Here is a 56,741-nt window from a genome sequence, read left to right as displayed (position 1 = left end):
CTATCCGCGTGCAAGAGACGGAAAATAAAAGGGAAATTATCTAATGCATTTTGGACGAGTAGTTGAACATACTTTTCAATGCCATCTAGCATGTGTGTCTTCAATGATGCAATACTCAAGTTACCTGTATAGCCTAGTAAATTGAGTATTGTCTTGATTCTGTCTGGTATGTGTCAGAAATCCTTCTCGACACCTTCCCAGAAAGTGAGCTACAAAATTAAACATTTTGTCAAATCAACGTATCTCTAAAGCTTCATTTTATTAAAAAAAATTAAACGCATTAAATTAGTTATACCTCCGTCAATATAAATTACGCGAAATAGAGTTGGAATGATCCTTTTCGTTTTGTTTACTTTTATGCTTCCTGTGTGAAATATAGATACACCGACGACACGACTAGACACCGAAGAAAAATCGGAATAAAAAAGTGTTCGTGAGCGACCCCTTGAAAATGACAAAAACTAACTATTCGAGCAACACTGTTTAAGTTGCTATGAGCTAGTTACCAAGGAGCACCAGAATAAATAAACAAACAGTTTGAAACAGTTGTGGAATAAATCCACATTTTATGATTATTCAAAATCATTTACAAAAAACTGCAAAAAATAACAATAATTCATTCGAGGGCTGAATTGTATATAAAGTTTGTCAAACACCGCTGCTTGGTGAGTGGTTATCTTCGCGTAAATGGATTTCTAGTCGCTTTGTGTTTTTTTAGTTCGATCTCGAAAAAAGAAATTATGATGGATTGGTTAGTATCATTACTAGTGAAGTTACAAGTCGTCTGGAGCGAGTTATCAAAAAGTCTACATTCAATCGTTTTGGTGGGCTAGTTTTAGACCAGGAAGCTTCATTCCTTACGGGAGCTATATGTTAGTCCGTTCGCGATAAGTTTGCCAGATTGCAACAAATAGAGACAATTCTGAATCTAGAGAGCGTTTCAAAATTACCTGAGTATTGGGATTCGTCTTCAATAACATGGCGTCTGACACCTAGCGAAGCCCGGACAATTCTTGCGTTAAGGTAAGCATTTACAGGTCATTCAGATCCCCAACGCAAAAGCAAAAATGTTCTAGTACAGATACATTTTTTATTAAATCTGCAGACTGGACTTCAAAATAGACGACATAAAAAGTTGAAACTTTAAACGAGGAATGTAAGTATTTCTGGGAACGTTATGCAAGTGATAAATGCTTAGTTAGATGAATATATTCCCTCTGAAGATAACACACGAGAAGTTTTTTATTGCCTATATCAACCGAAATCAAATTTTTGGTAGTGAATAATTTGCGTTGCCGGTACGGTACGCCACTACGAATTACATATTCGTTATGAGACAAGTACTCCAGAAGTGTCGCGCCATTGACTTCAAAGCGGCATACGACACAATCGCTATGGCAGATTATGCAGCAATGCAGATCTCTTAAAGAATAAATTTAATACTTGCCAGCGGGCCAACTACACTCAGTGGTTTCGTTTTATGTGAGAATCTCTTGTTTTTGTTTACATTCTATATGTGGTTTCCAAGGATACTGGTAACTGTTTTTCAAAATCAATAATTTACCAGCTTGTGTTGCCAGTTCCAACCTTTTTTCAAGCGATTCCGTTTTGACATTACCAGTTACTGAGGTTAAACTTGCGATACAGTTTTGATAGTCGAGTGGCAGGTCGTGTCGTCGGATACACCCTTGCTCATTTTTCGTGAAATTGGTTGATTTTCACTACTCAAACAAATTTTCGGGTAATTTTATTGTCTTATTTACTATTTCCAGTAGTAAAAGGTTCGGAAACCATATAATATAAAGAAAAAAAATAGTTTCGCCCTTCCTTATAAACAATAGAAGTATCGCCCAGTTTGTTGGCATGGAACATGGAGGGCGAAACTTATGTAAACAACTGGAAAGACAGTTTTGCCCTTTCTAGTTCTATGTATAACTAAGATTGAGATTTTTGTAGAATCCGAATTTTTAGGCAAAATTGAAGGATTTTGAAGCATTTATTAGTAGGAGAGTGAAACCTGATTTTTTTTACTTTTGTAAGATTTTGAAAAATAACTGATTTGGTGTCAATGTTAGATTCGCCTTTCTTTGAAAAACAGCTGATTTAGGAGAAATCGCTAATTCTCGATGAACATAAGAAAAGGTCCCAAGTGCAAATGACAGTTTCTCTTTGTTTACTTTCTCTTTCAATTATTACGATAAATTCCAGTAATTTCCAACAAATTCTACAGTGCAATGTTCTCTAACGTTCGTCAATTGCCGAGCATTTCTATGAGCTAGTTAGAAAAAATTTCGTGTACCACCCAAATTTTAAACAAAAAAACCGATTACTCTTTTTGAGTTAATAATGGGTAGTAACTAAATCATCTACATAACATCTACATTAACATTGCCAAAGTTGCCATGACAAAGCTTTGAGTAATCTTCCATTTAACTTAATATTTAGGTAATCACTCGTATGTCTGGTTTATGTAATATGCTAATTACCTAAAAATGCGGGGTTGCACTTTAGTTGATTTTGGGTAGGTTTCTAGTCAAAGTTAGGAAGCGGCTGGTAATAATTAACCCCTAGGACAGGACCAGACAACTGGCTTCTTTTTCCAGAAAAATATTTCTCTTCTTATTCCGGTTGCTCCCTGCTGTAAATATGTTGCCAGTAGAGATAATTATTCAAAACTTTCTCCCCTTATAACATGCAATTATTTATCATTTCAAAACACTTGAACAAATGTTATGTCGATCAAAAATATAGCTCTGGATTCATTTTGATCAGATGTTTGTTTTGAAGAAAACGTTTAGTTGAAAGAGCTTAATAAAATTTTTCTAAAACACTCAATTTTGGGTAATTAATTTTTGCAACTTTATGAACTAAAGTATTCGACATATTCTATTTGAGAAAAATAATAACATACCCCAAGTAACAATTTTAATATCAATAAATACTTGTAGCTGTCTTCAATGCTACATAATAAATCTTGCATTAAAACTTTAAACTCCACGAAAGCCTACTGAAAACCTCTATAAGAGCATGTTCCTGCCAAGTGGACCATTCTTCATAAGGTTTATAAAGCAAAGTAAAGAATTAGCATAAACCTGCGTTAAAACTCCAAATTCAAGAAAATTTTGAAACCAGCTTTACGATCAACATTTAATTTATTCGGAAGGAATGAATTCCGCTATGACTAAATTGTCGTTTTGATAATATTTTTCATGGCTATGTGTGTGTCATGTCTACTTTGAATGCAAACAGTAAAAATATATTAGATTATATTTACAGGTTTGAGGTTTTTTCCGAACTTTAAAACTTCATGCGCTTTTATTTTTATCGTGAATGTTTGGATAAAAATAAGAATTATAACTAATCGCTTTGAAATAAATGCAGTTTTTGCGAAAATCTCCATGATTTTTGAAAATTATTTTTTTGTGATTCTTCGTCATTTTTGTATAAAACTATTTCGTGGCATTATAACTTGTGTATACGTTCTGCACATGAATCATTAGAACCCATCATTTTTATTCGTTTTTGCATTTCGAAGTATATTTGATGTCAATAAATGCTACGGTATAGGACATCATAATGGCGGCCATGAAATTTTCTTTAATGCAAATTACGCTTAACCCAAGAAGCAATAAATCAAATAGCCCACAACAAATGTGTCATAAATGTACTTTAGAACCCTCAAATTTGCTCTGAGTGAAACTGTCATCCAATGAACACGCACACACACAAAACTAGATTTATGAAAGAATTTAACTCACAATAGTGTTTTAAAGAAAATGTTTGAAAGCAATATTAAGAGTGTTTGCATGGTTTTATTCTAGTACACATTGTTTTATTTTTAGTCCAGTTGTTAGTCTGGGTAAAAAGTTTTATAGAAGCTTTAAAAACTATGATATTACTTGTCAAAAGAGACATTTATTATAGTCGTCATAAAACAGGTAGTGATTGAAAAATCAATGACAAAACTCCTATAAATTACAATCAAAACCATTAGGCATTCGAATTGTTACTTGGGACAGAAGTATCCAAAGATTCGGTGCTATTCTCAACCAACATAATCAATATTCTCGTCCATATCACACTTCGTGATTTCAGGCTTTCTCTTTGTATCATCCAGTGATTGTTAAATGTACTCGTATACTTTCCGCATTGACAGGACTTAAAAACAAATTGAACTTAAATCCTATTGAAATTAATAATAATGAAAAGATGACCCGAAAAATAAAATATCCAATATTACCGACGATACTGACAACACTTTTTCTACCACCCTGCAGTAATATTGATTTCAACAACTTGTACTTGCTTATGTCAATTTCAACCAATCACGAGCTGGTCCGAAATTGGTCCTAAAAGTTGATTAACAATTCGATAGTCCCACGACAAAAGGACCTAACTGCAAATGAGAGCCTCTCTTTGTTTACTTTCTCTTTCGGTTATTACGGAGCCATTATTGCAAATTCTCTAAAGTTTCCAATATAAATCAAAAGATTGTAGTTATACCTTGAAAGTTTTGCAAAGAGTAAAGCGCCAAATATAAAATCAGTTCGGTAAATCGTAAAAGAAAAAGTAAACAAAGAGAAACTGTCATTTGCAGTTAGGCCCTTTTGTCGTGGGACGGTCGAATTGTCAGGTCCTGTCCTAGATTAACCCTACACGCTCGTTCAATGTTACTCTAAAGTGAGTACAATTTCACTCACTTTCGTTAAAAGTGGAACTACTCTATAGTGAGCAAAGCTTGTTTACTCACTTTTGAGTACATATGATATTTGTCAAATTCTGAATAACATTTACTCAGTGCTACAAATGGTAAAATTAGCTCGAGTGAGTAAATATTACTCAATATCAAGCGAATTGAATAAGGGATTCGAATAAGGAATTCTTTGCTGACTTACTTCCAACGAATGAAGTAAGCCGTTACCTGTTCATCGGTCATTGGAAAGGATCCGTCTGCCTTCCTCCGTTCCACCTCCGACAGAGGGAAAAGTTCCGCCTCCGACAAAGGGAAAAGTTCAGTGCACGTAAATTTTCACACAACGTTTTCAAAGCTCTGTGAGTAAAACTTGTTGTCAATTTAGAAACTGAGTCGAAGTTACTCATTCTTCTAAATCAATATTACTCACTTTTTGACCTTTGAACCGTTTGAACCAAATAAGCAAAAGTGAGTACAAATGACTCACTTGAGAGTAACATTGAATGAGCGTGTATTGACCAATTTGTAATATCGCACAGACTTTCTGTTCAGGGATGCCAGGTTCACAGATTAATCTGTGTTTCACAGATTTTCGACTTTCTGCACAGATTTTGAAAATAGCACAGATTTCTGAAAATAATCCCAGATTTTCACAGATTCTGAAATTAATCACAGATTTTTGAAATCGATTACAGTTTAGCACCAAAAAGTACAGGGCGGTTGGGTAGTTAGACCTTTTGTTTGCTCACCAAAATGATTCTGATCAGCAATTATGGTACGGATAGAGTGACTATAATCAGAGTGGCGACAGCTGTTCGTTTGGAATGACAGCTCCCAGTTCCAAACGAGCAAACGACCTGTCAATTCAATGTAAAGCTAATGGAATGTTTTGAAGTGTTGCCAAAATTACGGATGAGATGTCGTCACTCTGGTTATAGGCACTCTAGGTACGGGTAACGTACACAGATTTTCACAGACAGGTTTTTAGTTTGATCACTGATTTTTGGATAAATGACCTGGCATCCCTGTTTCTGTTTAGATGAATTCGGAAATGTCAGATGATTTTTTCAAGGCCCCCGCAAATCCAATTTGGCTTCTTGACCAGCCGTTTACACGAGTAGTTTTTGTCTAACATAGTTAGTTGTCCATTGTATATTGAAATATTGTCGTTATTGTGGTCGAGATTACAAAATATTTTTTTGTGTTGCTGCACAATAAGATACAACAACTAGAAGCAAATTACACAAGAAATGTCGAACGAGCAAATAATCGATTTGGTGAGTGACGAAAATGATGATGTGATAGTGATTGACGACAGTCCTAAGAGAAGTTTTTCCGAGGATACACCAATAAAAGATAACCAAAATTCGGATCCGAACTCATTTGAAGTTCTTGAAGTTGATAATTTGATACCGGTTGATATGGATATAGAAGAAATCATTCCTATCGATAATCAAGCGTAAGTAGACATCTAACATTTAAGCTAATACCTAGTACGCACGAATGTAATACGACGAGACAATGTTTAAATAATTGACAAACGGTTGGAGCTAGTCGATATTAAATGACAAAAACTAGATGACTCGATTGATAAAAATATTGACATGAAATATGAGCATGCTTATGGAGTGTTTATATGAATACATTTATTTGCATGCGCGATATTTTTAAATAGCATATTTTATATGTTAAACCTGGATTGATTGATCAGGAGGTACGCACGATCAGATAATACATTCGATCCTTAACCTGGCAAGTTTTCCTGTGACCGTCAAAACGAACAATTTTCCATATTTTTATCCCGCTGGTACCAGAATCTGTTGTTAAGTGAAAAAAATTTTCATTTTTAATTTCACAATTTTATTTATTTCAACTTTTTTTGCAAGTGACATTTATATATTGTTTTTTATACATGACTCAACTTTTTACAACTTTGTATTTGTTAATTTCATTTAATAGAATTTAATTGGCATTTTATGTTGCCAGTACAAGAGGTAAAAATTAACAAAACCATTGTGTATTTTTAACAATAAAAATCAATCATTTTATATGTGAACCGGCACATGCAGCAGTAACTGGGATCGATCATCAAAAACGGCAGAACACATTTCACATTCGAATCGGTTGGGTTCGGAAGATTCGACGGTTTCGGTCGCCATACTTTGCAGTGGCTCAAGTTTAGGATTAATCAATGGCGGTGAAGAAGAGGCTGTCGTTGTTCGATCATCCACTAACAGCATAGAGGACAGTTTGTCGGGACTATCTTTTTCCTGCTTGATGAATACAGTCGCATCATCAGATGCGTATGCTTCTCGAAGAAAGTTAACTTCTCGTTCCAATTGTCGACGTGTTAAACGTTGACTTCGAAGTGCTGATGTCAGCGAACGTTGGGCTTCTTCCTTACTAATTTTTTTCTGCACGGGTTGCAATCTGCGCGGAAATTTGCAATCTTCTTCCACTCCATTTTCTGCGATGAATTCAGTACTCTCATTGGGATTATGTTGAGTTGATTTAGGAGTTGCCATAAGTTGAACAATGTTTGTGGCACTTTTAATCGGTGAGCGAAGAATTTCCTCCAAATCATTTACTATATCACTGTTGTATTTATCGATGTACTTATCTTTGCGAGAGATTTCCATCAACAGATTTTGATTGATGAGTTCTTCATATCCATGCACATTTTGCCTCTGATTGGCACCATTAGAGAAGACATCTAATGTTTTCTGTCTTTCCTCCGATATATCTTCAACATCGCCGTCGTCCTCACGGCCATCATCCAACAGAGGAAAACTCTCCGAGGAAATTTTGTCCGATGGTATTTCATTGTACGTGGGCACTGATCGACCCTTGGTCCGTTTAAAATCCATCGTCGAGTATCCGTCGCTTTCCGGTTGACTTTTGATGTCTTTGGTTATTATAGTTTTAGTTTTGCGCTTTCCTTCGATTACAGATACTCTAGTCTTCTGAGTATGAATCATTCGTGGACGCGAAACAAATGAGGATGAGATTGTTTGAATTCCGGACGCGTTGGTTACCGTTGTAGTGCGACGTTTCGGTGATTCCTGTTTAATGGGTTTGTATCTTGATTCTTGAGTCATATTGCTCACCAGTACAACGTCACTCAACAGATTTATCCCACTATCATCTAAATTGGAAGGTTTAGCGCAATTCGGCGATGTTGACGCTAGTAATTCGTATGAGTCGATATATTTTGGAGAAGCTATCAATTGCTTACTTGAATTGCCTGCTCCATATTCTAGTAATATTGCAGCGGGATTTTTCAACAGCTCTTCGTCTTCTTTTGTTTTCGTTGAACGTGATTCGACTGGTACACGTGTGACATTTCTTCTTTTGCCTTTACTATGAACAGCTTTTTCAGTCTCATTTGAATTCAACTTCTTCCTTCGTTTGTACTTTCTCGGAAATGTTGGCGGTTGCCGTTTCATAGCTGTATTTAAATCGCTGTGTTGAATTAAATGCTGTATCAAATCCGCAGATCTTTCGAATAGTTGTGTACACACGGAACAAAAGTAGGGCTGATCGTTTGTTCCTCGCTTGCCGTCCGGCGCAGAGTGATGAGACCGAATGTGCTCTCGTAGAACAACTCGTTGGTTGAATGCTCGTGGACATACAGAACAACCATACGGTTTTTCGCCAGTATGAACACGTTCGTGTTTACGAAGCGTACCGCCATCAGCGAACGCTTTCCAGCAAAATCTATAAATAAAAGTCATTCTCAATATTGCTAATAGAGCAAACTGTCAGAATAACCTACCTGCAACCATACGGACGTTCACCGGAATGAATTCTCAAATGAATTTGTTGCGAAGATCGCGAACCAAAGGTTTTCCCACATTCACTACAGGGAAACTGTCTTGACTTGGTGTGTGAGTGCCTATGATTCATCAAACTTCTGCCATCCGGGAATTCTTCTAAACATATTTCACACTTTACCGATTTGTTTCGATGGGAAACCATGTGCCGTTTTAGGCGTGCCTTATTGTAGAACGTCTTACCACACCTAGAGCAACAGTGAGTGCTGTAGCTCGATCGTTCTCTCGTATGTTCCCATGAGTGTTTCAGAAGAGCAGCATGATTTTTACAACTTTTACCACATACCACACAGCTAGTGTCCGTTAGTTCAGCTCTATGAAACTTTTCGACGTGCTCCTTGATGGAAATCTCGTCGACGAACGTTTCTATGCATAGTTGACATTTGTGAGATTCAGAACGAGTGTGCACCTCTGCATGAGCTAGTAGATCCAATGCTTCAGCAAATTTCTCACCACATACATTACAAGATAATGGCTGTTGTGACTCATCTTCATCACACTGGTCCCCACTTTCCTCATCGTCTTCTACCAACGGTTGCTGGTAATGTTGTTGAACAATCTGATTAATGATTTCGCATTTTTGCTCCTTCACACCGTGAGCTTGCTTTATGTGGCGCTTGAGTTGATCTTGCTTCTGAAATATCACTCCACAACTGTCACAGTAATAGTGCCGCTCATTACTTTCATCATCAGCGTTCAGTTCAACCGCTTCGGGAAGTTCTGTGTTGTACACTGTAGAACCTGACTGTTCAGTCCAGGCGACTACTAAATTCGCGGCATGTCGTTGCCGTACATGATTCTGCAGCATAGTTTTGTCCCAAAACCGGTCACCGCACGATTCGCATTCAAATTGGCAGTCTCCTCCGTGAATGCGGGCATGCGAGGCAAGAGCTTTCTCTCGCGCAAAAGAAATTCCGCAATGCTGACAGACGAACGGCTTTCGCTCGTCTGTGACCGGGAACCGAGGACGAAGATTCACGAAAGGCTCAACAGAAACGCTGAATTTATTTTCAAATTGCTGAGAGCGATGGTTAATTGGAGTGGACTTCTTCATTGATCGCCCAGCACTTCCAGTGGGTTTGGCACGTGGTTTTCTTGCAGGTTTTAATTTTGGTGTTCTGTATTGAGTTGCAGCAGGAACCAGTAGTTCTTCATCCTCTTCCACTGATGGGGAACGCATTTCTTGTTCTCTCGAGGATGTGTTATTGAATTCATACCTATCTAAAAGTGAAAAAGAAAATATAAGAACACGTACACAAACCGATCGGTTCTTAAAAAACTAACAATCATCCTCCGGATCACTTCTCAATGGTTCCTCCGGCTCATCGGTGGAATAGGCGTGGAGTTTTAAATGATTTAGTAAATCACACCTTCGCATATAACGTGCTCCACAGAGATTGCATATGTGGGGTCTATCATTCGAATGAGCAACCATGTGATTCATCAGGTTTGCCTTCTTCCGAAAACGACGGCTACAGAAATCACAGGGATACGGACGAGATGTTGTGTACTCGTCTTGATCTGTGGGAAGCGGAACGGTGACTTCGTCTTCTACTGCACCTATCACTGCCGTAGCTCCCAACTGATCGACGGTAACCTGGACACAATCCTGTCCATCCGTTTGAACCCAGTCGTCCGTAATCACCTCCTCAGTTACCTCGCATTCCATGTATTCCTCTCCCTGCTGAACAACTATGTCGTTGTGAATTTGTTGATCAGCGATTCCTTCTTCCTCTTGGACATGAACAACTTCACCCTGAATGAGCGAACCATCATCTGCAGCCATGTAGATTAAATTTTCTGGTGGAATCTGATCAATTCGACTAATTTCGTTTTCATCAACAAGAAACTCTTGGCCGTTGTGAGTCTGGAAAATAATTTGCTCGGTTCCCGTTGATGCAGACCCGGTAGCTTTATCGATTCCGGGAATAGATTCAACTAACTGTGTAGTGCCTTTGCCGGAAATGTTTATGATTCGCATCTTTGCATTAGGTTGAGATGGGTCCCAAATTGTAAACGTAGTTTGATCCATTTTGAATATCTAAAAAGATTTTTTTTTTATTTTCATATTCTGCAACTTAGAACAGTTTAATGTTGATATTGAGCATGGTTATATCGATCTTCCTTCAGCTTATTCTATCATAATCGTGTGTAGTTGTGACATCAATATCATCCTACTTATTACTACTACTACCACATATGGAAAAGAAACGTGAAAAAAAACCTATCATGGAGGAATGTTTGCCTGAGTTTCTAACCTGAATCAATTGGATGGATCGTAGAACTAAAATTTCTGAGGTTATGGTTTAAGAATGAGGTTAGTGCCAATGGTAATCGGACCAAAACAAAACACAACAAAACAGCTGATTATAAACAAAACAGAATTATCGGAATTAGTTTTCCAGTAACTTACGCTAATTCAACCTAAACCACAAAATTACACGTAGAATCTACTGCGCCATATTAGATCTCTTTACAACTGAAGGTAAAAACGGCCAACGTCGCTGAGTGAACGTAATTTTTAGCTCAGAAACTTCTTTTTCTTTTCGCGTTTTTCGTCACTGCACACACAGTTACATCACCACGTTTTTGCAGGTCTTTTGTAATCTTAGAACTAATCGTGTTTCATAGCATGTTTCTAGAAAATATATCGATTTCAATTGAAAGCAAATGTAAATTTTCACTGCTTTGGATGGTTGAAACTTAGCGATTCAGACGAACATAACCACGAAAAAATCCACTGCTCTAAAGTGACAACTAACACCATTTCGTAGTACAGTCGAACGCTCGAACGAGAGCGAGAGAATCGAATTTTATTTAATGCGATCAAGAAGCAAGATAGAGAGGTGCAATTGAGCAACATAATAATTCCAAATTTTTAACACGATATATATGTTAATTAGTTAATTTGTAAGATTATAGTTATTTTGAAATACGTTAAATATACAAGTCATTTTTTATGTTGTACTAGAGAATTTAGCAAAAACAAACAGTTTGTTGGTTTTCGAGTAATATGTCACTGCCTATTTGGATTGTCTTGAATAGTGGTGAATTTCGCTTTTGATTTGCACGCTCATTCAATGTTACTCTCAAGAGAGTAACTTGTACTCACTTTTGCTTATTTAATTCAAATGTCAAAAAGTGAGTAATATTGATTTAGAAGACTGAGTAACTTCTACTCAGTTTTAAAATTGACAACAAGTTTTACTCACAGTGCTTTGAAAATGTTGTGTGAAAATTTACGTTCACTGAACTTTTCCCTTTGTCGGAGGCGGATCCAGATTATAAGGGCACATTATTGAAACGCTTACTATACACCTCAAAGCAATTCGCGCAGGTTAAAGACAGTAAGAAAGTGGTCAGTCATATAGCAAGTATTTTACTTATTTTTTCTGTATAAGAATACATCAGAGCTTTTCTACGAATGCTGTACAAAATGCCAGTACGTGGGCAACGTAGGAAGGCAAACGGATCCTTTCCAATGACCGATGAACAGGTAGCGGCTTCCTCCATTCGTTGGATAGAAGTAAGTTAGTATTTGTTTAGGCAAAGTATTTCTTATTCAATTCGAATGATATTGAGTAATATTTACTCACTCGAGCTAATTTTCCCATTTGTAACACTGAGTAAATGTTACCCAGAATTTGACAAATACCATATTTACTCAAAAGTGAGTAAACAAGCTTTACTCACTATAGAGTAGTTCCACTTTTAACGAAAGTGAGTGAAATTGTACTCACTTTAGATTAACATTGAACGAGCGTGTGTGGCCTGTGCACGCTTCCGCAAATGTACATACAAATCGGTTTACACGACCAAGAAAGAAGTCTTCAGGAATCAGCACTCCGAATTACAGCCGAACGGACGGAATATTTTAATTTGGAATTCAATGTTGAATTCAGCGTGAATTCCGAAACAACTGATTTCGATTGAAAATCAGCCTTCTCTCGATTGATTTGGAAATCTGTCGGGATTGAGTGAGAAAATGCGAGCTATTTGTATTATTCGAATTACGTAATCGTGATTTTTATTGCATTTTCCAACGAATAAATGTATACAATAAATCGAAAAATCATTTGGATCCGTTGTACTAGTCGCTAGTTCAGACTTGAGGAGGTTGCTATAAAAAATTGAATTGTGTTATTGATGTAATTGATAGATATATATCTGAAACATAATTTGAAATGTTCAAAGTCGATCATAAAGCTCTACAGATCTTCGAATTAACTCGTACTCTGCCCTGTCTTCGAAGCGTCTAAACTTTAAAGCGTCGCCTAAACCTTTTCGAAACCACGTTTTTAGATCCCGTTTTCACTATAAAAAAATCGACATGACTGTTTTATTTTTATTTTTGAGCTTACGTTTCGTCTTCGACTCATCTGTGCATAGCAGTTCATGTTAAACTGCACATAGCTTATAGCTTCAATGTAAATCGGGTTGATCGGGTACATAAAGCGACCAGTCGAATAAGAACCCATTATTCAGTCCATCTGAAAGTCAATGTATGATGTTAAGCATTTTTTGGGCGGCGATAGTTCAATGTTTAATCGTTGTGATTCATAAGCAAATAATTTTATTAAGAACTCTCATATAATACATAATGATACAAAAATGTGCTCGCAGCTAACTTTTATACGTAGAAAGGGTTTTACTACTTGAATTATTTGAAATGTGATGAAACAGCTCATAAAGTAACCCAATGGGGCAGAACCTCTGTAATCCTTAAAAATAGAATGACATCAATATTAAGATGAAAAAGAAACTAAACGACGAGGAACGCCAATTGCAAATTAGTCTGACTGTAAAATTTGTTTGGTGCTGGATTGAATGTTATTATTTTATTTTCGTTTAACACATTTGAACGAGTAGATCAGTACAATAGGTTATAGCAATGTGAGAGCTTTTGAACCTGTCAATGCTCAGCTTACTAAGCCGATATACTATTATAGACACCATAAATCATTTTACAATATCGAAACCATTCAGATAAACCACACACAAGGGACGGTCGCTTAGAGCGGTGTGTTAATCACAACTTAACGCACACGTAAGTACAGCTCAGATTTTACTTATTTACCACGAATGGCACAATTGAGCACAATCGTTCTCATTCTGAGGCACAATACGTAGCGCTCTGGGGCAGATTTGTTATCAATGTAATGCACAATTTTTGTGACAATGGCACAAGTGTATCATGGCAAGCACAAAACTATTAGTTTTAGGCGACTCACTGGCGATTACATATCATTCTAATTTTGATATCTATTTGTATTATTGAAGTAACGAAAAAATCGTTGCTTTGCACTTTGCCAGTAATTGAATTTGAAATTGAAAGCTTTACAAACGATTGGTCACCTACAGTTTATTTCTTTCAAATTGAATATTACCAGGTGGTGTTCATCGTTTTCATATAAAACGCTTTATATCATTATATATTTTAAGTTCAGGGTTCTTTTAAATTGTAAAAAGTTTTCCTCAATGTTGCGGCACGGTGTTCTAATAGACAATATAGATTCATTAAACGTCCATAAACAGAATTCTCATTATGTGTTAAATGTACACTGCTAAAAATCAACACTTTTCTTAAATGTGTTTCTCTACATGAATTTCATGTTTCTAGTCGCACTGAGCAATCAAGCATGCTCCATTTGTGTTTCAAAAGTGGACATGTTGGTGTCGAATGCTTTGAACATAAGACTAAAGTGTGTAACTTTATGATTCAGATCAATGTCATAACATGTCAGTTTGAAGTGTCGCCGTACTGATGTTTATATGTTTTTTCAATAATATCAAGTGCAAAAAATATGAATAAGAAGTCCAAAATAGCTGCAAACGTATTCGTGCAACTCCGGCAAAAAATGGCTGGCAGACATAGCCAGCCGTCTGGGGGGAAATCTCTCCGCCGAGTACATGTGGGACGTGTCGATTGTTATCAGTGTAAGAGCAAATTCAGCAGATGCAAGATTCATATGGGTGGTCTATAATGTAAATGAAACTGAAACAAACGTATCCCCAGCAATCCGTTTTAGTTTTATTTATTCGACCAGTTCTACTGTCAAATTTAAAACTGGTATACATTGCCGTTCTATTTTTTCTATATTTGAAACACAGATAAAACGCTGCTGGGGCTGCCAGTTTATTTTGTTATAATTTCTAGATTTAAATTTTTAAACTGACATAAATTATGCATCTAGAACTAGAACACTCCTGAATATGCCCTAAGCTTCTGGATATTCATCCCTTCTAAACAGAGATGCCAAATATTTTCATAGAAAATCTGTATTGCTTTGTATAAAAAATCTGTATTAATCTGTATTCACTAATAAAATGAAATTATTACCTCAAAATGAGGCTAAAAGATGTTATTCCAATATAACGTGGTTGTAGGATGGTAGATTCAATCAGTCATTGCCGCGCTCACAAGAATATTCAACGACGAAATTTCATAGTTTTTTTTCATTTTTTTATCCACAACAATTGAATTGTAATTTCGTATATATCGGTTGACTTTGCAGAAGACCATAAGAGCAAGTGACAGTTTCTCTTTGTTCACTCTCTCTTTCGATTATTGTGATGTGATTAAAAAGATTTTCTTGGATTTCACAGTTGTTTGAAAGTCGAAAGTTTCGGGTATCATTCTATGCAAAGAGTTAAGTGATAAACGTGTAAACCGCTTGGTAATTAATAGAAGAGAAAGTGAACAACTTATTGCCTTCTAAAAAATCAACCGAGTTATTTATCTAGTTTGAAATTGTTGACTTCATTATTTGACATAAAATTTCAACGCCCAATATGCAACGTCAAGTCGGGTCATACAGCTCTTAGTTTGATGGTAAAGTTTCATGATGCCATTACTTCCTTGAATATCAGTTCAAATCGGTTTCAAATTATAATATAAATGGATTTCACAACAGATTTCCATGTCAATTTGTGATTTGTCCATTGATTGACAGACTTTTATCTCGTCACTGGAATCAAATACTAAAAGATAGCTCAGACAGAAAAGTTTGATTTTTTCTTTCTTACTTTTTGTGAGATCTGGATAAATCTGTATTAAATTGAGGAAATCTGTATAAAATCTGTACTCTGTATTGTCTGTATGAGCATTTAAAAATCTGTATAATGCAGATAAATCTGTATAAATGGCATCTCTGCTTCTAAATAAATTACTCGAGAACCCCTTTATGACAATGCATGACATTGATATTCACCACTTCGGATTCTCTCTGAATACTGTTGACATTCGTAAGAAATCAAACATGCTCTCTCGATTGTCTGTTCGTATCTCGTATCGAAAAACACTCCTTTATCGCAGCTCAGCTTGTGTAGAGCACAAAGAGAGGGTGTACGACAACGTAGCCCTGGTTGCTTGGTTTGTGGTGCACTGAAGATATTGAGTGTTACATTAAAATTTTCCTCGAAGATTTTTTCGATTTTTGAGTCAAATCCGTGGAAATTTGATACCAGTTCATTAATTCAACTACGTAGAATGATGACATTCGAGAACGTAAGGTAAACTGAGAAAGAACAACGTTGTGGGTAATCATGAAAATTGAGGTCACACGAGAAAGTAAAATCCAATTTATTGTCAGACTGGTACGACTGGTTAACTTATGTTGCTGATGGCGACCGACATGTTTTTCTGAATGTGAATCTAGGCGTAATTGAAAAATAACTGTTTTGGTTTCACCGGTTTCTTTTGTTTTTCTTTTTGTCCAACATCGTAGCCTTGCCGAAGAAAAGAAAAATGCTGGAAACGAACAGTATAAGATCAAACGGTACGATGAAGCACTTAATTTCTATACAGAAGCCATCAACCTGTGTCCGGGCTCTCCGGCATACTATGGCAATCGGGCAGCAACTTACATGATGCTCGGGGACTATAAATCAGCTCTTAGGGATGCGAAGCAATCCGTCACTATGGACACAAAATTCGAAAAGGGTTACATGCGAATTGCCAAATGCTGTCTGCTGTTAGGTAAGATTATTGTGTTTTTCATAACATATTTATTCGAATAGGATAGGGACTATTTTGATGACAATACGAAGTAGCGAACGGTATTTTTAGACTATGCAGGTGAAATGATATTGGTAAACTTATGCATAAGTTGGGGCTCTACAACATGCATAATGATGTTCAGTGAAGCTATAAATAAAAGCCATTATCGTTGTGCCTTCTGGCGAAACGTTAATCCGACAAGGTAATGTGAGAGAGTTTTTTTGCTGATGTTTGTATTTTTTTCAAATGTGTACATGGGTTAGTAGACGTATCGATAAATAATCGAAAATGCACTTTGATCGCGCATGTACTCTTGAAGAAACAATTAGCTTATGAAGGCTCGCTTTAGCTATTAGCTTTGGAAATCGAATATAAATCACAATGAATATATCATCGGAAGTAAATTTTACCCATTTGTCAAATGACCATAAGGGTTTAAAACGGGAGGAAATGTTATATTTTTTATAATTATAGATATATTGTATTTTACATTATGACAATTTTGAAGCTACATCAAAATCACGAACATTGTCATTAGGTAATACAGTTACGTAGACTTTCAATAACACCAAATATGTCTCCTTTTTCGTACTGTAACTATCAATGAATTTTATGCAAGTAGAAAGATACTAACTGATTGCCATATACTTACTTTACTTTGCACATCCCGTCTTCGGAACACTGCCGAACGAATTTTAGATTTCCAGGATATAGCCTTCGTTCTGTACTCCCGCGGTGTAGTCTTCTTCGATTGCGCACACCCAGCGATTGCGAGGTCTACCCCGCAGTCGACGAACTCTCCATTCTTTTCCCGGCATTCTTGCACCATGTCCAGTCCACTGTAGTCTGCCGTGTTTAATAAGCCTTCTAATGCTTGCATGTTTGTTACTTGGTACAGTTCGTGATTCATTCGTCTGCGCCATTATCCTTACGCTTGATTTCGATCCATCGAGAGTCGCACGAATCAGCTTGAATAGCTTTGTCGGAAAGCCATCTTCTAACTTGATCTGTCACAATTCGTTTCGTTTAACTGAGTCGTACGTTGCTTTGAAATCTGCAAACACATGATGAGTTTGCAAGTTGTACTCCCGAAACTTATCGAGAAATTGTTGCAAGGTGAACATCTGGGCCGTCGAAAACCGCATTGGTATTCGCAGACAAAGGATTCTGCCAATGGACGCAGTCAGAACTCTAGGATGCAGCATGTGAATAGGACTTTAGAATAAACATGAGACCATCCAGCTATACCGAAGGCATATGTATAATATATTATAATCATTTTATCTCATCTCAGCACAATATGTTTGTTCATTTTTTTGGTTTCGATTATAGAGATTTTAATCATTCATTCGACTTTCGGGTCAGGAAAACTCTGATCAAGTGTGCGTGATAGGGAATCGATCCCCCCATCATGGGTGGCGTGAATGGTATCGAACTACTCATCACGCTGTACCCGTCCCTTTTGTTAAAATGAATTCAACATTTTTAGATCAATTTGAATTATACCAGACATTTTTTGTCTACAGGTGATTTAATCGGAACCGAGCAGGCAATCAAAAAATTCCTGGAACTAGATCCTGCAAACCAGAGTCTGAAGCAAGAGTTACAAAGCTTGAAGCAGTTACGTGATCTCAACGAGAGAGCGGCCAGCTGCTACGATAAGCAAGACTATCGCACATGCTTGTACCACTGTGATAATGCGATCAAAATTGCACCGGGCAGCATGCATTACAAACTGTTGAAGGCAGAATGTTTGGCCATGCTGGAGCGATTCGACGAGGCCGGTGATATTGCGATCAGTATAATGCACTCCAATCCGACAAATGCCGATGCCATTTATGTGCGTGGACTAACGCTCTACTACAGTGATAATTTGGATAAAGGTTTGTTGCATTTTGAGAGAGCACTGCTACTGGATCCGGATCACAAAAAAGCCAAAGTGATGCGAATCAAAGCCAAACAGCTGAAAGAACGCAAAGAAAGGGGAAATGAAATGTTCAAAACTGGCAAGTACAGAGAAGCCTTGACAGTTTATACTGAAGCCCTCACTTTGGACCCTATGAATAGAGATATAAACAGCAAACTGCACTACAATAGAGCGCTAGTCAACTCAAAGCTCGGCAATGTATCGGATGCCATCGTCGATTGCACTAGCGCTTTGCAATTAAATGAAAAATACATGAAGGCATTACTGCAAAGGGCAAAGCTTTACTACACCCTGGAGAATTTCGAGGAATGTGTTAAAGATTATGAAAAAGCTTTGAAGTCTGAAAAAACTATTGAAATCAAGAATCTACTGAAAGACGCCAAACTTCAACTAAAGAAATCAAAACGTAAAGACTACTACAAAATTTTGGGAGTCTCCAAGCAGGCCACGGAGGATGAAATTAAAAAAGCTTATCGCAAACGTGCATTGGTTCATCATCCGGATCGTCACGCGAATTCTTCCGATGAAGAAAAGAAGGATCAGGAACGCAAATTCAAAGAAGTTGGAGAAGCATATACCGTTCTTTCAGATCCAGTGAAAAAATCACGTTATGATAATGGTTATGACATTGAAGATCTTGAACAATCGGGTAAGTTTTTCCACACTAGCAACCCTCATGACTACGGAATTTCATGTTTTGGTTTCCCGCAGATGTTGATCCGCAGCAGATGTTTCGACAATTTTTCCAGTTCCAAGGTGGTGATGCTGGTTTTGGTGGATTCGGCGGTGGCGGTAATAACTTCACTTTTCGTTTTGGCTAAATCAATACACAGTTCACTGGATAGGAATAGACAGATATGCTATGAAGCAGAAGTTAGAGTCGATAGTGTAAAGTTATATTCATTATTTTTTACCGCCACAGACAATGAGTTGGCTATATTCCTGATTATCTCGTTTTGTGATTGGATTAGCTCAAATAATAGAACGAAAAGCATCCTCCATGATGCGTTATGTTGTACTTTGAGGGTAGATATTTTGCAGTAATTTTTTATGCATTGGTGAATTTTCAGTAAAACTTCGTGTTTCATCACTTGAAGAAAATCCCTATCGACGCGGGGTTGATATCCGTGAGCACAACTAACTTTAATATTATTCCATCATATACCAAAATAAAGTTAGTTTACTGCAGAAGAAAACTAAAATCAATATTAAAACAATTCGAAAGCCTGTGTAAATAGAAGAATGCTAACGGTTGTGTATTGTATTAAACTTCATTTTATTTGAATAAATCTTTGAACAAGCTTAATATGTGTAACCATGCGTGACAGTACGCAGGATCTTCGTTTCTTCGTTCTATTTCTTGTGAAGCACCTATTTTTTCTGAACATTCGACGTGAAATAGACCAATTTAAAAGTTACTATCAGTCGCTTACAATTTTAGTGTAATAAAATTCATTGGTAACACTTTAAACTTTCTTGATAAAATTTCTAACGTGTTACGTGTTTTCTAATCTAGCGAGTTTATAGTCGCATCTGTTTGCTAAATCGTGCTTCGTTGTGGTAATCATAGTTGGTTCTTCGCGAGTTCCGGTTAGATTGACTACTGTTAGCTATCATTTCAATTACAATTATCGTTATTTTACTTTTAGTCACCATTTTTCGATGCGAAGAACAGTCTTCGCTGCATTTTAGTGAGGTACGACTATCTTTAATCGTGGTCGCGCTATAGTGGTTTAAAAATAGGGTTGCTACTGATTGCTTTCTGCAATTCGCTCAACCTTTAGAATCAATGCGGTATAACGAGCTATAACCACTCGTAACTGGAATTTTAAAGATGGTCAGAATAATGCTTCTCATTTTTAAAAATATACTTGCCTGGTGCGCTAAAAACAGAAAAGCATTATTAGATTTTATAAACAACGAAAAACAATTCCCTTTCTGATATTGTACTCGATTTAGGGATGTCAAGATGGACAAAACTTTGGCCCGGCGAGCAAAACATTATTCGTTTGGAAAGGATTTGTAAATACAGAAAAACTTCTTTTCGCATGTTGCAGGGTATCGCACCATGTAATAAGTAAACTAAGTATTTGATGCTCTGAACCAGTTCTTTTGCAGTTGGACAGCTAGTGTAGCTTATAAGCTGAATTGAACAACATACTGTACATCAATTACGCCGGATTGTAAGGTATAATCTGTTATTCCTGTCGACATTAATGAAATTGTCATCCATTTGATTTTAATTTTACAAACCATGACTTCAACCCGGAATTTGAATATACAATCAATGCTCCAGTACGAGAATAGGAGGAAAGCGAGGTATGCTTGATATATTTTCTGGATTATGGTGCCATCAATCGAAGAAATTAGGAATTTCGTTTTGAAACACCCTCGAACTTTATCATCAGTTTTCTTGCAGAGGTATTATTTTTGATACAAGCACGTCTTTTGTTTCGGTGCGTCGTTATAATCCTTCGAGATTTTTACTCGTACGTAAGTTATCTCAATCCATACGGAAAACAAAGAAGTTTAGTGATATTGCATAGTTATCTCCAAGGATGGCTTTTATCGTATCAAAGAACGTTCGCTGGCAACTCTTCACCGATTGAATCAGTGCCATCAAAGAGAGTTGGAAATCATCGCAACAACAAAAAACCCGGCATGGCTCATTTAACATAGAATCGACACCAGTGCGAGAGCGAATTTCTCTCGATGACATTTCTGAGAATCAAAGGCTAGCACGCTGCTGTGGGGATCCTCTCTGAAGCTACAAACTGTTGCTTATTCTCATTTCGCGATCCGATTCTATAAGCAGCCCTTACACGTGACAATATTATTGTCAATCCAAAGTATTGTCAATACCGTCAATCCAATTGACTTGGTAACTTGAGTCCGCATTTTTCGAGAAAATCAAGCGTTTGGAGCTTCAAATATTGCAAATGAACATTGAAATATTGAGAGATGAGTTCATTGCACATATTTGGCAGTTTCCTCTCTGGAGAGAAAGTATTGTCGGATTGATGAGCAGTTTTGATTTCTTGACAATATTTTCGTCAATCCAATGAAGTTTCCACTACACGATCAAAAGTATTGTCAATACTCCTTGTATTGACAATAATATTGTCTCGTGTAAGGGCAGCTATACAGGCAGTTGATAATTGCGATAGAATCATTTTACTATTGCCGCTTATTCTAACTATGTGCATATAATCTTTGTATAAGTTGTGTCTATGAACATGTATGTGAATGCTCCACACAAGGGTTTTGAAATATTGCAACCTAGTATGAGAATCATCAAGTCGAATCATCGATTCGATTTTCTGCGATAATTGTCAACTTGCGATTCTCTCTTGGTAAATTCCACACAGCGGCGATCATTATCAGACTGTAATTTTTTTACGGGCCGTGAAATACTCAGAGTACAGTCACGTACCCAGAGGGGGGGCCCGAAATCAAAAACAGATATATAATTATTTAGAAGGTCTAAGACATGTGTTGCAGAAATAACAAGACAGTGAACGTAAAGAAATGTAACACAATAACAGTTGCAGTGGAAAAGTTTAAAGTGTCTGTTAAAAACACCCGTAAAAGGCACACCGAGAATTAGGTACATAAGCAATCTTCAGTAACATTATTTTTTATCTTTGGGCCCCTCCCGAAACGAAATCCTGGGTACGGGCCTGTCAGAGTATGAAGTGGAGCGAAGGAATGTAGAAAAATTCTCTCGCGGTTCATGCATTGAGAGACTCGAGTTCTTGTAGCATCTTCTACCGGATTGAAAATGTTGTATACAATATAGATAGCAATATAGCAGCTACTGTCAAATTTTCGGCAATCACCAACACTGGTTATCTCTTTTAAGCCTCTATAACGTATTATGACTTTCGTGCCAATAAATCGGCCTGTTTTGCCTTTCTCATATAGAAAGGTTCACTATGAAAACCGACTTTAGAACCGAGGCCCGGATGGTCGAGTGGCATATATTATTCGACTCGTTCGTCGAGAACGTAAAATGTCAGTGTGTGTGTGTGTGTGTGTGTGTGTGTGTGTGTGTGTGTGTGTGTGTGTGTGTGTGTGTGTGTGTGTGTGTGTGTGTGTGTGTGTGTGTGTGTGTGTGTGTGTGTGTGTGTGTGTGTGTGTGTGTGTGTGTGTGTGTGTGTGTGTGTGTGTGTGTGTGTGAAAGAGAGAGAGAGTGTGTGTGTGTGTGTGAGAGAGAGAGAATGTCTTGTAACCCCACACAAAGTTCCTGAATTTTATTCGAATTTGACTTCCGGTTCCGGAATTACAGGGTTATATGTGCAAAAAAATATAAATAAGTGCACTAACTTTTCTCAAAGTCGGCAGAACCGATTCTCACAAACTTAGATTCAAATGAAAGTTATAATTGTCCCATACAAAATTCCTTAATTCCATTTTGATCCGACTTCCGGTTCCCGAATTACAGGGTGATTAGTGAAGTTCCCGAATTACAGGGTGATTAGTGATTCAAATTACTTCCTTACTTTTCTCAGAGATGGTGTGATCGATTTTTACAATCTTGAATTCGAATGAAAGTTCTCATAGTTCCAAATAAAACACCCAAATTTCACCCGGATCTGACTTCCAGGTTCCGGAATTATAAGGTAAAATGTGTTAAAAATTTGGTACCGTCACTTAAACAGGCGAAACAAAAAACGCAAAAAAATATCTAAACTGGTCTCAAAGCTACACAAGGCAACTAAACAAACCGATTTCGGCTATCCTGGTTCCTGGTCTCAAGTTCAGGAAGTACCGTAAATAGTGGTCATATATTCTAAAATGGATCTCACTCATCTTTCTCAGCGATGGTTTGACCGATTTCCCCAAACTTAAATTCAAATGAAAGGTCTCACGGTTCCATACGGAATTCCTGAATTGCATTTGGATCCGACTTCTGGCACCGGAGTTATAGGGTAAAGTGTGTAAAATATTGTACACCTTCACTTAAACAAGCGAAACAAAAACCGTAAAAAAATTTCTAAACTGACTCAAAACCAATGTTCCCAATCTTAGAGTCAATTTTGGATTCAACAAAAATTTAAATCGTCGTCGCAAGCAAATCACTGTTACATTCTGTATGTTATACTAGTTAATGCACAAACAATCCCTTGGTTTCTTTCAAAAATCGAAGACAAACATTTTGAATAGAACACCACAGTATTAAATATGAGAAAGGCATCATTACACCACTAGGTGGATTAAAAAGGGTTTTTTCTAACTATCAATTGTTGATGGAATATTGGTTTCATAAAATTTCTTATATATATATATATATATATATATATATATATATATATATATATATATATATATATATATATATATATATATATATATATATATATATATATATATATATATATATATATATATATATATATATATATATATATTCGTTAATGCAGACGGTACTTTGACCTTCACGTGAGGTAAAACAGGACGAAAAAACTCCTTCTAAACAATTACTTAAGGGGGAGGTAGGGTCTAAATGATGAAAAAATCATAGTTTTTGCGATTTTTTTTCAGAATGATCGTTTAACAAAATAAATTCAAATATGTTGCATGACAAAAAGCATCATTCGAACAACATTCTGTAATTTTTTCGTGGAAAAATATTGAGAAATAAGTCGGTGAAAAGGTATTTTTGAGGACACTTCTGAAAAATCATGATTTGCGGTGTCCACTGTATCTCAGCGCAGACTAATCAGAAGTGGACAAATCAAAACAGTATAGTTAGAGTTTTTCTAGACCTAGAGTTTTTTTTTTAATTTTTTGAATTTTTGGTGGTTGTTCAAAGTGAAAACTTCGATTTTTCACGAAAAAATTAGCCATTTTGAAGCTGTAAAACCTCCCCAAAGTAACAAACAACGAAAAGAAAAATTTTGGGGTCTGGTTTTTATAGGTAGAAAATGTGTGCAAAATTTGAACAAAATTGGTGCAGTAGTTTTTGAATGACGATGGACACGGACTTTCAAAACCTGCTTTCGAGGAAAACGCGTTTAAAGTTTTTTGTCTATAAAATCAATGGAAACAATTGTTTACTCCAGGGAGCTCGTAGAGTCTAATATTTTCAAAAAAAATTTTTTAATTCATAATTTGTTGTAATGAAACATTTCGAGAATGTTTTGTCAAGTTTATAAGTCGATCGAAGCAGAAATCTTAAGCCTGTATGCCGAGCTCTTACTTTTTCGAAGTATGAAAAAAGCAAAGATAAAGAATTTTTTTTCCGATGGGCATAAATAATATTAATATTCTTCAAATGTTTTACTACTATTGAATAAAAAAATGTTTTACTATAAGAAAATACAAAGAAAAAAAAAAATGATTTTCCAAAAGTGTTAGACTCTACCCGCCCTTAACATAACGAATATTGTATATGAAAATAGATTTTAGTCACTAAAGACAATAATTTTTTTTTATAATCAAAAATATCTTACTTGAAATATGAAAACAACAAATACCCGCTTTGCCCCCATTCGCATTGAATTTTCTGAACGTTATAAATCAATTGTTGAGTGCCTCAAACGCCCTTCAGCCAATTCTCGGTTGATTTTTCATTAGAGCAAATTCAGCAGTTAAAAGTTCTATATGGAAGATCTATAATAGAACAGAAACTGGAACAAACGTGTCCCCAGCAAGCCGTTCTAGTTTTATTTATTCGACCAGTTCTTCTGTCAAATTTAAAACTGGTCTACGATGCCGTTCTATTTTTTGTATATTTGAAACACGAATAAAACACTGCTGGGGCTGCCAGTTTTTCTTGTTATAAAATCCAGATTTAAATTTTGTAACTGACATAAATTATGCATCTAGAACTAGAACACTCCTGAACATGCCCTTAGAGCGTATAAGCAACCCACTTAGAAAAAAACGTTCAACGGTGGTCCTTCATTGGTCCAATACGTTGGATCATTGGTCCAATGAAAGTCCAATCAATCGTTCAACGGGAGGCCAACACGGGACCTTCGTTTGCCGATTTTGAAACAGACCGTTGAACCGAATGCCATTTTTTTCGTTCAACAAACCCGGCAGACAGAGGTCCATTGTTGAGCCATTTTTAACATGAGGAGTTGGAGCCCCGTTGGACTAGTTTTACTGCAGAATTTCTGAAGTTTTCTCCACTTATTTGTTTAAACTAACAATACATACCTACACAATACTTCTACTTCACGTAGAATAACAACAAATTTTCTTTCTATGTAAAGGTAACACTTAATTTTCACACTATTTTTGCAAGAGAAAAAACAACAACAAACCGTTCCAGCAAATTGAACGAATATTTCGTGCAATATGTCGTTCAACAAACCAACAAAATTGAACGGCCTGCTGAGAGGGAAGTGACAGTTTCTCTTCAATCACTCTCTCTCTCTTTCGATTTTTGTGATGTGGTTAAAAAGATTTTCTTTGATTTCACTACTATGTTTGAAAGTCGAAAGTTTCGGGTATCATTTTATGCAAAGAGTTGAGTGATAAACGTGAAAACGCTTGGTAATTAATAGAAGAGAAAGTAAACAAAGAGAAACTGTCACTTGCTCTTACGCCCTTAAATCAACCAAGAATTTGTTCTGATGATATGACAATTAGATTGTTGTGTTAAAACGATAAAAAAAACCCTGTTGTTTTAAAATAACCAAACGATTAGTTACCCTTCAAGTCAAGAAAACAGTTCATTTGCCCAAAGGTGCAGAGACGCAGTCCACAGAGGTGCTATCGCATATAGGTGCGAAGACGCAGGGGTGCAAAGGCAGCCCAGTACTGATCCATCAGGTACCAGAATTTGTACGGTGCAGTGGATCAAAAGAGACGACACATATCGAGTGGTGCTACACAACAAGTATCATATTTAATCGCTACCAAGAGCTATAGGTACAGGCAGCACACACCATGTTCAGTGGAGACCACGAAGGCAGAGCAATGGAGATAGCCGAAAACTATACCAAGAGACGGCATATTTGAAATCGTTGGGGTGAGCTTCACGTCGTTCATAACGGCAGAGCACCAGAAACAAGGTAGATTTATGTACGATTCAGACATCACAGTCAACCTCCGTCACCGTCACCGTCAACATTAATTACATGCATTCTTATGGAGACATTCACACGTAACGTCACCGTCACGGAACGTCTTGACGGACGGAGCATGTGAACGTCCCAGTAAAGAAAGTATTACTCTAATTTTGACGGCAGCTGACGTTCCGGTGACGGGTACAGAAGAAGGCGGACCGTCTGAATTTCTTTATCTGGACGGTCTTATTCAATATCGTTAGTCTTCGAATTGTTCAATGTAAGGCTCGTTGGTTAAAGTGGGCGCAATTGAAGGTGATATTTATGAAAGACTAATTTGTTAAACGAATTTTTCAGCATCTCTCGTTAGAAAACTCTCGAGTAAAACTTGACAAACTTCATGGAGCAATGGTGAACTGGGACGATGGCTACACTCCGAAACCTTGGTTCAGGTTGATGAACGTGAGTCGCGATTTCATTCGTGTTATGTCACAGCTCATGTCGAATCTTTGGCGAGTTGGGCTCGCGAAGAGCGGTCTCTGCACCTGTGGCGACGGTTATCAGAACATCGAGCATGTCGTGTAGTCGTGCGTAGAGTATCGCGATGCAAGGTCGGAGCTACTGGAATCCCTCAGTGCCCGAGATAGACTGCCAGATATCTTGACGAGTCAGGATAGTTCATATATGTTTCTCATATACCAGTACCTTAACTCTCAACTAAAGTGCCCGGGTTGGGGGTTCAATGCATACGGCGCTGGTCTTACAAGCCAGTGGTCATATGTTCGAGCCCCGACTTGGAAGGATTCATAGTGTCAGTAGGATGCAATGATTCTGTACGCTAAGAATCGGCTGCGAAGTCAGTTGAAACTGAAAGACAAAATTCCACAAAGGGAATGTAATGCCAAGACTTTGCGTGAAACATAAGTTTCGAGAGTTTTATGGTGCCCGAAACTCCATTACCGATAAAGTCACCAAAGAACAGAATGATTGCCCGACAATGGACTGAAGTCAGCACGAAGCGGTCTTTGGTAAACTTGTGTTTCAAAGACAAATAAATTTTGTCCGGCATCCAAGAGTATCGTAATCATCGCTAAGATCAACGATTTAGGACTCCAATTGCTTTCCTATCGATCTTTGAAAATAAAAAATCGAAAGCCACAGATGATACACACTTAAACCGATTATCGAGCTTGGCATATTGAAATGCCGAATTGGATCGACAACACGACATTTTACTGAATTCACATGCTCTTCCGAAATTCGTTAAAGTAATATACTGATGTCTCGGTAAAGCGCCTTCTTTTGCTGAAGTTTGGCATAATACTGTTCTGAGCTTGTCAGTAAACAGCAAATATACCGAAATCAGCATATCTATTTACCGATATTTCGAACAGTGAGTTAGCTTTTACTGAAATTCGGCGAGGCACTTGTCATCTAATGTCTCTTTTCGATTTTGCAAAGCACCATGTCGCCGTTGCTCGTGGAGCTAGAAAAATTGGAGTGATGATATATACTTATTTACGGGTAGAGGCGTTAATGAGCACTAGGAACAATTATGTTTAGCCGTGATGTTTTCTTTTGAAGTTTACTTGTTTTTATGCATGCTAAATCAGCATTTATAAAACACCCTCTTTCTTCCATCTTAGCTTTTATGATATTTGTTTTATACAATAAAGAAGAGCAATTCTGTCTTCCTTCAATTACTGATGAGTCGGCAAGTTCAATCCTAATCGCTTCTGCCGAACTAACAGCGGAATTTTATACTGGCTAGTTCGCCAATAATTGACAGTTAACAAATTTAGGATTGCCGAGATTTTCAGTAATTATACATTTTGCCGAGACGATTACCGAGCACTCGGCTGTTCAAATCTCGGCATTTTTTTGCCCGAAATTCAGAAATAAAATTTAAGTGTGTAGTGACACCAAAAAACTCTTGTTTTTGAAACTCCTTACGATATGACAGTAGGAAACCAGGCGATAATGTTAATAATCCTGTTTGCTCCGCTTGTTCGCCAAACTATGTTAGTCTCCAACTTTCGAATGATGTACGATATTGCTTTCTTTTAGAGTCGTTATGGCATAGTTCTAAAATTTCCTCGACTCTGAGGCTCAGGTAATCTGTACACAAATAGAAAGGGAATTGAGTCTAAAGTGTCTGTATGAACATACCTTACGATGACTGCATTGATTGTATCGATTGTGTGACTTTTTCACAGCCTCAATTATTGCTTCCCGTACCATGTTTGCGTCCATATGATCATTCCAAGCAGCTAAAATAATTAAAACTTTATTTGACTAATTTAACTGACGTAATTCTGTTACGTCGCGTTACGTATAACACAAGTTCGTTGATTATTTGGAGAAGTATCCGTGATACAGTGAAGGATTTCGCAGTTACTAAATGATTTCAGAAACTTTTGTTAATAGCATCATTAGGGAAGCTCAATTAGAAGAACAGTTTCATATATTAAAGATTTGCAGTTTTGAGTCCAGTATATCTGTATATGCAATATTATTCCAATGAGTTGTCATTCATTGTATATTAACAATTATTGAAGACTGTCCTTTTCAAGCAAAAAATATCACTTGATGCGTTGAGTATTAGTGAAAAATCGATCAATCAATTTTCGTGACATTACTGATTAAAAATGCAATAATACTATTATTTACAGTTATGCAGAATAGTTACAAATTTCCATAATTCAAGAACTTGTAATTCAAATGACAAATTAAACTTTCTTACCGGGCATACATTCGGTGAATATGGAAAGACTTTTGAGTGATCGTTTATTGTATTTGGGTGAAATTCCGTCGTAATTATAGTGAATTGTTAAAGCATCGGTGAACAATCGCTGATATGTATCGCTTAACGAGGTATCGTGCGTTTTCAGCGATCGTAGCAGTGTAATCTGAAAAAGTGGGTGCTATTTTCAAAAATGGAGTAATTAATTAATTTGGAATGGCTACAAATTGAGTTTTTGTCTCGGTGCACGCTTGTATACGTCGTTCGAAGCATTCCAATTCCTTAACCGTTCCCAAAGGAAATGTAAATCCATCAATCACAAGTTTTTCTTCCTTGGCTTGAATGGAGTCTGTAGACAGTAGTGGTTCACTCTTCATTGTAGCTGGCATAGATTTTCTCGTTACATAAATAATTACAATGCGGATTATACAATACCTTCTGTTTCACTAATGACCAACATATCCGGTGTGTCTATATCATCCATCTGAAATGGTTTATCGGGTTTCTCATTACAATCTGTAAGATTGTCCGCCGCCTCTGTTTCCACAAGTACACAACTTATAAGCGGTAGTTGGGTTTTAATAGTTGTAATATTGGTTTCATCGCTGCTACTACTAGTACCTATTGTATCTTTATCCACCTGATCAGTTTTTGGTTCTTCTTCCTTGTTATCAGCCGGTTCCGGTTCTTTACAATCCTTCTCCTTATAACCATTGCTTTGCAACCGAGCACCTCCACTGAATAACCTTGATTTATGCAACTTGTTAAACCTATAGATTTCGTTGCTTCTTAAGCATTTAGCTCTGAACAGCAAAAACTCGTCCAGTTTTAGAGCACAGTCCTCACAAATGGGTGAAGGGAAGTCGAAGTCCTTGGAGAGCTGTAAATGATTTATACGTCCTCAAAGTTAAAAGAGGTCACATTAACATAATTGGTCTTTACGATACCATAATTGCGGTGCATTCGAAAATTTTGTCCACAAGTGTGTCGGTCGTCTCCTTGCTTTCGCATTGGAAAATAGACTGCACCACGGTCTTGTCTGAGAGGCACAATCGACACTTGCTCTCTAGGTTCGGTATGAGGTGTTTTCTGTAAATATTTGAAAACATTTAGTGCTGTGTTTCACAGACTTTCGCACACTATATTTGATACTTGAACACATTTCGTATCCTGGCCATTGGTCATTGATTAGATTTTAGGATGAAACTTGTCCTATTGCAATTTATCTACCTAAATTTTTTTAATTTTCACAACAATCAGTGTAGAAAACGAACACTAATGATAGCTAAGATTTCAGGATTTTTCTAATCACATTACTGTTAGTGTCGTCAGTAAATTGACACTGCTGAAAGGATTTCATACACTTGTAGCCAACAGCAGCTGTTCCGTGCTGGGCGCGCATGTCCTTACGAAAGGGTGTAGGCATCGTAAACTGCTCCTATTAAACCGTGTTATGGTTCAAGATTACGGTGTAGTATTTGAACTGAAGCTCGGTGTTTTAAGAAATTTGATATTATACTTAGAAAATATAAATCGAAGAGTAACGGATATTTTATGGAAGTGTTTAATAAAACTTAATTAGGGGGTCGATTTGTTAGTTTCAGTTGACGATTACAATACTCTCTAGTTTTCATATTTAGAAAGCCGAGCATTTCCACGTTTTTATAGCAAAAATTTTGTTACATATGAACTTACGGCAAATTGCATTAAAACTTCTCGATAAATTATCAGACTATGGAAACTAGACGTAGTTTAAAGTTTAGAAATATTTGAAAATAATACTCAAATTTTATATAAATGCCAAGTATTATACCATATCTGTTTCTGTGGTTTGGGTCGGGCTTTTGCAGGTGACAACTTTACCTCTGAGTTTGAGGTTGTGGATGATCGTAGCAAAATTGCAGAGTAAGTGAACACATATTAGGCAATGCAGTACAACCACATTTTTGAGACATACAATACACAATTTAATCAATTCATAGATATTCCAGACAAATGTAAGTTGGACTGGTCAACAACATGAAGGGACCGATTCTCCACAGTAGCTATTTCTTGGATGAAAAGCACATAGAAGTTTCCCTTTACGCTGCTTGGTCACATCGATACCTCGATTATCCACCTTGGCGGGAACATTGGAGAACTTTTTCATTGTGAATCGATTATCGCTTTTTTGTGAAAAGCATGTCACACCACAATAGGTACCTTTGATGGGTTGCTTTCGATAAGGCGAAAATTTTTTGGGCTTGGATGACAATGTTTTTTTGTACTCTTGAAATTTGGTATGTTCTGCTTTCCAAATGCGAGAGTAGTCGTACCGGAGCAAACATGAAATGTGAGGTGCACCGTGCTAGAAATAAGAGCGTCATAAAACAAAACATGGATACTACAAAACTATCAGGAAATAATACCGAATCATAAGATGGTCGGAAAGGTCTTTTCCTCAAAACGTCCGGATGGGAAATTATGTTGTCAATTGGACGAAGAAGGTACGCCTTTGTCCAGTTGTACTTTATGGGACATACTCCGGAAAACACCATTTTGCTTTTTGCAGTCTTTCGGATTTCGTATGATTTCAATGACAAAAATAGAGGGTTGCTGAGTTTTGAAAAGGCTTCTGATTGTGATATTGCAACAAAAAACATATTCTTATGTCGTTTTCGCTTGATGCCAAACCTAACCCAGATACCACCCTAACTGCTGTCAAACCGTTTGTTTGAAGCTAGTTTCGGACCTAGTTTCAACGTTGTTGAACTGAAAATCGAGTCAGTTTAGAACCTGTTGCTAAGTGCGAACCCAACACAGTCGCATGAAAAGTGTTTGTTTGATGAAACTACTCTGGCTTAGTTTCAGTTTTCTCAAGCGAAAACGACGACATTACTAGTGTAGAGTAAAGAGCCTATAGGTTATAGGTTATAGGCACTCTAGTGTAGAGAGGCCGAGTGTCATGTGCCATTTGAATCATTCGTCGAGTACGCACGAGTGCGTGTGTGAATGTGTGTGTGATATTTTTGTGCACTCACTTTTCTCGAAGATGGATGAACCGATTTTCACAAACTTAGCTTAAAATGAATGGTTATGCAGTGCTATAAAAATTCTGTATATTGTTTGAATATAACTTCCGGTTTCGGAATTACAGGGTGATATGTGAAAGAAAAAGGAAAATATGTGCACTACCTTTTCTCGGAAACGATTGAACCGATTTTCACAAACTTAGATCAAATGTAAGGCCTTAAGATGTCCTAGAAAATTACTAAATTTCATATTGATCAATTTCAAATTACTTACTCACTTTCCTCAAAGATGGTTTGACCGATTTTCTCATTTGGTTCAAATGAAAGGTCTTATATACAATACTCTTGAATTTTATCCGGATCCGACTTCCGGTTAAAAATTTTATACCGGCGAAGCAAAAAACTTAAAAAGCTGTCAAATCGGTAGGAAAATTTTAAATTAGTTCACGTTTTTAACGTTTTCTGATAAAAGCGGGCAAATTCAATTGAAAAGTCATAGCAAAAGTGGAAGAAAAAGTTTTTACTATGAGATACGAATAATATCGATCTTAATTCATTGTGCGAAAACCAAAGTTTATTTAGAATGGAACATTATAGTTGGTTCAATATCATTTTTCAAATACCAGAGAATAACAAATAAATTATCCAAAATAAGAAGTACTCGATCGCAAAACATTCCAGCACTCAAAATGTCAACAGTTACACTGGTTTCTGTTTAAAAACAATGTTCGTCCGAAAAAAATAACCTAACCCATTTACACAGATTTTCTGAAGATTTTCCATGTTTAATCGTATGTCGGTTTTCATTGTAAACATGCAATCGTGGAGTGTTTTGTTCGATTCGAGCACTTTTCATGTAGTCGAGCAATCAAAACAGCTTCACTGTGTTTCATTAGGTTTTGCACGAACATAACATAACCTCACAAATATGAACAAAATGAATCAATTTTAATAGCTATCAGTAGTTTGTTTATGTGTTCATTGCGTTCATTCTAATTTAAATACGTGTTAATAGATATGTAAACAAACCACTGATAGCAGTCAAAAGGTGATCTTGATTCATCGGCAGTAGAGTGCCTATAACCAGAGTGACGACATCTCATACGTAATGCTGGCAACAACTTAAAACGGTTAAAGCGAGATGATGACAGTTTCGTTTTCTTTGTATTGTATTTGACAGGTCGTTTGCTCGTTTGGAACAATGCTGTCATTCCAAACGAACAGCTGTCGTCACTCTGGTTTAAGGCATTCTAATCGGCAGTTCATTGGTGGTTCATTCGAGTGGTCATCGTGCAAAACCTAATTAGATTTTTTATCGTGACGTCACAAATGAACAAGCATTCATCCTTGACAGTTCAACGGTACTGTTTACAAACAAGCTTAAACAAAAATTGAAGAACACATCTTAAACAATCATCTTTACACTTTGCAACTAGTCACTATTATTTAATAAATCTCAAAAACAGACCGTATCCAATCGTGAACAAATGTTTTAAAACTCTATTTAGGCGATATGGACTGTGAATGGTGTCATCCGAATTGTTAACAGACAAACAAAAAAGTCTTTGTTTACTTACAGTACTGCTGAACCGACGACACGACCAGGCACTCCGAAGAAAAATCTGCATTAAAATTGTCACGATTCACCGACAGTTACCATAAATATAGCGACCCCTTGAGAATGATCAAAATAATCTTCTCGAGCAACACTGTTTAAGTTACTAGGAACAAGTTACCAAGAAACCCAAAAATAAATAAACAAACAATTTGAGAACGTATATCAGATTCAGCGTAAGCGTAAGCGTAATAGGAATGAAAAGAGAATCAATTTGTCTTTAAAATAATTAAAAAAATTAACCAATGTTCCCAGAAAAGATGTAATGGCTAACTAAACTTTTACCTTCTACCAGAGGAGTTGGGCTTAGGCATCTGAACCGGATAGTAAATGGTAAAAGACCTTTATCACTACTTTCCGACATACCAGAGACTTGGGTGATTCGCATTGTTCAGATGCCTAAGCCCAACTCTTCTGGTAGAAGGTAAAAGTTAAGTTACTAGAAGATTTCTGCTTGCTTAAAATGACCCTCTGTCACGTCTCACTTTTCCGTTCTATATTTTCACATCCTTGCTCTCCCTTGAGTACTATCATTCTATAATTTTCATTGTCTGTTTCTACAAAAAAAAAATGATCTCTGGTTAGGAGAATATCGCAAAAAAGAAAAAAGAAATATTGACTACTAAACTTAGTCGTTAAAAAAAGAAAAAGAGTTTTATAAAACTTTTCAGATATTTTGCGTTGTATTGCTATTTCTGAAAGATTATTCCCGTGCTGTGCTTGGAATCTGCGTTGATTGTTGGTACGTCATGTTTCGTATTTGGTAACGGTCCGAAAAACTGGTTGCTTATCTGAAGTACTCGATTTCTGTGGTGATCTAGGCCCTAGGGTTTCAACGGCATATGAAAGACGAGAACACAGTGAGTGATTTTAGAACAGTTGCCAAAAGAGAAGACAATTCGTATAATTGAGATAATTTACAAAGGATGTGAGAGAGTCGTTAGTCGTAGTTCTAAACACTGTATCCTCTGTGACACCTGGGTGAATCAGAGAGCACTAATGGGATCAACCAATTGCTTCAGCCATTATCACTGCAAGTTATAATAAAGAACAGTAATGAATTACATATTTTCCATTTTTAATATACTTGGTTCTTTATTTTTAACTAACCGAATCAACCCCAGCTTCAACGAGGTCTTCCAGCGAGGGGAAAAATGATAGTGAGTAACCACAAACGAGTTCCATATCCACCAATAAGTTCCCATAACTTCTCTTTAGAGTGCAGAGTAGCCAATCGATCTACTGCTCAGAAACTTAATAATGTTGGAGCACTTTTCCAACTTATCGCGAGAATACGAACCAATTTAAATTTTCTGCGATTTGCGAAACGATTCGTAATTCATTTTGTTTACATTCATTTGGTCTTTGATACACAGTAACCAAGGTTATAGTAACTATTATTCAAAATCAATAATTTATCAACTTGTGTTGCCAGTTTTCGAAAATTTTCAGGCAATTTCGTTTTGACATTACCAGTTACTGAGGGGTAGTTAAATTTGCGATACAGTTTTGAATGGCGAGTGGCAGGTCGTGTCGTCGGCTGAACTGTCAAAATGTGTCCGTTCGATTGAGGTTAGCAGTGTCGGTAAAAAACCTAATTGATTTGCATCGCACGATAAAATTCACTTTCAAGACAGTTCGCGAGCAACTATTTTTCACCCGTTTTCTTTTCCGAGCAGCAGGCGTGCAAAACAACACGCAGTGTTGAACAATTTTCGAACATTTTTTTCTGCGTTATTTCTTCTTAGAGCCGAAGCAAAGATATTGTATCCGATTTTATCCCAACTCGTTGATTAAAAGACGAGTAATCTGCAAAATAATATGGCGACTCTACTCATGAGATGACTATTTATACAATAGTTTTTATTTCTAAAAGTCGCTACTGGTAATTGAGTTTTGCGGTAATGTGCCAATAGTCGTTAGTAAACGGTCAAACAAACTGATTCCGGTTATCTTGGTTTCTAGACTTCCAACTCCAAAGGACCGAAAATAGTGGTCATGTGCTTCAAAATGTTCATGCACTTTTTTCTCGGAGATGGCTTGACTGAAACTTAGGATGCGACTTCCGGCTCCGAAATTATACGATGATGATTTCAAACCGCCGTTTGAAGTACGTATGAAACGTAATAGCAATACACAACGTACGAATCCATTTCGGTCCGGCGCATCCGACTACGCACGGTGTTTTTGCGCATGGTGCTAGAACTCGACGGAGAAACTGTTATAAGGGCCAATCCACATATCGGTCTCTTGCATCGTGATACCCTAAAACTGATCAAGTACAATACGAATACATAAACGCTGTCACACAGCATGTTCAATACCGTTCGTTTCTTTTTTTTCACTTTTGTGTGTATAAATAATATTATATATTTAAACTCGAAATGGCAAATAAGTTTATATGGTCTCATCGCTAGCTTAGAGCGAATCCTAGACCCATTATCTACCTATATCTTCACCTCCGCGACCACTATGGAAGCGAATGATGAGTCGTCGTCTTTTCGGAAAGTAGGTGAATCATCAACATTTCTTCTCGTCCTTAGTCTGGGTATGGTGGCTATCATGCTGTTGAAATGTTCAATTTGAGTTGAACTGGTATCAATTTCTAATACCATTTCCTAAGCAACTCTTATTGGTCAATCAGCAGAAAACCTAATGACATCAGTGTGGAATCTGCTAAAATCATCGTCACAACGCAACACAAAGGATAAAAAAAATTATTTTTAAAAAACTAGATAGCTGTTCTTTTTGTTGTCGTTCATTAGCGACTTTAACCACGTGTGGGTCGGTCGGCGCACGGTACCACAACGTTATATATAAGAATATAAGTAATATAAGAAAGGCATCATTACACCACTAGGTGGATTGAAACAGGTTTTTAGTGGGTTTCACGTTACAATGATAAAACTCTAGATACATGGTAATATTGCATCTTATAATCGAATTGCAAAATTTCTTCATGCTAGTTCATGTCAAATCGTATCATAATTTTCTTTCAATTGGCAACTCTGTTATAGTATAGCGTTTTCCAAAAGACTTCTGAATCAATTTTGCAGTGACTGTATTTCGCAAGCTGTCAGGAAACAGTTTGAAGTTTCTCGCGCACAAGAATTCATTTCATTCTGTCATCACCCAGTGTTGAGCACGGGTTTGTTGTGTTTGTAAACTGAATAGCTAACAAACGGCTAAACCCTGGGTCGTATAATTTACAATTTAATTAATTCAATTATCATTTCACTCGAAATCAATATCTGCGTTTTGTAAGTAGAAGGAAAATTCCTATCATCGAATAAAAGTCTACGTTAAGGTGAGTCATATTTCAGAATATAAATTGAATAAAATAACAGCTAAGGAACGTTAAAATAATTCTCTTTTTTATTATAATCGTGGGTCATAAATTTCATTTCCATGGTTTTCGAACAAAGGAGAGAGATGAATATATATTAATAAAATTTCGATTGCTTCTCGTTATGCTCATTCCTATTCGTTTTCGTTTCTTTCCAGTTGGCATCGTATGTAATAAATTATAATTAATTGAATTTTTCATACAAAATGGAGGCGCGTTGCAGGCTGTGTTTCGAACAGCACAAGGAGATGGAACGAATATTTCCAGATAACGAGGACGAAGACGACATTGATTGTGAGTCTCAGGTGGCAATAAAAATATTTAAATGTACTTCGCTTCAGGTAATGAATATTTAGGTTGACAATTTCTTTAGTAAAAAGGATTCAATAGCATGACCTAAATCTTTTAAACAATTTCAGTTGCCAGTGGATGCTGATGATTTGACCTCAAAAATATGTAAGAAGTGTTTATCAAAGTTGGACGATTTTTTTCAATTTCGAGTCAATTGTCGAAAAAACAATTTACTCTACATCAAACAAAGTTCATCGATAACTAAACACTCCCAGCCCTTTAACTATAAAAACGAGTCAGACAGTGATCTTATTCTTCAAAATTTGGATGAAACTTTACTTCGCGCTCTAGAAGGTAAAGATGTAGATTCGTCTAGTTTCGAACAATCATTTGGTAATGAAATAAATCCCGAAGATTTATTAAAAATCAATCTTAGTCAACATCAAGACCAATCAATGGCACCAGAAGAAATAGTCAGTTCCAGCTCTGCTAGATGTAAAGGTTGTGGAGACGATTTTTCTTCTTCGGTAGAACTTACCCAACACCTAGAATACTGTCCTTCGCGCTTGAAGAGTGAAGCATTTGATATGCATTTTGCAAGTATAACTGCAAAGGAATTCAACTGTTATATATGCAATAAGAGCTTTACCAATATACAAGAGTTCAAATATCACGAAACGCAACATTCCAATCTGATGATGAAATGTAATTTTTGTCTTCAAACTTTTTCATGTTCGAGAACTTTCAAACTGCATATGGATCATCATAAAATGAGAAATACGTTACCCGACGGTCGATTCAAGTGCGATCTTTGTGAAGCCACATTCAAACTTTATGGAAATTTAATAATCCATCGACGTAGTCACACTGGGGAACGGCCATATCCGTGCAGTATATGTGGAAGAGCGTTTTCCACTTCCAGTAATATGAAAACGCATATGAACGTAGTCCACTCTCAGGATAGACCTTACAAGTGCCAGCAATGCTACAAAAGTTTTAATTCTGAAACCAGACTGCGTTCACATCTAGAAACGCACTCAAATGCTATGGGCGTTGGAGTTTCAGATTTTGGAAACAGTGAATTAACCAGTACATGCAAGATCTGCAATAAAACCTTCAGTCATCCATCGTATTTGACCATCCACTATCGAGTGCACACCGGAGAACGTCCATATCAATGCAAGTTTTGTTCCAGCGCGTTTGCTACAAGTGGAAACTTGAAGGTTCACATGAGGATTCATGCTACTCTAAAGGTGCGACCATACAAGTGCAATCTGTGCACAAAGTCTTTCCTGCATGCCAGCAACTTGTCAGTCCACAAGAAAACTCAACACTACTAAATACTCTTAAGAACTGAAGTCTGTTAATTTATTTGTTGCTATATCTACTCTATGTATGTCTTAAGCTTTAAGCAGTTAATTTGATTTGCCACTCATATTTTATTTACAGAATAGAAATCGAAATAACTACGAACTTTTTCAAAATAGTTTTATTTATTTCCTGAATTACCTTACCAGGTGAATGATGTAAATATTGTCAGCCGTTTCTAAGACATTTTCTCCATCTCGAACTATCCAGTCTTACAGTGGAGTACCGAGGAAATTTGGCGCCCGGGCAAAAAAAGAGATTTGCCCCCCCATCATTGGTTTAGTGAGCAAAAAAAAAAACAAAGCTGAACTCCATCTCCGGAAAGCTGACTTGAACTCCATCTCCGGAAAGCGACTTGAACTCTTCAAACAAAGCGAGTCGTGCAAAATCAACACAGAAATACGAAATATTTTCAGTGATTGAGTTTTGTGGGCTTACGACACATTTTGTTCGCTAGTAAAACAGACACCAGCCATGGTTATAAACCATCAGATTTTTTAATTGACTAATAGAGTGTACGTTATTTGGCAGAATTTTGCTTGGCATAACTTTGTTTGGCATAAATTTGTTTGGTATAACTTTTGTTTGGCATAAATCTATTTGGCATAATGTCGTTGGGCATAAAATAAAAAATATATTCTGTTTCATTTGGCATAATTGTTGTTTGGCATAATTTTCATTTGGCATGATTTCAAGTGTGCATATTTTCTTTTGATTCGTTTTATTCTGGGAGTAATTTAAAAGGTTGAAATACATAACGGCCTGAAACACTTGGATTATAGGTTTTCCGATTAGTGATTGGACGACTCGGACTGCGTTGCCTTGTCTTCGTTGTTGTCTAAAACTAGAAAATAAATTCTAAAGGCGGCTTCGCCGCCTTGCTGTTTTTTAATGCGAGGCCAAGGGATAGCTCCTAGCTTTGAATAGACCGGGCAAACGAGTGGATTACAGGTTTGTGTGCGGGGGCCGCCGCTTCCGACGGCGGGTCGGCGGCCGACTAGAAGTTCACATCATATCAGTATTTAAATGAATAATATTTTACCATTTCTAATGAATTTTTGACGGAATTATAGATACTTTTTGTCCACGTTTAGCGAGTAGGTATCAAAAATTTATAATTTTGGAATTCTTAAAATCGAAGATGACGGCTATCGGTTTATCCACAAACTTCTTTCAAATCGCTTTACAATTTGTATTTTTAAGACGGTTTGACAAGTAAGTTATTAAGATTTTGATAAAATCGGTCTTGTTCCCTACACAACCCCGTAATTTTTTACTCTCGTGTGTTCCGCCATATTATTTTATTGTACCATTAAAATAATACAAGTGTAGTATTGAAAGTTTGGTAAATTCACATATTCAATCAGCTATTACGTGCAATTATCGATATTTGGATATGTGTTTGGAAAAAGCAAGTCAGTTTTATTCGTGTTCACGTCATCCAGTTATGTCTCTGACATTACCCTCCTGCCTTTTTTTTTCTTTATTTTTGTGGTCGCGTTATCGATTGAAAAACATGTTTTGTTTTTGAAAGTGATAAAAAAGTGTGTAAGAAGTGACGAAGATGATTGAGAACGGAGTAGGAGGTGGAATTTATCTCAGTCCCAAATCCCATAAAATGGATACAATACAATAATAAAATAATTTTTTTTTTCAAAATTTCCGACGAACGAACTTGTTAATATCGGGACCAGTACTGAAAGCATATGCTTATACAAGGCATAAATACTAAAACATGTACACTAAGGTCTTTTTTTATGCGGTTTTTTACGCGACTTTTTTATGCGAATTTTCAGAGTTATGCGGTTTTTTTATTATGCGAAGTTTCAGAGTTATGCGGTTTTTGTTTTTGCGAATTTTCAGAGTTATGCGGTTTCCCTTCTGCGGTTTTTTATGCGAAGTTTCAGAGTTATGCGTTTTTTATGCGAAGTTTCAGAGTTATGCGGTTTTTTATGCGAATTTTCAGAGTTATGCGATTTTTTTATGCGGTACGTAAATTCGCATTAGAAAAGACTTCAGTGTATTGTACATCACGGGAGTCTTTGAAAGTACGCCTATGGATTTATAAAAAAAGAATGATCAGAAAAATTCAAAGCAATTATCCAGTATTAGATTATATCGACTTTTTTGTTGGAATGCTGAAAAAAGAGCAAGAATAAGCATAAATTTTAGAACAGAAGCACTGTCACAAACCAGTTTTAATCCACCTAGTTGAGTGGTATTCTTGAAAACTATAATGTACGAAACAATAGTTATCTGGAAAGAACTTTTCGGGTGTTTCGGTAGTTGTTAAATAAAACATGTTGTTTGCTTGAAGTCCAATCGAAGAAGAGACCAGCTCTTTCTCAGACCATACTTTTGTCTTTTATTTTCAGGTAGTCATTGTTACATAATATCTAGATAAATAGTTCATAGTAAAGCGCAGTTACACTGAAAGAATTCAAAATTCTGAACGCTGATACAACAAAAACAAAACTGTTGGTTCGTATAGACAGCAACTTACATCACAGACTAATAGACAGAACACTCAAATTGGATTTTTCAATCATTTTAATGGTTATTTCAAATATTCCTTTAGTTGGGACAGTACTAGTCATTATTGTAGTACATGAAAGAAAGGATGCAACAATTATGGCGCCACGTTATCGTATCAAAAACATTCAGTCTGTCATCTAGTGTTCATGTTTTTCATTTACCAACACGATCAAAAATAGCCAAGATGGCTACAAGTTCATTTAACATCGGGTCCGATAATTAACTTTTAAAACATTCCGTGCGAAAAACTAACTGAAAAGAATAAATATTATAGCTATGTATATATCACGAACCATAGTTCGCGCAATTAAATATAGTTGGAAGTAGTAGTATGTTAGTCTGTGCTTACATGAGCAATGCATTGAAACAGTTTTGACTCCAATTTAGAATTTTTTCCATGCTTGCTCTATAGGTATTTAAAATACACATCATCCTGTAACTCCGAAACTGGCAGTCATGTCCGGACGAAATTCAGAAACTTTGTAAAAACCGTAAGACCTTTAATTGAAAATAAGTTTGAGAACATCGATTGAGCCATCTCGGAGAAAGGCGAGTGGGTTCCGTTTCAGAGGTTTTTATCAATATTTCCAGTAATTCCTGAACCGGGTTGCGGGGCTCGGTATAACCGATGTGAGTTTGTGTGGTTATCAACAGATATAGAGGAATTATTATTTTTGAGATATTAGCTTATCATTACACATTCTGCTATAAAAAACAAAGTATTGAATTTGCAGTGTTGTTATTTGCCACCCTGTTTTTCCGGAACCGGAAGTCAGATTTATATGAAAATCATAAATTTTCTATACGACAAGGGTGGCTTTCATTTGAACCTAAGTTAAAATCGGTTCAGCCATCACGAAGATTTGAAAGATTTTGAATGTTTAAAAGTTGTTCAACCAAATTGCCGGTCCGAATTTACTATGGTGACCTCTTGAAGTCGGTTGGGCACATTTTCAAGAACAAGCATGAAGATTGAACACTTCAAGAAGGCAATGACCAACGTTGCCAGGTATACCAATTTCTCGGTATTTATACCGATTTTTTATCTCTATACTGCCCATACTCGCATATCAGTCCCATATGGGTTCTGGCCACTTTTGAGTGAGCCCGACGAACAACGTCTATTTTTACCTTACTTTCAGATATTGCAAAAATAATTTAAATCAAATCGTGTTTGTTCCATATGGAAAGTACTCGCATATCTGTCCCACGCATTAAAAATCACGTTTTAATAACAAAAACTGTACAGGTTGCATTTTTTTCTGGCCATTGTACGACTATTTAGCGCAGGCAGTGCATGCAAAAATTTAGATAATGAAAGATAAACTATCTTTGAATCGATTTTTGGATATAGCTGGTACGATAATTCTTCTTGGATATTTTGCGTTTCGATCTCAGTTCCTCACCAAAATAGCTTCCTCCAGAATCTAACGTATTGCTCCCATTCATACTCACAATTTCATCTTTCGAAGCTACTACTTTAGGAAAAGATTCAGGTCTTTTGTTATAACTTTGATCAAAATCAGATGTAGCCATATGCGAACATTTCAATTTGGAATTATCTCGAACGTACTGTGTTGAACGAGAGATTTCAGACAGAGGGACCTTTTTTTGCTTATTTAAATGAGCCCTGGTGACATTTTCTTTGTACTTATTTAGCCGAGTTTCTGATACCGATATGGTACAGATAGATTTTTGCGCCGAATACAGATTTTTGGAAAAATGACCTGGCAACGTTGATAATGACTGCAAATACTTAATTCGCCTGACGAAGTTATGGAAAAAGGGAAATATTGTCTCAACAATAAACTAGTTATTACAATTTCTAGATGTTTAATGCAGTTTCCACACATAATTTCAGAACTATCCGTGAAATATTTTCGGCCTGTCAACGAAGCCAAAAATCTAGTCTGAAGTATGCTGTGAGGTGTGAGGGTGTTGTCGAGAATGGTGGCGATTACATGACATATTTCTTATAGCTATAACTCATAACTATAATTTGAGTTAAAATTCAATTAAAATAAATTTTTTGTATTAAAAATAACCGTGTCCAGATTTTCTTCTGACACAGTCTGTAGGGTTCAAAAAAGATTAATGAAGAATTATTCATCTAGATGGACTTGAGAATAGGGGTTTTCTGCTCTCATCACATGAAACTCAAACTCAATTCTGAAGAAAATGATGACCTTCCGCGTATATGTGTATTAACTTTAAACGAAGTCCAAACTAATGTCGTTTTTCTATGATTTCTCTCGCTCGGTGCCAGTGTTTTGCGCTGAAATTCGATCAATGAAACAGTTTTGTAAAGTTTGCACTATTATTTGTTCATTTCTGCTTGTACTCCCTCCCCTCTTAGAAAAAAACGTTCAACGGTGCTCCTTCATTGGTCCAATACGTTGGATCATTGGTCCAATGAAAGTCCAATCAATCGTTCAACGGGAGGCCAACACGGGACCTTCGTTTTCCGATTTTGAAACAGACCGTTGAATCGAATGTCTTTTTTTTCGTTTAACAAACCCGGCAGTCAGAGGTCCATTGTTGAGCCTTTTTTAATATGAGGAGTGGGAGCCCCGTTGGACTAGTTTTACTGGAGAATTTCTGAAGTTTATTCCACTTATTTTTTTAAACTAACACTACATACCTGCACAGTACTTCTACTTCACGTAAAATAACAATAAATTTTCTTTCTATATGAAGGTAACACCTAATTTTCAGTTGTTTTTTATCTTGCAAAAATAGTGTGAAAATTAGGTGTAACCTTTACACACAAAGAAAATTTGTTGTTATTCTACGTGAAGTTGAATTATTGTGCAGGTATGTAGTGTTAGTTTAAAAAATAAGTGGAAAAAACTTCAGAAATTCTGCAGTAAAACTAGTCCAACGGGGCTCCAACTCCTCATGTTAAAATGGATCAACAATGGACTTCCGTCTGCCGGGTTTGTTGAACGATTGATTGGACTTTCATTGGACCAATGATTCAACGTATTGGACCAATGAAGGACCACCGTCGAACGGTTTTTTTTCTAAGAGGGTTGGTTGCACGCTTGCTGCTCAAATAAGAAAACGTGTGCATACCCTCTCAGCAGGCGGTTCTATTTTGTTGCTCGTTCAGTGTTTGTTGAACGACATACTGCACGAAATATTCGTTTCCTTTATCGGTATGTTGTTGTTTTTTCTCTGGCAAAAATAGTGTGAAAATTAAATGTTACCTTCATATAGAAAGAAAATTTATTGTTGTTCTACGTGAAGTAGAAGTATTGTGCAGGTATGTAGTGTTAGTTTAAAAAAAATAAGTGGGAAAAACTTCGTAAATTCTTCAGTAAAACTAGTCCAACTCCTCATTTTTAAAATGGCTTAACAATGGACCTCTGTCTGCCGGGTTTGCTGAACGAAAAAAATGGTATTCGGTTCAACGGTCTGTTTCAAAATCGGCAAACGAAGGTTGGCCTCCCGTTGAACGTTTGATTGGACGTTCATTGGAACAACGATCTAACGTATTGGACCACCGTTAAGCGTTTTTTTCTAAGAGGGATGTCACAAGTGCTTTTGATTGAAGGTGGATTTTTGTCACGAACCTCTAGAAAAGTTTCTGAATGATTGTGAACTACAATGCTTTTAATTGATACTGTATTACTCAGCGCAAAACATTTCCTGCTTATATTGACCATTTCTGACTTGTCATTCAACGCTTTGACATTTCGTCTATCTATCTATCTATCTATCATATCTCGTTACACACACTCACACAATTGCGAATAACCTAAGATAAGAAAAGAAGGGCACATAATTAATTTGTCGTAAATGGGAAAAATATCTATTGGAAGCAGTTTTCATTTCATCATATTACCGTCTTGTGGTCGTCACCATCGTTATTAACTTATGCAATAACCAATGTTAAACCAAGCATCTTTGGACTAGGTTTATAGCGATAAAGCACACTTCTCTGGTCCATCTGCGAAGGAGATCATGTTAATTAAAATTTTCTCTCCGGTGGTAGCGGGAAGAATATACTCCTTATTCTATTTTATGCTAGGCTTCCCATTTGGCGACGGGGTGGGTTAAAGAAAATTGTCGGTGTCCTTGCTGTGACTTAGTGGTTTACTCTCTACGGTACTTTGGTTGGTTCGAAGCACAGATCCGTTGCTCTATTATTGTCTTGTTGCCAAAACTGCTATCTTAGGTCATAATCTCGATCTTTCCTGTGTGTACTTATTACGTGCTGAATGTTAAACCGAACGTGACCACTTTGCGATGTTCATGATTGAAATTTATCTCGCAACTTGCAAGGCCAAACTTGACGATTATTGGCACAACGTCAGAAAAGCTTTATCTTACTCGACATGTAATAATATTTCAATTTATACTTAAAACAAACTTTCGTTTTTGTTGTCTCGTAATTATTTTTTCCATGTTTAAATACTCAGTTTTGGTAATTGTTTTGTTCAATTTTAGAAAATGCATTTTTGTGTAGAAAGTTTATTAGCTAGGAGAAATTACTAAAATGAAAATTATTCAAACCCTCAGTAATAGCCGTTCAACCGAGAAGGTTGTGTATAGAAGCGTACAGTTTAATAACGCTGGTTAGTTTACACGCGTTAGATACGACAACGGTTGAACTACAGGTAGAGACCTGTTGGCAGCAGCCGTTAAAACGTAAAATCGTGCTGCATAAGAGAGCCCTAGTGCTGGGCCAAGCTGGTGAAGGAAACAACAAAGGGCGTTTCCCAAGCTCTACACAGGCCACAATATACAGCCACAAGTGCTGAGCAGGAGAGTGCAAAGGCACATTGAAGAAGAAGAGTGCAAAGGCACACAGAAGCAGGAGAGTGCAAAGGCACACCGGTGCGAAGGCACTTCGGTGCAGAAGCATATCGGTGCGGAGCACAAGGAAGAAGGAGACAAGACAACTCGGTCTTTCCACTGCCATACAACACGCAGGTATACACCGGTGACCTGCGCTGGTTGCAGCTGGCGAAGACAAAAGTAAATCGGAAATCGAGTGGTGCTGGATGTCAGGTAGCAGTAGCATCACATCCAACAATCAGCATCCAACAAGAACATCTAGAGCAACGAGGATCTACACGGCAGTGCAACGGAGATAGACTACAATTTCAAGGTAGAAGTTTTACGTTTTGATTGAGTACTGTGTAGTGTTGGTTTCATTTTTTACTTTAAAGTTTGATTAAAAATTTTAATGTGATGGATGAATCCATGGACGTAAATCCTAGCATGAATCCTATACCCCCACGAACGAAAAAATATCAGGAGAGCTCTTCTGGGCCTTGGATAGTCTTTTTTAGACGTATATCAAAGCCATTAAACATTTACCAAATTTCTAAAGGTTTGACATCACGATTCTCTTCAATCAAAGAGATCATAAAAGTAAATAACGATAAAATTCGTGTTGTGGTAAATAATTTGAAACACGCGAATGATATTGTCTCTTCGGAACATTTCAATAAAGAGTATAAAGTTTACATACCCTCCAAAGATGTCGAAATTGACGGTGTTGTTACCGAAGCGAGTCTTTCGGTAGATGATTTACTCAAGCATGGTGTTGGTCGTTTCAAGAACTCTATGCTTGAGGGTGTGAAAATACTGGAGTGCAAACAACTGTACTCAGTAGTTTATGAAGAGGGAAAAAAAGTTTATCGCCCATCAGACTCGTTTCGAGTGACATTTGCCGGATCTGCGTTGCCGTCCCATGTCTATGTCGATAAAATTCGCCTCCCTGTTCGGCTTTTTGTTCCAAATGTAATGAATTGTACGAACTGCAAAAAATTCGGACACACAGCTACTTACTGTAGCAATAAACCAAAATGTATTAAGTGTGAAGGACCTCATAAAGATAATGATTGCAACAAGGAAATTGAAAAATGTATTTATTGTGGGGAAAGTCCTCATGAGGATATTTCAGTATGCACTGCATTTAAAGTGCACAAAGACAAAATTAAGCTTTCTTTAAAAGCACGGTCTAAGCGCACATATGCAGAAATGCTTAAAACGGTCATTGATGTCCCCCCTTTGGAAACCGAAAACGGGTTTTCAAATCTAGAGGAAACAGAGGACTCTGACTCTGACGAAAATAGTGAAGGTAATTCGTTTATCACTACCCAAGGGTCAGTTAAGAGAAAGAAGTCTTCTTCCAAATTACCAAAAAAGACACCTAAAGTTTCATCTTCAAAAAAAGATCCCCGTGTTAAACAAAAAAAGTCAAAACCAAAGACTGTGCCTCCTGGTTTGTCAAATTCACAAACCAATCCAGGATCTAGCACAGAAAAAGGTAATAATCCTGTGGGCTCCATTTCACAGCCACCAACAGGATTACTGAAGTTTTCGGAAATTGTTGAATGGATTTTCTCAGCATTCAATATATCTGAACCCTTAAAGACCCTCATAATGGCATTCCTTCCAATAGCTAGAAATTTTTTGAAGCAGTTATCAGCTCAATGGCCAATTGTCTCAGGTTTTGTATCTTTTGATGGATAATTTATCACCCGCCGCAAATGATACAATCACTGTCCTGCAGTGGAATTGTCGAAGCATCATGCCAAAACTTGATTCATTTAAAATTTTATTGCATAGTCAAAAATGTGATGTATTTGCTTTATGCGAAACATGGCTTACTTCAAACATAGCTTTAAATTTTAATGATTTTAACATTATACGTCTCGATAGAGACTCTCCGTATGGTGGAGTGCTTTTGGGAATTAAGAAATGCTGTTCCTTTTATAGATTAAACATCCCTTCTACTTCTAGTATAGAAGTTGTTGCTTGCCAAATAAACATTAAAGGCAAAGATATTTGCATAGCTTCGGTTTATATTCCTCCAAAAGCACAAGTTGGACAGCGACAGCTTAATGAAATGGTTGAAGCCCTTCCTGCTCCACGATTGATTCTGGGGGATTTAAATTCGCACGGAATGATGTGGGGTTCCGTTTACAATGATAGCAGATCATCTTTAATACAAAACATTTGTGACAATTTTAGCATGACGGTATTAAATATGGGTAGCATGACACGGATCCCAAGACCTCCTGCACGCCCAAGTGCATTAGATCTATCTCTTTGCTCAACATCAATTCGACTAGATTGCACCTGGAAAATATTGCCTGATTTACACGGTAGCGATCATTTACCAATCATCATCTCAATTAGCTGTAACAAATGTATTGCTAATTCAGCTAGTATTCCATATGATTTGACAAAAAATATCGACTGGATTAAATACCAAAGTAGAATCTCTAGTATTTTGAATTCAATGGAAGAGCTCCCTCCACTTGAAGAATATGACTTCCTCGTTTGTTCGATTCTGGAGGCCGCAGAACAATCCCAAACTAAACGCTTTCCTGGGCCAACGACTAACAGAAGGCCTCCCAACCCCTGGTGGGACAAAGAGTGCTCAGAGGCTAAACTCGCCAAACAAAATGCTTGCAAGACGTTTCTAAAACGGGGAGGAGGAACTCCTCAGAATTTTGAAAAACTTATGGTGTTAGAAACCAAGTACAAGAGCATACTTCGAGCCAAAAAATGGAGCTATTGGAGACATTTTGTCGAAGGTTTGTCAAGAGAAACCTCAATGAGCACTCTTTGGAACACGGCCAGACGAATGAGGAATCGTAACGTGGGCAATGAGAGTGATGAATACTCGAACCGATGGATATTTGACTTTGCTAGGAAAGTTTGCCCAGATTCTGTTCCTACGCAGAGCATTATACGGGAATCTCCTCCAAATAATGGTTTTATTAATAACCCATTTTCAATGATGGAATTTTCTATAGCACTCTTGTCTTGTAACAATAACGCCCCTGGGTTGGACAGAATTAAATTCAACTTGGTGAAGAATCTGCCCGACCTCGCAAAAAGACGTTTGTTGGAATTGTTCAACAAGTTTCTTGAGCAAAATATTGTTCCACCTGACTGGAGACAAGTGAAAGTTATCGCCATTCAAAAGCCGGGGAAACCAGCTTCCAATCACAACTCATATAGACCCATTGCGATGTTGTCCTGCATCAGAAAATTGTTCGAAAAAATTATTCTACGACGTCTCGACACTTGGGTCGAGACGAACGGTTTGTGGTCAGATACTCAGTTTGGCTTCCGTAGAAATAAAGGGACGAATGATTGCCTTGCATTACTTTCGTCTGACATCCAAATTGCCTTCGCTCAAAAGCAACAAATGGCATCTGTATTTTTAGACATTAAAGGAGCATTTGATTCAGTTTCCATTGATGTTCTTTCAGACAAGCTCCACCAACATGGACTTCCAGCGGTTATAAATAATTATTTGCACAACCTTTTGTCAGAGAAGTGCATGTATTTTTCACATGGCGATTTGGCAACATTCAGAATTAGCTACATGGGTCTCGCGCAAGGCTCATGCCTCAGTCCGCTCCTCTATAATTTTTACGTGAATGACATTGACAGCTGTCTAGTAACCCCATGTACACTAAGACAATTGGCAGATGATGGCGTGGTTTCAGTTACTGGGCCCAAAGCTATTGATCTGCATAAACCATTGCAAGATACCTTAGATAACTTGTCCGTTTGGGCTGTTCATCTTGGTATCGAATTCTCTGCGGAGAAAACAGAGTTAGTCGTCTTTTCAAGAAAGCATGATCCCGCGCAGCTTCAGCTCCATATGATGGGAAGAATGATCCAACAGGTTTTAACTTTTAAATACCTCGGGGTGTGGTTCGATTCCAAATGCACGTGGGGAGGACACATTAGGTATCTGATAACGAAATGCCAACAAAGAGTAAAGATCGAACAATAACAGGATCTTGGTGGGGTTCTCATCCGCAAGATCTAATAAAATTGTATCAAACAACGATACTTTCAGTGATGGAATATGGATGCGTTTGTTTTCGTTCCGCTGCAAACTCTCATATTATCAAACTTGAGCGAATTCAGTACCGTTGTTTGCGAATTGCCTTAGGCTGCATGCATTCGACACATACAATGAGTCTTGAAGTTCTGGCGGGAGTTCTTCCATTAAAAGATCGATTTTGGGAGCTTTCATCACGCCTGCTAATAAGATGTGAGGTGCTGAATCCCATGGTAATTAATAATTTCGAACGACTAGTCGAGCTTCGATCTCAAACAAAATTTATGACAGTATATTTTAACCATATGTCACAGGAAATCAACCCTTCAAGATATATTCCTATCCGTGTCAGCATCCTAAGTGCCCCTGACTCAACTTTATTTTTCGATACATCCATGCAGCGTGAAGTGCGTGAAATCCCGGATCATCCACGCTCGACCGAAATCCCAAAAATATTTTCAAGTAAGTTCAGGCATATTGACTCTGAGAAAATGTTTTATACGGACGGATCGCGAATTGAAGAAGCGACAGGGTTTGGTATGTTCAACAATAATGTTTCGGCCTCATTTAGGCTTCAAGAACCTGCATCTGTTTATATAGCAGAGCTAGCAGCAGTTCATTATAGTTTGAGTGTAATCGTCACATTATCTCCAAACCATTATTTCCTCTTCACAGATAGTCTGAGTGCAATTGAAGCCATTCGCTCAAACGCTGCTGGCAAAAATGAACCGTTTTTCCTGGGCAAAATAAAACAGTGCCTGAACGACATATTGAACAATAATTATCTAATCACTATAGTCTGGGTCCCGGCTCATTGCTCCATTCCTGGCAATGAAAGAGCCGATATTTTAGCCAAACGTGGTGCTATTGAGGGTGAAATTTATGAGCGACCGATTGCTTTCAACGAATTCTATAGCTCGTCTCGCCAAAGAACACTTGCCAGCTGGCAAGCATCTTGGGATAGAGATGATCTGGGTCGGTGGATGCACTCAATTATTCCGAAAATATCGACAAAGGCATGGTTCAGGGGACTGGATGTGAGTAGGGATTTCATTCGTGTGATGTCCAGACTCATGTCCAATCACTACACGTTAGATGCACATCTCCTTCGAATTGGGCTCTCCGAGACTAATCATTGTGCTTGCGAAGAAGGTTATCGGGATATTGATCATGTCGTTTGGACATGCGTGGAGTATCGTGATGTCAGATCTCAACTAATAAATTCTTTGCGTACCCAAGGTAGACTATCCAATATCCCAGTTCGAGACATTCTTGCTTGTCGTGACCTTTCATACATGAAACTTATTTATCATTTCATAAAGAAAATTGGAGTTTCAATTTAATAAAGGCCCCTTTTAAGACTTAGTTCTGATCCCAGCTGCGTCCATGAGTTCAACCAATAGCTAAATTAGAATAAAAATTATGTAATGATACAAACAAACTCGAAACAGTTTATGAAATTATCAACAAAATGTCTGAAAATAACAGCTTATTTTATAATTTATAGAAGTTAATCGTTTGGTTCAAATAATATTTACGAGTAGATTTCATAATTAATGACGAGTTACCTAAGATGATATTTAAGCTATAAGAGAATATGTTTTAATAAATTCAAAACGTTGTGACTATGTTAGAATTAAATTAGGATAAGAATATTATGTACAAGTGATGCTACGGCAAAGAAAAACTTATGTAAACTGCCTTAAGAAATAAACGTATTTATGGAAAAAAAAAATTATTCAAACCCTAATTTCGTAATGTTTTAAACTGGCAATTGTATTCTAATGCTAATACCTCTTACGACTATTGAAATTGGCTGAACGAAATTTACTGCAGGAGCCTTTGTCACGTAGTCATAAAGTTTAGTTTTTTCATAAAGAGATCTCGTCAGATGGAAAATATGAGATGATCACGTACGATTGTAATCTCAATGTGTTTAATGGTATATACGAAGGTTTCATATTACACTATGTTTTCGTCTAGTTTAACCTTTTTTTTATTAATATAGTTCCGATATTATAGGGTGATGAGTGTTAAAAATTTCAAACCGTCTAATAAGTGATGACAAAAAATGATGATTAAAAAACTCGTTTTAAAATTATTCACATTTGAAGATCAATTTAGTTGATGGCCAATTAATCTAACTTCGTTTATTTCAATCCTCCATTTTCGGTTTTGGCTCAAAAACCTCTGAATTGAAAATTTCATCGATTTCTTGTATATACATTAAAGAGAAAGCGATCATTGCATCACTGGATTAGAAGAGTAGTTCTTCATTTATGAACTTATGCGCTTGTTTTTTTACGTTTCCGTTCCTAACGTTAAAATAAAATTGTTTTTCATAATTCGCTTCTTATGCTGCTGGAGATGATAAACTCGCTTTTTCAGCGAAAAAAGCTACATAATGAACTTCTATTTTTTTGTAAAAACAAGTCAAATAATAGATAATCTTAACTTTCTTTGCGTTTCGCCTTCGGCTCGTCAGTGCTTAAAGCAGTTCAAATTGAACTGCCATCTCGTGCCTAGCAGTTCAACTTAAACCGCTAAGCAGACGCAAAGTTTGCACTATTTATGCAACCCTTAAATAATATAACACAGGTGTTATATTATTTCTGACGTCTCAGGCGTAAACGATCTTAGATAATCTTAGTTCACCAACTCACTCTTGGCAAAAATCCTTAGAAAATAAAGCTTAAAAGCTTAGCTTAGTTGACCGCCCGTGAGTCCTTTGAATTGAAAGCCTCAAACTGGTTTTACACAACATAAAGTTTTCTAACATTTCATATGAAGTAACTCCATATAGAACACCTATAGACACATATCTTGTTTGGCAACTAATAAATCTATCTATGTATATAAAAATGCAGAGATCATTCTTTGTAATCGCATCACGTAAGAACGGATGGGCGGATTTACATGATTCTTTTTTTGTTTGAACAGTTTTTACCACCACCGGGTTCGTACATCAATAAAATTAGGAAAACTTGCCGGAAAAGTGTGAAAAATTCATAAAATTGTTTTGTATGGACAATGGAATTTTCCGTTGAAAAAGTCGTCAATGATTGCTAGATCTACGATTGATGCTTGGCGCGCAACGAGTTGCATAAGCCCGCATACGCATGGCTGCCAAATGGCTTTGACAACCGTCACTGAATCAATTTTGGTAGCCGTCTGGTGACCATGGCTGCCCAGGTAGCCAAAACGCTATGCGGGAGTGTTTGGTCGTCGAAGAAAAGAATACTAGATCGTTGATAGTATCTTTTGGTGCGCAACGAGTTGTTTTGTGTGAAGTTTTCACATGCATACTTGATTCATGTGCCATTCCGAGCCACGTGCTTAAGGGCTGAGGACAGTACCGTAAAGTAGTAGGTTTTTTGCTATTTTCCCGTTTCAAATTTAATTTTCTTGGAAACGGTGCAGAATATAGAAAAACCCACCTGACAATGTCTTCGAAATTTAGTTGAAAATATTCTGTGAAATTTTCAGAATGATTCATTGAGTTTAGCGGTCGTGTTGTATTTTTTTCTGACTGAAGAACTGCTGAAAATTGGAACGGAAATGCATACTTCTACTTGTTCATCGAATATCTCGGCTTTGAAGGCTTGTATCATAAATCTACCGCATCTTAACTAAATTATCTAGACTTTGATAATTTAGTTAAGATGCGATTAGTACATAAAAACATATATGTTATCGCGATAAAAAGTCTTGTATTTTTCTGTGAAACAAAGTCAGTTTCAATGCATCCACCATTTTTTTTCGCTTTGGTTTCCTGATAGCATTCTGAAAAAGAAGAGAGAAATAAAATTTGCTCGACAAGGCGGCCAAACACACAGACATTCAATCTTTGTGATAGTTGAATATTTTTTCATTGTTCATTGCAATCCATGTAATGTCCAACCCATACGATAGATTAATGTGATAAAACTTCTCATCGAAATAATAAAATGTATGCTGGCAACCCGGTACAGTTTGCTCATATACGAGGGAGTACAAGAGAAATACGATGCGCAAAGGGAATTGAGCGAGCCACGTGGTCGATTTAAAACTCAACACGTGGCCCTCTGTCCTCAGACCTTAAAAGCTTAGCTTAGTTGACCGCCCGTGAGTCCTTTGAATTGAAAGTCTCAAACTGGTTTTACACAACATTAAGTTACTAACATTTCATATGAAGTAACTCTATATAGAACACCTATAGACACATATCTTGTTTGGCAACTAATAAATGATTGATAAAAGAAAAAACCTTTTTTAATCCACGTAGTGGTGCAATGAAGCATTTCTCATGTTCTGATATTTCCAAAAATATCACCATAAAGAATTTTTTTTTCAATCTTGAATAAAATAAGGAACTTTCGTTGGGATGAACTAACACAACCTTTTCAATTTGTAAAAAGTTATGTCAAGGTAATCAGAATTTTTCTTCATTTTGTATCGTCGCACTAAATGATTAAACACACTTTACCTTATAGTTCTGGAACCGGAAATCGGATTCGGATGAAATTGCACAGCAACCTATGAGACTATAGCAACTTTTCTTTGACCCTGTTTGTGGAAGTCGATCAAATCATCTCTGAGAAAATTGAATGAGTCTCGTTTTAAACTTTTTGACCACTATTTCCGGTACTTCTGGAACCGGGAACTTAGAACCAGTATAGCCGAAGTCGGTTCGTTTAGTTACTAACTAATATAGCCTACAAATTGAATCAGTTTTAAACCAAATCTAGAAGAATTCAACCCTATTTCGCATTGTCGCTCCAAATGACGGTTTGAAATTCAATAGAAACTTATGGAACTACGAGATTTTTTGTTTTATAAGTGACACATACTCACTCACATAAATGGTCTTGATAGTGCATTAACCAACATGGTCGAATCATAGATAATAATATTACAAGGCTAGACTAGGTGGTATATTGTATAAGTGACAAATAGGCAGTAGTTTCTATAGTAGTTTCCGTAGACTCTCGTTGACGTAAACTGTTTGGTTAATCGTAGCTGATTTTATGAGGTTTTATTTTTTCAAACCACAACAGCGAAAAGTCTGCCAAATTATGTAGTGTTTAAATGACTTCGACAATTTTGCGACCTTGAAATGAACGTTAATACGGTATAAAACCTAACTCCGGGAAGTGCAGTCAAATTTTATCAAACAATTTGTTGTAAAGCTTACGCGTTTTTGTAGTCGAACTGTTGCTTAAAGTTTTGAACTGGTTTCTTAAGGCTATTTGCACTTTTTGAACGAAAAAATACAACATTTTGACCTTTTCAGCCTCATGTTGGATGACTCCTTTTAATCAGTTTAATGCACTTTGCAAGTCATCATTTTGCTTGCCATAAGATCCTACAGGGTCCGGCACTCGAAGTGTAACCAAATAAAAAGGCCATAAATTCAGTTTGGAAAATTGCTTTTACTTAATTCAAAGTACAAAATGTGTAAAAATAATACAAAATTCAGAATCAATTCACTTTTGCTCAATATGACCACCTTTTGCCTTGACTTGATGACTTTTTGAGAGAGCGAAGGAGTTGCTTCGTTTGGCCGAAAACGGTCAATTTCCGAGCATTGTATTTTCTGACGAGAAAATTTTTCCAATTGAGCAATTCGTAAACTCTCAAAACGATAGGGTTTACTTGACCGACCGTTCATACGAGAATTTGAGTCATCGATTGGCCACCAGGAGGCAGCACCCGCAACAGATAATGGTTTGGGCCGCTGTAACCGCAGATGGGCGCTCTCCAATCGTTTTCATCGAGCCTGGCGTCAAGGTAAATGCGACATATTATAGGGAAAGTATTCTGGAGGTTGCTTTGAAGCCGTGGGCAGACAAACATCTCGGTGGCAGACCATGAACGTTTCACCAGGACTCGGCACCGTCTCACAAAGCTCCAGTGAACCAAGAATGGCTGAAAAACAACGTTCCGAACTTCATCACGTCCACACAATGGCTCTCGAATTCACCAGATGCGAATCCAATTGATTATTCTCTTTGGGCCATTTTGGAGAGCAAAGTCCGAACTAAAAGACACACCAGTCTCGAGGCGCTGAAAAAAGTTATTGTCCGTGAGTGGGCCAAAATACCTGCAAGTCACATTCGGCCAAACGAAGCAACTCCTTCGCTCTCTCAAGTCATCAAGTCAAGGCAAAAGGTGGTCATATCGCGCCAAAGTGAATTGATTCTGAATTTTGTATTATTTTTACACATTTTGTACTTTGAATTAAGTAAAAGTAATTTTCCAAACTGAATTTATGGCCTTTTTAATTGGTTACACTTCGAGTGCCGGACCCTGTAGTTTCCAATCGAGAGTAAACCGATCATTTAAGTGTTCCAAAACGCTTCTTATTGTCGATCGTGGTACTTCGAATGAGTGAGCACTTGTGTCAGAGAAATTTTCACACACCATTACATAATTACATTACAATGACAAATAGAAAAATTGGCTAACCGGTATTTTGTCGCCTAAACCTAACTATTTTAAATTCTCCGCGGTTTCTGTGTCTTTCATTTCGGTAGTTGTGATTTGTGGTAAT

At 37.0% G+C, this 56,741-nt stretch overlaps 4 protein-coding genes across 10 annotated transcripts; 2 read left to right on the top strand and 2 right to left on the bottom strand.

Annotated features, from left to right (window-relative positions):
* Positions 1-5,752: 5,752 nt before the first annotated feature.
* LOC131430692 (dnaJ homolog subfamily C member 7) lies at positions 5,753-19,366 on the top strand. 2 transcript variants are annotated; one of them, XM_058595845.1, is made up of 4 exons: positions 5,753-6,152; positions 16,254-16,504; positions 18,052-19,101; positions 19,164-19,366. In XM_058595845.1, exons 1-4 carry the CDS (start codon positions 5,944-5,946, stop codon positions 19,271-19,273), a joined length of 1,620 nt encoding a protein of 539 aa, XP_058451828.1. In that variant the 5' UTR covers positions 5,753-5,943; the 3' UTR covers positions 19,274-19,366. The 2 variants fall into 2 exon arrangements, with proteins under 2 accessions (XP_058451828.1, XP_058451829.1); XM_058595846.1 differs by lacking the exon at positions 5,753-6,152 and adding an exon at positions 15,823-16,038.
* Positions 6,289-11,447, bottom strand: LOC131430691 (zinc finger protein 236). Its single transcript, XM_058595844.1, has 4 exons — positions 10,940-11,447; positions 9,811-10,567; positions 8,469-9,747; positions 6,289-8,410 (listed from the first exon to the last, which is right to left on the bottom strand). The coding sequence occupies exons 2-4, from the start codon at positions 10,556-10,558 to the stop codon at positions 6,739-6,741; spliced, it is 3,699 nt and encodes a 1,232-aa protein (XP_058451827.1). The 5' UTR covers positions 10,559-10,567; positions 10,940-11,447; the 3' UTR covers positions 6,289-6,738.
* Positions 19,367-19,756: 390 nt separating the features above from the next.
* On the bottom strand, positions 19,757-35,259 carry LOC131430693 (uncharacterized). 6 transcript variants are annotated; one of them, XM_058595849.1, is made up of 8 exons: positions 31,625-32,482; positions 31,419-31,563; positions 30,164-30,305; positions 29,652-30,096; positions 29,441-29,598; positions 29,217-29,382; positions 28,643-28,758; positions 19,760-20,335 (listed from the first exon to the last, which is right to left on the bottom strand). In XM_058595849.1, exons 2-8 carry the CDS (start codon positions 31,541-31,543, stop codon positions 20,312-20,314), a joined length of 1,176 nt encoding a protein of 391 aa, XP_058451832.1. In that variant the 5' UTR covers positions 31,544-31,563; positions 31,625-32,482; the 3' UTR covers positions 19,760-20,311. The 6 variants fall into 6 exon arrangements, with proteins under 6 accessions (XP_058451830.1, XP_058451832.1, XP_058451833.1 ...); XM_058595847.1 differs by having other exon boundaries at positions 19,757-20,335; positions 31,419-32,485; XM_058595850.1 differs by lacking the exons at positions 31,419-31,563; positions 31,625-32,482 and adding an exon at positions 34,953-35,259 and having other exon boundaries at positions 19,761-20,335.
* Positions 35,260-36,962: 1,703 nt separating this feature from the next.
* Positions 36,963-38,952, top strand: LOC131430690 (zinc finger protein 664-like). Its single transcript, XM_058595843.1, has 3 exons — positions 36,963-37,149; positions 37,347-37,529; positions 37,608-38,952. Exons 2-3 carry the CDS (start codon positions 37,395-37,397, stop codon positions 38,817-38,819), a joined length of 1,347 nt encoding a protein of 448 aa, XP_058451826.1. The 5' UTR covers positions 36,963-37,149; positions 37,347-37,394; the 3' UTR covers positions 38,820-38,952.
* Positions 38,953-56,741: the final 17,789 nt, after the last annotated feature.

The sequence above is a fragment of the Malaya genurostris genome, chromosome 2 (genome assembly GCF_030247185.1).
Source record: "Malaya genurostris strain Urasoe2022 chromosome 2, Malgen_1.1, whole genome shotgun sequence".
In the NCBI taxonomy this organism is placed as follows: domain Eukaryota; kingdom Metazoa; phylum Arthropoda; class Insecta; order Diptera; family Culicidae; genus Malaya; species Malaya genurostris.
This window is presented reverse-complemented; position numbering and strand designations above follow the sequence as displayed.

Coding starts and splice junctions, on each gene's coding strand:
- LOC131430692 (XM_058595845.1), top strand. CDS start 5,944: ATGTCGAACGAGCAAATAATCGATTTGGTGAGTGACGAAAATGATGAT. Junction 16,505..18,051: donor CAAATGCTGTCTGCTGTTAG/GTAAGATTATTG, acceptor TTTTGTCTACAG/GTGATTTAATCGGAACCGAG. Junction 19,102..19,163: donor TGAAGATCTTGAACAATCGG/GTAAGTTTTTCC, acceptor GGTTTCCCGCAG/ATGTTGATCCGCAGCAGATG.
- LOC131430691 (XM_058595844.1), bottom strand. CDS start 10,558: ATGGATCAAACTACGTTTACAATTTGGGACCCATCTCAACCTAATGCA. Junction 9,748..9,810: donor AAGTGATCCGGAGGATGATT/GTTAGTTTTTTA, acceptor TTTCACTTTTAG/ATAGGTATGAATTCAATAAC. Junction 8,411..8,468: donor GAACGTCCGTATGGTTGCAG/GTAGGTTATTCT, acceptor TTTTATTTATAG/ATTTTGCTGGAAAGCGTTCG.
- LOC131430693 (XM_058595847.1), bottom strand. CDS start 31,858: ATGTTTTTTGTTGCAATATCACAATCAGAAGCCTTTTCAAAACTCAGC. Junction 28,759..29,216: donor ATTCACCGAATGTATGCCCG/GTAAGAAAGTTT, acceptor AGTCAAATAAAG/TTTTAATTATTTTAGCTGCT. Junction 20,336..28,642: donor ATCAATGCAGTCATCGTAAG/GTATGTTCATAC, acceptor TTCTGTTTTTAG/CGCACCAGGCAAGTATATTT.
- LOC131430690 (XM_058595843.1), top strand. CDS start 37,395: ATGGAGGCGCGTTGCAGGCTGTGTTTCGAACAGCACAAGGAGATGGAA. Junction 37,530..37,607: donor TTAAATGTACTTCGCTTCAG/GTAATGAATATT, acceptor AAACAATTTCAG/TTGCCAGTGGATGCTGATGA.